The 64,645-nt window shown below is 45.4% G+C and overlaps 2 protein-coding genes across 7 annotated transcripts; both read left to right on the top strand.

Moving 5' to 3' along the window:
* Nucleotides 1-12,043: 12,043 nt before the first annotated feature.
* Nucleotides 12,044-14,899, top strand: LOC308469937 (uncharacterized protein). Of its 2 annotated transcripts, none has more exons than XM_080993068.1 (5): nt 12,044-12,059; nt 12,734-12,960; nt 13,230-13,283; nt 13,405-13,544; nt 13,584-14,899. In XM_080993068.1, the coding sequence occupies exons 3-5, from the start codon at nt 13,265-13,267 to the stop codon at nt 14,019-14,021; spliced, it is 597 nt and encodes a 198-aa protein (XP_080849194.1). In that variant the 5' UTR covers nt 12,044-12,059; nt 12,734-12,960; nt 13,230-13,264; the 3' UTR covers nt 14,022-14,899. The 2 variants fall into 2 exon arrangements, with proteins under 2 accessions (XP_080849194.1, XP_080849193.1); XM_080993067.1 differs by lacking the exon at nt 12,044-12,059 and adding an exon at nt 12,067-12,443.
* Nucleotides 14,900-15,358: 459 nt separating this feature from the next.
* Nucleotides 15,359-54,967, top strand: DDHD1 (DDHD domain containing 1). 5 transcript variants are annotated; one of them, XR_013989482.1, is made up of 13 exons: nt 15,363-16,418; nt 22,346-22,519; nt 32,336-32,437; nt 34,771-34,899; nt 37,843-37,990; nt 39,768-39,874; nt 40,418-40,524; nt 44,486-44,748; nt 45,773-45,848; nt 48,045-48,194; nt 50,164-50,403; nt 52,298-52,492; nt 53,949-54,091. XR_013989482.1 is itself a non-coding variant. In XM_081016378.1 (13 exons), exons 1-13 carry the CDS (start codon nt 15,431-15,433, stop codon nt 54,143-54,145), a joined length of 2,889 nt encoding a protein of 962 aa, XP_080872504.1. In that variant the 5' UTR covers nt 15,366-15,430; the 3' UTR covers nt 54,146-54,967. The 5 variants fall into 5 exon arrangements, 4 of the variants coding, with proteins under 4 accessions (XP_080872507.1, XP_080872506.1, XP_080872504.1 ...); XM_081016378.1 differs by having other exon boundaries at nt 15,366-16,418; nt 50,164-50,416; nt 53,949-54,967; XM_081016380.1 differs by lacking the exon at nt 48,045-48,194 and having other exon boundaries at nt 50,164-50,416; nt 53,949-54,967.
* Nucleotides 54,968-64,645: the final 9,678 nt, after the last annotated feature.

Raw genomic sequence — 64,645 nt, forward strand, 5'->3', positions numbered from 1 at the left:
TGGTTAAGAGCAGTAGACTCGTACTGTCCGGGGACAAATTTGTAAATCCGGGGACTGTCCCCAGGAAATGGGGACGTCTGGTAACCATAGTTTTAATCTCTTTTTAGTTTAGTGCTGATATTCTTTGTTTAATAAAAAAAAAGTACCTCTTCTTATCTTGCTTTCGTATTGACAAATTTCACATTTCTTTTATGTTTTCCCCTATGCCAATTAGAGGTTATATTTGCACTCAAATGGTATTTAAATTTTGTCAAATAAAGTTGTTAAATAAATAAATAGCCCATATCAGCCAAAGGAAGGGGACTCACTTTGAAACTCACCTACAGGTGGTACTTAACACCACGGAAACTGGCGCTGATATGCTCAAGAACTTCACCAAAATGTTGGAGAGGCTGCACCTCCACAGGCACATACCTCCACATGTGGTGGGAATGTCCTAAAACCCAACGCTTTGGGACAGCAGTCCTACAAGATATATGCAAAATAACTAAACAGGTATTAAAACTCACCCCAGAATTGGCTCTGCTGAACATCTTCCAAGATCATAATGACCACTCACATTATAGAGCAGGGGTCAGCAACCTTTTTCAGCCGTGGGACGGTCCACCGTCCCTCAAACCATGTGGTGGGCCGGACTATATTGGGGGGGGGGATGAATGAATTTCTAAGCCCCACAAATAATCCAGAGATGCATTTTAAATCAAAGCACACATTCTACTCATGTAAAAACAACAGGCGGGCCCCACAAATAACCCAGAGATGCATTTTAAATAAAAGGACACATTATACTCATGTAAAAACATGCTGATTCCTGGACAGTCCACGGGCTGGATTGAGAAGGCGATTGGGCCGCATCCGGCCCCCGGGCCTTAGGTTGCCTACCCCTGTTATAGAGAGCTTATAACCCAACTACTCTCAGCAGCCAGAAACCTCATAACCCTATGGGGAGTAAATAAAGGTAAAGGTACCCCTGACCGTTAGGTCCAGTCGCGGACGGCTCTGGGGTTGCGTGATCATCTCGCTCTATAGGCCAAGAGAGCCGGCGTCTGTCTGCAGGCAGCTTCCGGGTCATGTGGCCAGCATGACTAAGCCGCGTCTGGTGAACCAGGGCAGTGCACAGAAACGCCGTTTACCTTCCCGCCGGCGCGGCACCTATTTATCTACTTGCACTTTGACGTGCTTTCGAACTGCTAAGTTGGCAGGAGCAGGGACCGAGGAACAGGAGCTCAACCCATCGCAGGGATTCGAACCGCCGACCTTCTGATCGGCAAGCCCTAGGCTCTGTGGTTTAGACTACAGCGCCACCCGCATCCCGTCAGGAGTAAATATTGTATGGGAAACGACCTTGCTAGAAAAGCTAACCAATAAACTGAAACTGACACGGGAACAAACAGGACGCCTTCACCCCAGTATGACTCCCCTTTATCACATACAAAACCCAAAAAGACCACAACAAGAATCCACTGACAGCATACGAGTCAATCTGGCTTACCTGACCCAACAAGCCCTGCCTCCCTCAAAAATGCAAACAAACCTCACCGCAGACAACCACAGAGAACCAACTGCATCCTGCCACCCTATACCTCTATCAACCTAGGAAATGTAATAAATGAATATTTATTACAGCTTCAACTACCCAGTTGATGCTGACACAAAACCCCACATGTACACTATATCTGTGGCAGCCAGCCTGTTTAGAGAAATTTTTAATGTTTGATGTTTTATCGTGTTTTTAAGATTCTGTTGGGAGCAGGCCAGAGTGTCTGGGGAAACCCAGACAGATGGGCAGGGCATTAATAATAATAATAATAATAATAATAATAATAATAATAATAGAATATAAGCCTCACCACACCACCCCTCCTCTCCCCCCTCTTCTTCCCCAACCTTATACAGTGGAACCTCGACTGTCAAATGTAATTCATTCTGGAAGACTGTTCGACTTCTGAAATGTTTGACAACTGAGGCACAATGGGTGGTTGGCAATTTCAATGGAGAAAATGGAAAAACACACCTCGGAAGCCGTTCGACATCCGAGGCACGTTCGAAAACGGAAGTATTCGCTTCCAGGTTTTTCGGCGTTCGGCTTCCGAATAGTTCGGCTTCCGAGATGCTCGAAAACTGATTTTCCGCTGTACCGTACTCAGCACTAATGTTTCACAACAAATGTAACTGTTTTGTAAGAAAGACTGTATACCCCCCCCCCAAAAAAATAGAGACAAGGCATGTACTTTTATAAACCAAGAAAATCTTTAATAAAAATGAATCCAAAACAAACAAACAAACAAATAGTCTGCACTGACTGGCAGCAGCCCTCCCGAATTTCAGGCGGTATCTCTCCTAACCCCATCTGGAGACTCTGGGGATTGAACCTGGAACCTTCTGCATGCAAAGCAGGTGTCCAGTCACCAAGCTACAGTCCTTCTCTCTTAAGAGAATAAAAAGGTAAAGGGACCCCTGACCATTAGGTCCAGTCGTGACTGACTCTGGCGTTACGGCGCTCATCTCGCTTTACTGGCCGAGGGAGCCGCGTACAGCTTCCAGGTCATGTGGCCAGCATGACTAAGCCGCTTCTGGCAAACCAGAGCAGCGCACGGAAAAGCCGTTTACCTTCCCACCAGAGTGGTACCTATTTATCTACTTGCACTTTGACGTGCTTTCGAACTGCTAGGTGGGCAGGAGCAGGGACTGAGCAATGGGAGCTCACTCCGTCGTGGGGATTTGAACCACCGACCTTCTGATTGGCAAGTCCTAGGCTCTGTGGTTTAACCCACAGCGCCACCAGCGTCCCCTCTAAGAGAATACATTATCATTAAATCACCAGAGCCAGCCCATATATATTGGAGGTTTCAGGCCTCCTGGAGTCCCCAAACCTTTCATTTCAGAATACAATTTCTCAGTTTTATTCTGTAAAGAAGGCAATCAGGCACAAACTTTGAATGTTCTTCGCTTTCCTGCCATCTTCTGGGTGAAAGTGAAACTGCAGTATGGATGCAAAACATAATCCTGGACACAGGGGCTCCTTCTCATAATCCCCAGTCCTGGAGAGTCATGTTAAGTATAATTGTTTAATTCACATTGAAATGGAGAATGCTTTAATGTGTATTACTGAAGGATTTAACACAGGGATTTTCCATGGGGCTATAGCAAGCTCTCTGGGTGCCTAGATAGGTTGATAATTAACTGTTATTGCTCTCTGCTGGCTCTGACAAGGTGTTTAACTTTAGATCACATGGGAGGCTATTGAATTGCAAATCACTATTTTGAAGGGATTTGCCTTTTGTTATATTTTTGTTCCCAGACTCTGTGATATATTTTTAAGATGCTGAGCCTGTGCTGGACACGCACAAGATATTGTACAACTGTTCGGCTGTACTATTTACTGTTTTTTGTTCTGCTTTGAAGAAAGATCTGCAAGTAAAGCTTTGAATCAAACATGGGTCCGGACAATGTTTTATTCCAAAAAGGGTCAATTTTTATGCACCCAGTTGCTTCAAGCTGTGCAGTATTAATATCTGCAATAAATGACCAGGGCTCTCAAATTCTAGGGTGCTGTAGCATAACAGTCCCTTGATCAAGGAAGATCAAGGAACAAGAAGTTTCTGGTGGGTCTTCTCAGCAACTGGCCGGAAGTCCAACACTAGGTGGTACCAGAGCCAGCGGCAGGCACAGCAAATTCCTGTTTTGTCCCCATCCTCTTCCCTGCTGAGTTCTACAAGGACAACAATGAGACTAAGGAGGAGGAGGGGAACAGGAAGTGCCACCCACTGCATTAAGAAGGCTGGCAGGTGGAGGTGGAGGTGAAGGCAGAGCCAGGGTTGGTGGGGCAGTGGCTATGACACCTCCCTGTCTGAAAGGTGAATTGGCACCAACTTTGCTGGATAATAGAACTGTATAGTGGAAAGGGATCCTGAGGGTCATCTAGTCCAACCCCCTGCAATGAAAGAATCTCAGCTAAAGCATCCATGACAAATGGCCATCTGACCTCTGCTTAAAAACCTCCAAGGAAGGAGAGTTCACCACTTCTCATGGGAGCCTGTCCCACTGCCTAACAGCTCTTGCTGTCAGAAAGGTCTTCCTAAAGTTTAGTTGGAATCTGCCATTTGAATCCACTGGTTTGGGTCCTGCCCCCTGGAGCAGCAGAAAACAAGCTTGCTTCTTCGATACGATACAATAATCTTTATTGTTATTGTCCCATACAGAACAACGTAATTGAAAAAATCTACATCAGAGCTTCAAAAACCAACAAGCCTGCTGTCCCAGCTATCCCAGCCTGGTTAACCCCCTAAAAACTCTGATACCCCATAATTAAATACAATATACTCCCACAGAGACTACCTTACACTGTGTTTAAAACCAAAATCGCATTTGGATAGAAACTGTTTCTCAGGCGGCTAGTCCTAGTCTTTATAACCCTGTATAGTGGTACCTCGGGTTAAGTACTTAATTTGTTCCGGAGGTCCGTTCTTAACCTAAAACTGTTCTTAACCTGAAGCACCACTTTAGCTAGTGGGGCCTCCTGCTGCCGCCGCAGCACAATTTCTGTGCTTATCCTGAAGCAAAGTTCTTAACCTGAAGCAATATTTCTGGGTTAGTGGAGTCTGTAACCTGAAGCGTATGTAACCTGAAGCATATGTAACCCGCTGTACCTTCTTCCAGAAGGCAGAAGATGAAAGAGATCATTTCCGGGGTGCGCACTATCCTGCGCTATCTCTGCAGCTTTCTTATGACACTTGGAAGCGTAGATTTGATCCAAGGTGGGAAGAGTGCACCCAATTATTCTCTCTGCAGTCTTTACAACCCTGGACAGCATTGTTTTTTCCCTGACCGTGCAGCTCCCAAACCACACACACAGACCATAAGTTAATACACTCTCAACAGTACAATGGTATAATGCCATCAACAGGTCCTTTGAGAGATTATTTTTCCGGGTGTGGCAGATATCCCCATCCCTATTTGGGGGGGAATTAGTGGCAGAATGAGCTCAGGGGTGGGCGGCTGTTCTCAGCCTGGCCTGGTTCCATGCTGCCACCTTCTGGCAAACGAGGCAGAGTTCAACATTGAAGTTAGAAACCTGTGTGGCAAGTGGGCCTCTAATTTCAGCTCCAAACAGGCTGGGGCTGGTCGATCCCTCGATGCAGGAGTTCCAGGCTGCCGTGAACCACATGGATTGGCTGATACCCAGTGCGCCACTGACATCAGCGAGGGCGGAGGGTGGTTGGTTAGAGCATGGTGCTGATAACACCAAGGTTGCAGGTTTGATCTCCATATGTATATTCCTGCATTGCTGGGGGTTGGACTAGATGACCCTCAGGGTCCCTTCGAACTCTGCAATGGTACGAATGGTATGAATAAGTTGCCTCCTGTAAGAAGTCTAACTGGAGCTGCCATGTCGTGCTGCTGTGGACATTGCCCACATTCACATCAGGAGTTCAGCCTAAATTCGAGTAGGACCCTGGCAGAGACACATGCCCGACTGGCATGTTCTCTCCCTCCTGGTCGATCGTTTGGGAGCTTCAAAAGCTTTCTTCAGCTTGAACATCACAGCGACCTATGCCAGCCGACACCAGCACACTTAGGGATCCGCAGAGTTTGCGCATCATGCGCGTAACAGACCTCAGCAACTCAGCATTTTGGCTAATCTACTTTATTTACATAGAAATACACACGGAGCACTGCAAAATGACTTCCTCTCTCTCTAGCATCAGACAGCAAAGAGAAAAAGAACAAAGGACAATAGTCCCACTTCACGGGACACAGTAACACAAACATCCTGTCTCCGTCACTTCCCACTACACCGTCATGTGAAAGACAACAATCCCATGACTGCAATCATGGAGCAGGAATTCTAACAACATCGGCGTTAGATTTAGGGTGGTGTGGGCAGCTCCCCTGCGCAAGCTGCCAAGCCAAGGGTGGCACAAAACAATAATGAATTTAAAAAATGAATTATTGTGAAAACAAGAAATATTGGGGTGAGGCAAATTATGTCCTTGCTCAGGGCACCAAATTACCAAATTGCTTTCCCTGTATGCAATTAAAGTGCAATGACACCAAATTAAACAGTACAGTGGTACCTTATGTTGTGTAACCTCCAGGTTATGGAATCTTCGGGTTACGACTGCAGCAAACTCAGAAGTGTATACTTCCTGGTTCCGCCGTGCGCGCATGTGCAGAAGTGCTCTACGAGCCACAACGCTCAATCGTGCCGTGCGCTTGCGCAGAAGGGCGCCTCTGGTTACGAAGTTTTCAGGATACGGCCGGGCCTCTGGAATAGATCCCATTCGTAACCAGAGGTAGCACTGTAATGGCTTCCTCTAAAGAATTCTGGGAGCTGTAGCTACAGTTGGTAGAGTGGTTTACCAACCGGTCCCTCTTCACAAGGAACTCTGGGAATTGTAGCTCTCTGAGGGGAAACAGCGGTCTCCTAACATCTGTGTGTGTCCATAACAAACTACAGCTCCCAGAATTCTTTGGGGAAACCCATGGCTGTGTTTCCCCAATTCTATGGCAATTCTATGAAGACTTACAACACCTTATAGAAATGACACCAAAGAAGGATGTTCTTCTCATTATAGGGGATTGGAAAGCTAAAGTAGGGAGTCAAAAGATAAAAGGAACAACTGGCAAGTTTGGCCTTGGAGTTCAAAACGAAGCAGGGCAAAGGCTAATAGAGTTCTGCCAAGAGAACAAGCTGGTCATCACAAACACTCTTTTCCAACAACACAAGAGACGACTCTACACATGGACATCACCAGATGGGCAGCATCGAAATCCGATTGATTATATTCTCTGCAGCCAAAGATGGAGAAGCTCTATACAGTCAGCAAAAACAAGACCTGGAGCTGACTGTGGCTCAGATCATCAGCTTCTTATAGCAAAATTCAAGCTTAAACTGAAGAAAGTAGGAAAAACCACTGGGCCGGTAAGATACAATCTAAGTCAAATCCCTTATGAATACACAGTGGAAGTAAGGAACAGGTTTAAGGATTTAGATTTGGTGGACAGAGTGCCTGAAGAACTATGGATGGAGGCTCGTAACATTATACAGGAGGCAGCAACGAAAACCATCCCAATGAAAAGGAAATGCAAGAAAGCAAAGTGGCTGTCCAACGAGGCCTTACAAATAGCGGGGGAGAGGAGGCAAGCAAAATGCGAGGGAGATAGTGAAAGATACAGGAAACTGAATGCAGATTTCCAAAAAATAGCAAGGAGAGACAAGAAGGCCTTCTTAAACGAACAATGCAAAGAAATAGAGGAAAACAACAGAATGGGGAAAACCAGAGATCTGTTCAAGAAAATTGGAGATATGAAAGGAACATTTCATACAAAGATTACCATAATAAAAGACAAAAGTGGAAAGGACCTAAAAGAAGCAGAAGACATCAAGAAGAGGTGGCAAGAATACACAGAGGAACTATACCAGAAAGAAATGGATGTCTCGTATACTCCAGGTAGTGTGGCTGCCGACCTTGAGTCAGACATCCTGGAGAGTGAAGTCAAATGGGCCTTAGAAAGCACTGCTAATAACAAGGCCAGTGGAAGTGATGATATTCCAGCTGAACTATTTAAAATTTTAAAAGATGATGCTGTTAAGGTGCTACACTCAATATGCCAGCAAATTTGGAAAACCCAGCAGTGGCCAGAGGATTGGAGAAGATCAGTCTACATCCCAATCCCAAAGAAGGGCAGTGCCAAAGAATGCTCCAACTACCGCACAATTGCACTCATTTCACACGCTAGCAAGGTTATGCTTAAAATTCTACAAGGCAGGCTTAAGCAGTATGTGGACCGAGAACTCCCAGAAGTGCAAGCTGGATTTAGAAGAGGCAGAGGAACCAGAGACCAAATTGCAAACATGCGCTGCATTATGGAGAAAGCTAGAGAGTTCCAGAAAGACATCTACTTCTGCTTCATTGACTATGCAAAAGCCTTTGACTGTGTCAACCACAGCAAACTATGGCAATTTCTTAAAGAAATGGGAGTGCCTGATCACCTCATCTGTCTCCTGAGAGATCTCTATGTGGGACAAGAAGCTACAGTTAGGACTGGATATGGAACAACTGATTGGTTCAAAATTGGGAAAGGAGTACGGCAAGGCTGTATATTGTCTCCCTGCTTATTTAACTTATATGCAGAATTCATCATGCGAAAGGCTGGGCTGGATGAATCCCAAGCCGGAATTAAGATCGTCGGAAGAAATATCAACAACCTCAGATATGCAGATGACACAACCTTGATGGCAGAAAGTGAGGAGGAATTAAAGAACCTTTTAATGAGGGTGAAAGAGGAGAGCGCAAAATATGGTCTGAAGCTCAACATCAAAAAAACGAAGATCGTGGCCACTGGGCCCATCACCTCCTGGCAAATAGAAGGGGAAGAAATGGAGGCAGTGAGAGATTTTACTTTCTTGGGCTCCATGATCACTGCAGATGGTGACAGCAGCCACGAAATTAAAAGACGCCTGCTCCTTGGGAGAAAGGCGATGGCAATCCTAGACAACATCTTAAAAAGCAGAGACATCACCTTGCCAACAAAGGTCCGTATTGTAAAAGCCATGGTTTTCCCAGTAGTGATGTATGGAAGCGAGAGCTGGACCATAAAGAAGGCTGATCGTCGAAGAATTGATGCTTTTGAATTATGGTGCTGGAGGAGACTCTTGAGAATCCCATGGACTGCAAGAAGATCAAGCCTCTCCATTCTGAAGGAAATCAGCCCTGAGTGCTCACTGGAAGGACAGATCCTGAAGCTGAGGCTCCAATACTTTGGCCACCTCATGAGAAGAGAAGACTCCCTGGAAAAGACCCTGATGTTGGGAAAGATGGAGGGCACAAGGAGAAAGAGAAGACAGAGGATGAGATGGTTAGGCAGTGTTCTCGAAGCTACAAACATGAGTCTGACCAAACTGCGGGAGGCAGTGGAAGACAGAAGTGCCTGACGTGCTCTGGTCCATGGGGTCACGAAGAGTCAGACACGACTAAACAACTAAACAACAACAACAATGGCTGTGTTGTAAGAATTCTAAGGTCTCAAATATAAAATAAATGTTCATAAATTTACAAGGCAAATACATACATAACTATATAAATCATATGTCTGAAATAGTAAAGGTAAAGGAACCCCTGACCATTAGGTCCAGTCGTGACCGACTCTGGGATTGCAGCGTTCATCTCGTTTTATTGGCCAAGGGAGCCAGCATACAGCTTCCGGGTCATGTGGCCAGCATGACTAAACCGCTTCTGGCGAATGAGAGCAGCACATGGAAACAGCGTTTACCTTCCCGCCGGAGCGGTACCTATTTATCTACTTGCACTTTAACGTGCTTTCGCACTGCTAGGTTGGCAGGAGCAGGGACCGAGCAACAGGAGCTCACCCCGTCGTGGGGATTCAAACCGCCGAACTTCTGATCGGCAAGCCCTAGGCTCTGTGGTTTAACCCACAGCGCTACCCGCGTCCCTGTCTGAAATAGGAGAGAAATCCTGAAGCCATTTTGACTCTTCCAGTGACCTCAAATATTCCTCTGCAGTGAGGAAATGGAGAAAGCCTTCCCATTGTCTTTCTGCTTACAAATCCTGTCTTAAGGGTGTATTTATGTATGAATAGGGTGAGCCTGTGACCTGGATTCAGGAACTAAAGTATTGGCCATCATAAAAGAATGGCCAGGCAGCCCAGGTAAAGCAATCAGTGACCATTATCAGGTATCCTGGCAAACAGGACTTCTGCTGTAGACCGCCTCTTCTGCTGTAGACCGCCTCCTTCTGTGATGTATGTATGATGTTTTAGAGGGTGGTCTTGGGCTATATACGGACTTGTGCACCATTGTTCTGGGTTCCTCCTGCGTGTGGTGAGTGGGGACCCTGTTGCAACAGTTAATAAAGATCAGGCTTACTAGCCGCTTTGCTTCTCAATATATTGTACTCTGGTTGGCCTCCGTTATTTTCTCCTACCGATAGGGAACCGACTTAAGGGCTCTATAAGGGTTCTTGGATACCCCATAAGAGAAAAGAAGGTTTTTTTTTATATAACAGCTGTTTAAAATGGTATCAGAGTGGAATATGGCCTCTCTCTCATAGTCAGATGAGGATCATCTAAGTTTCTCGCTGGTCCCATTCACTCCACACATTTCAAGCACTATGATACCAATTTAAACTGCCATGGCTTCCCCCAAAGAATTCTGGGAGCTGTAGTTTGTTAAGGGCATTGAGGGTTGTTAGCATTGCTCCGTATGTGAGATTATACTGGGAAGTGCCTGGGGCCAGGAGGCCAATTGCCCCCTCCCCAGGCAAGGATCTCGCCTCCCCCATTGCTGGACTCCTGTCATTAACATTTACTTGTTTCTGCTACTTGTTTGTATAAATTTTTGGTTTTCCTTTTTTCCTTTGTCTTTTCTTTCTTTTCTTTTCGTCTTTTTAACTTTTTTCTTACTCTTATGTCATGATGTTTTTCTCTTCTGTATTGAATTTTTCTATACTTACCTTTGTTGTGAATGATCGTTTACGTCGGTATTTTAAACCAATATAGATTTATCATGGAAAACAAAAAGAAACATTTACGTGTCTCTCTCTCTCTCGCGCTCTCTCTCTCTCTCTCTCTCTGTGTGTGTGTGTGTGTAGTTATGAGTGTGGGGTGAAGGGGGGGGAAGCAAGGCTCCAAATCCTTAGATTCTGTAAAGGGTTAGAATTTTCGTAAAGTCATAAATTCCTTAATTTGGTTTGGAAACACAACTCAAGCAGAGGAGTGTAACAATATATACATTTCTTTCAGGGAAATCTTAACATTTGGGACACGCAGCTCAGCCACTTCAAAATATACTTTGCCCAGAATTTTTTTTTTTTTTTGCTGGTGCTGCCACTGGGCACGATATGGGGACGAGGAAATAAATAAACAACACTGCAGAGAGAGGGAGGTGGTGCTGTTACACACCTTTGCGGTTGTAAATCATCCAGATTAAAAGTGCTCCGTGACAAACACAGGTCCTCCCACCTAAGAGGCAGATTTCATTCCCATTTTAAGGTTGCCCCATGTTCAGTGGCAAGCAGCCAGATTACGACTCCTTCATCCGCTACTACCTCTGATATCCAGAAGATGGCAGTCAAGGATCAGGGGCTCCTGTTTTCGTCAGAGGAAAGAATTCTCTTGGAAATGTATGTGAAGTATGTATATTACCCTCATTACTAATTTGAAGCATCCAAATTTGAAGCATCCTCATTATTAATTTGAAGCAGTTGCATACAATCTTGATGCCCTGTGGAACAAAGCTGCAACAGAAACGGAAATTAGTATAGGAAAAATCCTCCCAGCTCAGGGGGAAATGATCCCAGCAAGGAAGGGGAAGCAGCTATGGTCACATCTTCACAATACATTCACACCAGTGCCAAATCACTTTAAACAGTAAGAATCCTATTCCATTATCATCATCGTACTATTTATACCTCGCCCATCTTACTGGGCTTCCCTAGCCACCCTGGGTAGCTTCCAATATACCTTGGTTTAAGAACAGTCCGGTTTAAGAACAATTTAGTTTACAAACTCCGCAAAACCGGAAATAGCGTCCCGGTTTGAGAACTCTACCTCGGTCTAAGAACGGAATCCGAATGGTGGAAGGAAGGCCTCATTAGGGAAAGCGCACCTCGGTTTAAGAACGGTTTCGGTTTAAGAACGGACTTCCGGGACGGATTAAGTTTGTAAACCGAGGTACTGCTGTATATAAAAACAGAACAAATCATTAAACATTAAAAAAAACTGTACAAGACTGCCTTCAGATGGCTCACGGGCCAGATTACTCCATACCCCCCCCCCCAACATTTCTCCGATGAAAATAGTGACGTCCTAAGGAAAAGCGGGACATTCCGGGATCAAAACAGAAACCAGGATGGCTTCTGTAAATCTGCAACTTTCCCTGGAAAATAGGGACACTGGGAGGGTCTGTTGAGGCTTCCCAAGCTGTTGCCATTGGCTGTTGCCTGTGATGTCACAAAAGCACTTGGCAGCAGAGTGGTTATAAACAAGGGCAGGGATGCCAACCTGAATAAAATATGGGGGGGGGGGAGAGAGAGCAGGTAAGCCCTGCCCCACATAATTGATCACAAGACACAGTGCATGCACCATCAACTGGGGGGGGGGGCTCAATTATTTCATTGGGGAGCTGAAGACCCCTTAGGCCAAAGCAGAACACAGCTGGCAACAGCTGTGACCTTCAGCATTGCCTGGGGTTTTCTTCCACTTGGAGGCGGCGAACTGGCGAATGCAAGGCGGCGATCGTCAGGTGGTGGGATGCTACGGAGTGATACTATGCCAAGTTTGCAACCTTGAAGCCTGCTGATATATCCCAGGTCGGAAGCTGGCTGGTGTTTAGCCTCCTTCCACCTGCCTTGCCCCACCCTCCGGCCCTGGGTCTCCGCATAAGGGAGCTGTTCCTGGAGGAAGAACTTCAACTCCATCAGGCAAGGCCTCCTTCCACCTGCCTTGCTCCACCCTCTGCTTCTCAATGTGTATTGTATTGTTTAATGCACTGTGGCTTGCCGTTGTTTTACTGATTAGTTTAGATATTATTGTAACTGTTGAGTGGATTTCTGTTTAACTTTTATATGTTGATATTATTATTTTATACTATTCTAATGATTGTTGAATGTTACTTTTTTGATGGAGGTTGCCTATTTTAAAGTTATGTTTTATTATCACATTTTTGTATTGCATTAGATTGTTATAAAATGTACATTTTTTGTTTCTTCAGCTTGTAAACCGCCTTGAGTATTGTAAGACAGAAAGGCGGTATACAAATTTAAAATGATGATGATGATGATGATGATGATGGACCTAGCAGAAGCAGGCCGATGTTTGTGGATAGAAGCTGGTTGAAATTCAGCTTCGGAAGCTGGTCCAAAGAAGCCGGGGGCTATTTGTGGGTTGAAGCACAAAGGAACGGAGAGGCAGTGATAAGCAAATGTGTCTACCGCATGGGTAAGCAAACTAAGGCCCGGGGCTGGATCCGGCCCAATCGCCTTCTAAATCCGGCCCGTGGACGGTCCTGGAATCAGCGTGTTTTTACATGAGTAGAATGTGTGCTTTTATTTAAAATGCATCTCTGGGTTATTTGTGGGACATAGGAATTCATTCATATTTTTTTCGTCAGAATTTAGTCTGCCCCCCCGCAAGGTCTGAGGGACAGTGGACCAGCCCCCTGCTGAAAAAGTTTGCTGACCCCTGGTCTACTATATTCATATTCACAGATGTTGGCCGGTGTATGTTTGCGTGAGCGACTGGCATGTTTCGACACGATCCAGGTATTAAACCTGTGGGAACTGGCTGGATGAAGTCAGCGGATGAAGTCACCAGGCTGAAGTGTCTGGCTGATGTTGCCAGACAGATGCCATTCCACTCACGACCCCTGCATTTTGCTTCCAGGGATGTTCAAAGCTGCTGCGATTCTCTCAAGACGGCAGAGGCACCAGTGGCAGCTGCAGGCGCAGGTGGTAGAGGCGGCAGCGGCAGAGGCGCAGGTGGTAGAGGCTCAGGTGGCAGCGGCGGCAGCGGCAGAGGCGCAGGTGGTAGAGGCTCAGGTGGCAGCCGCGGCAGCGGCGCAGGTGGTAGAGGCTAAGACAGCAGAGGCAGCACTGGCAGCGGCAGATGCGCAGGTAGTAGAGGCTCAGACAGCAGAAGAGGCAGCGGCAGAGGCGCAGGTGTTAGATGCTCAGATGGCGGAGGCGGCAGCAGCAGAGGCGCAGGTGGTAGAGGCTAAGACAGCAGAGGCAGCAGTGGCAGCGGCAGATGCACAGGTAGACAGCAGAAGATGCGCAGGCTCAGACAGCAGAAGAGGCAGCGGCAGAGGTGCAGGTGGTAGAGACTCAGACGGTAGAGCGGCAGCGGCAGAGGCGAAGGTGGTAGAGGCTTGGACGGCAGAGGTGCAGGTGGTAGAGGCCCAGACGGCAGAGGCAGCAGTGGCAGCGGCAAAGGCGCAGGTGGTAGAGGCTCAGACGGCAGTCCAACTCTGTGTTACAAAGATGTCTGCAAATGTGGCATGAAGGCTGGATTTCAACCCTGCTGTGTGGAAATCCCATGCAGATGACCTCAGTGCCTGGAGAAGACAGCCAGTTCGTGCATCCACAGCAGTGACCAGAGTAGAAATGACCGCTGGGAGGAGCGCAGAAAGAAGGAACTCCCTGGTGCATCTGCAGCAGCCCAACAGGACACCTTCCTCTGCTCCAGCAGCAACAAAACATGCCTCTCCAGTATCATTCTCCACAGCCACAGCAGTTGCTGCAACCAGGCCCTCCCAGAGTCCCTATTTTCCAGGGACAGTTCTAGATTTACAGCTGTCCCGGTTTCTGGTTTTATCCCAGAATGTCCCACATTTCCTTAGAATGTCTATTTTCACAGGAGAAATATTGGAGGGTGTGGAGTTATGCAAACCCCCCCCCCCCGGCCAAGGAGATAAGTAACTACACCTTTAGAAGACATCCGAAGGCAGCCCTATATAGGTGAAGTTTTTTTAAAAATGTTTCACGTTTTATTATGTTTTTATATAAGTTGGAAGCTCAGGTGGGCACGGTATGAACAATAAAATATCACGGAATAAGCCATCCCTGTTTTCATCGGAGAAACGTTGGAGGGTATGTGTAACTCTCCAGTGGTTTGACTTCGCCCCACTGACAGATGCCCGCATGTACATGTGTGCGTCTTGTTATGTACTGAAGTTCTCACCCTGGGCCAGCAGGGGGATACTGTAGACAGTTTTCACTCAGGTCCACATATGCAAATAAGGGATTGAAAGTGACGTTCAGTGACTGGATAGTTACAGAAAGTGGTTACTGTTGCGTTGTAGTGGAGCTCTATATAAGCAGGCTGGCTGAACCCTTCAGTTCTCTTCTGGCCTGTGAATAAACAAGAGCTGTCTGAAGAATCGCTGCGTCGTCTGATATGTTCACCCACAACTTAACACGTTTCATGAATACACGTGTCCACCTCACGGGCAGGCTGGAGCCACATTCAGCTGAGACGCCTGCGTTTGCAAGGGGTTAGACTGGATGACCCTTGGTGGGGTGTGTGTTTTGTGTGTGTCTACAACACTCATTCTGGCGTGGGCGCCCTCATCCCCTCACAGCCTTTCCCGTCCCCTCAGCCGCGCCAAGCCGCCCTTCCTCGCGCCCAGGCCCAACCCCCTCCCCCTCGACGCAGCGACGGTTGCCGCCGGCTCCGGGCGCCGATTGGGCTGCCTGCCGGCTCCTCCGGCCCTGATTGGCGCGCGCCTCTTTCCATCCTAACCCTCCTCGGCCCGCCTCCTCCCCCCCTTTGCGGGCGGGCGCGCGCGCGGCCGGCGCTGCTGCTGCTGCTGCTGCTGCTGCTGCTCCTTCTTTCTGGGCGGCCTTTCGCCTCGCGTGGCGCGCGGGGAGCCCCGAGGCGCCGTCCCGCCTCCTCCCGGCCGAGGAGCGGCATGGAGGAGAGTTCCGCCTCGAGCCCCCGCGCGGGAAGCCGGCCGGTCGGCTCCCACAAGCGCTCGGCGGCGCGGGCTGCGTCGGACGAGGAGCCGCTGCTGGACTCTGAGGCGGCGGCCGAGGACGAAGACGGGCCGCCTCAGCCGCCGCCGCCGCCTCTGCCTCGGCCGCGGGAATCCCCTCAGCCGCCGCCCGCCGAGCCGCTGTCGTCGTCGTCTGAGGAGGCGGCGGCAGCGGCGGCGGCCGGAGCGGCTCCCGAGGGGCCTCCTCCGCGTCACCGGCGCCCGCCGCCCCACCACCACCACCACTCGCCGGGACACAGGCGGCGGCGGCGGCGCGGCAACCGCCTGCTGCTGCTCGGGCCCCTCATGGACGGAGGCGGCGGCGGCGGCGGCGGCGCGGGCGGGCTGCTGTACCCGCCGCTGGGCCGCGACGACGAGGACGACGACGACGACGAGGAGGGCGACGACGAGGAGGACGACGAGGCTCTGGACGAGGAGGACGGGCCGGGCCGCGGCGGAGCGGGGCCGCTGGCCAGCAGCGAGAGCGCCGGCAGCAGCGGGCTGTCGGGCGGCGGCGGCGCCCCGGAGCCTCGCAAGCGAGCGCGGGGCTCGGGCGGTCCGGCCAGCCGCGCCGCCTCCGCCACGTCTTCGGTGGGCGGCGGCTCCTGCCGGGGCTACGAGGTGGTCCGCGAGCTGGGCCCCGAGGAGGTGCGCTGGTTCTACCGCGAGGAGCGCAAGAGCTGGAAGCCCTTCATCGGCTACGACTCGCTGCGCATCGAGCTGGCCTACCGGGCCTGGGGGCTCCTCGAGAGGAAGGCCGCGCCCGCCGACCAAGCCCAGGGGGTCGCCGCCGCAGGCAGCAGCAGCCCCGAGGCCTTCGAGCCCGGCTCGCCCGGCATCCCTCCGTCGGAGCCCGTGTGCGTCCGCGGAGGCCTCTACGAGGTGGATGTGGCCAACTCCGAGTCCTACCCGGTCTATTGGAACCGTAAGTCGTCGCCGATGCCTCCCCCCCTCCCCATAGCAGCCAAATCCCGGGGGGGCGAGGCCCATCCGGCCCCCACAATGAAATATCTTAGGGGGCCGGCCCCCACATCGCGGTCATTGCCATTCAAATGGGCTGTGCGTGTGCCGTGTCATGCGATGGATTAGGTGGGGTGGGGCTTGCCTTGTTTCATTAGCCAGGGGATGCCTGAGGAGCTCAAGTCCCGTTAAACCCGGTGGGGTCTGGCTTCAGAGTCAACCTGCCCGGGAGGATCGGGCTGGAACCCTGGTGCTACCGGTTCTTCCCTTGCACGTTGACGTTGGCAGCTGGTTCCACCAGTTCAGTGATGCTTGATTCTCAAGGCTCTTAATTTATTTTTTAAAGGAGGCGCACAATGTCCTGCCTGGAGGCTTGCAACAGGAAAAATTAGGCACGCCAAAGGGTGGATGCTCAGGGACTCCTGGATCCTTGGCCAGCTGTCACCTTCCTTTTGCTCTGCTTTCATGACCATTTTATCAGAGACCCGCAGTCCTGAAGTCTTGCTTAACCCTTCCACTTTTCTCCTTTTCCCTCCTAAGCAAGTGATGTTCTAAACCAGGTGTGGGGAACCTTTAGTCCTCCAGATGTTGCTGAAGTGCAGCTCTTGGAAGCATGGCAAATGACCTGGTTTGAAGAAGGTTCAAGTTCTGCAGCATTTGGAGGGCCAAAGGTCCTGCACCAGTTTTAAGCATTTATCAGCACCCTGACTTATTACTGCATTTTCTTTTTGTTCAGCACCCTTGCCATAAGGTTTCATTGTGCTTCCCATCTCCATAATTTTATTCCTTAAGCATTCCTTTATCTGCTTCTCACATGGCTTATGCTTACACACACACACACACAGAGAGAGAGAGAGAGAGATTATACATGTCGCAGGGAGGTCCTGTGCCTGCTCTTTTTCAAGTCAGCTACTTCCTTCTTATTCAGTTCGTACCTGTTCTCATGTGCCCAGATCACTTACCTAGGCAGGAAGCTAAATCATAACATCTGTACGTAACCTCCTACTCCCTTTTCCAAACTACACTCCTGCTGCTCTGAGGAACTATGATTTCTATTCCTGTACAAAAATTTCCACTATCGTGGCACCTCCCTCATCTCTGCCCATTGCAATCCTAAAGAGATGGCTTGCATTTCCTTCAAGCTCCAGCCCTTTTGCACTCCTTTCTGTGAACCGGCGGTTCTCAACCTGTGGGTCCCCAGATGTTGTTGGACTACAACTCCCATCATCCCTGAGCTCTGGCCTTGCTCGCTAGGGTTGATGGGACTTATAGTTCAACAGCATCTGGGGACCCATAGGTTGAGAAAGGCTGCCTGAGTGTGAACAAAAGACAGGTATGGAAGTTGACTGGCTGTTGTTCCCAAAGCCTGCATGTACTCTGTCCCTAAAAATGTTGTTAGAATGCTGTGCCAACGTAAGATAAACTCTGCAGTAAGAAACTGATTTGTATTTGCATTCTTTTTACTCTGCATAGTCTTGTTTGCAGTGTGTATTCTTTTGCATAATTGTCTCTCTCCCTGGTGCCACAAGTAGTGGCATGAAGTTTTAGAGCAAAGTCTCTCTTAACTTGCGAGATTACACTGGGGAGGCATTGGCCATACACTTTGCAGCTATAAGGACAAAGAGTTGCCCTTTGCTTTTCTGGGGAAACATGTATGATCTGTATTGCATTCTGAGACTTCTGTGGAAACACAGTCTGGATTACTCCCTTTGTCTGTTCTGCTCTACTTTCAACTGCAGCTCCTTTTCTTTCTCTCCTTTCTCTGGAAGTATGTATTATTTTAGGCAGATTTAATTAAGAATGTGGTTTTCAGAACAACAAACAAATGAAAATTACAAGTTCTTAAGAAACAATACATTGAAAATGAAGCATTACATCATTGCTTAATAACAATATAAGTGAAAAAGTAAAGGGAAGGGAAAGGAACGTCTTTATCACACCCTAATCTAGCACCATCTTGCTGTCCAGAGCCTCCTGCAGGGCAGCATCAGTTTTCTTACCACTTTATGGACCAGGAGTTACCAGAACTTCTTGTTTATGTTGAAAGGTTAATTGTGAGTTTGCATGTCTCTTGTCCTTCATTAAGCTGCTAGTGCTTTGTGAGCCAAACCCAGTAATATAGGCCCTTGCACATCTTTAGTAGGAATTAATTAAGAAATTTGTTTTATCCTGCGGACATGAATGTGCACTCTTGAGTTAGGGTTAAAGGCAGCTGAGACTGAATCACTTAGTTTTGTCTCTGCCTGATGGTGGAGCAGGCATGCACAATCCTGTTAGCCTGCGGTATCCTTAAGGTCTATGAATGTCAGTACCATCAATCATTATGTCAAGAGGAGAGGTGGATGATGGCTCATGCAGACTTCACTGGGCAGGGAATGAATGAGACAGCACCTTTCTTTGCTTGTCTTTGCACAATCCAGGCAGAGTGAAGAGGGATCTCTTTATTTCTCCCACTTTGCAGACTGAATATATTCTTGTGTTCTTACCAAAGTCATCTATACTGGATTTTCTCATTAGGCAAATTCTTTGTTTTGCCTGAAATTATGCATAGGCAGCCATGTTTGTTTGTTCATGTATCTGCCCCATTTGTGTATAAAGTGGGGGTGGGTGTTTGATGTTTACATCATAATGGATATGTCGGTGTGGGCAGCTGAATTCTCTTCTGTCTTAGCTCCCCACAGTGCATGGCATTAGCCTCTTTTCTCCCAACCCACTGTGACTTTGCTGAGAGAAAAGTGCCTTGAGTTAAATGCTGTAAGGTGATAAGGCAATGGGAGGATTTAGGTGTTCTCGCCCACACACATCTTTTGAAATAAAAATCAAGCCTCTGTCCCACTTTGAGAATGGGGCAGATGTGACACACTTAGTTTGCTACTGAGATTTCTCTTTGCAACGGTAATGCTACCCCAAAGATCACACAAGTTGTGTCTTGGCTAGCCCAGACATTATTAAACTAGGCTAGCATGTGTTTTCATTCTCATTTTTAATAATTTAATTATTTGATTACTGGGTTAAAAAAAGTTGTTTTAGGGTTCTTAAGTTTTGCTTGTGAGTTCTAAATACACTCTTTGTTTCTTGGCCTAAACCTTGCTAGTCTTGCACTGCTAAGTGTCTATAGAATTTAACTGATAATTTTAAAAGCTTGGTCTCTGCATCCAAGGGACAAAAAGAGACCCAGACACCTTAACTGATAGTAACTCCTTGATTTCCAGTTGCCTCTTGGATTCTTCCACTGAAAACCAGAGCTTGGTGGTTTATAACACTCATTTGTACATCTTGTTGGATTGAACAGTTTATTCACAAACAATTATCTAGATCTTCATCTACTGTCTTTATCCTAAATTGCCTTTCGGTAGAAGACCAGAACCATTGTGTGCAACTGTGGTCACCATATAGCTCCACCACCAGCTTGGTTATTACACTGTAGATTGGTCTTCCTTACTTGACAGATTTTTTTGATGTCTTCCTTCTTTGTGGTCAGCAAGAGTACATAAGAAATATATATATAGTGCATAATTTTGCACTGGGGTCAGATGATTTCTAACCCTGATTTCAGCAGAGAAAAGTTTGAACCTGTCATCAGAGACCGCCCACATCTCAGAAGCCAGATAAGGGTCTCTCTGAGCTTCCACTGGTCAAAGACTGGGATTTTATTTACTACTCAACTCTGTATTTGCATCCTTCTTGTTAATGTCACATATGGAGAAAGGGCCCTTATGCACTATCTCCATATGCTCCGCTGTCTATGTTTAAAATCCCCTTTTGTAAGCAGAATAAATGAAGAAATAAATGAGCAGTTGTATGGACATTTTCACAGATTCTGGAAGCAGAATGTGGTTTCCCTGGTGCTGAGTGTTTGAGGCAGAGCACATTCAGCCCTGACAGTGCTCTTGCTTTTGCAGCCATTTATCTGCTGGAATGAGAGTGGAGAAAATGGACCTTATTGAGTAATTTGCCAGTGGGTAGTTGACTTTCTTGGCATGGATACAGCAAGATCAATTGCTTTAATTTTTCCTGCTGTAACCTGTAGGAACAGCAAGAAAACAAAAGCTTGGGGAAGGCAGAGGGGAGAAACAGTAAACATAAACAAAGTAGAGAGTGAAAATGGTGGCCTGCTGTGTTGCTTTTCATTTTGGAAGTAATTTCTCCTTCTCATTAAATCTGGGTGGCAGATGTTTAAAAAAGTAGCATATGCTGTTCACAGAGGGATTTCCAAGCTTTGGGGAGAGAGGTTCCTGGGTGCCAGCATCAAAAGCAGCATTGTGCTCAGAGCGGAAGTAAGCATTTGATCTTGAGAAGATTAAGGGTGTTGACAGAAAGCATCCCAGTAATTTAAAGTAGTAGTGACCTCCTTACCTTGGGTAGCTCTTTGTGTTTACTGAACTAAAATGACAGCTGGCGTAGTAATAAGTAAGGTCTTTTTCCTCTGTAGGAGTCTCTATAGTTAGTCCCTAGTATCACAGCATAATTGTACTTTGGTAAACCCTGCCCTGCCCTGTTGCGGAATCTTCCTTCCTTCATGAGTCTTTCCTCTCAGATAAGCAACTTGAGACTGCTTTTAGCAGGTGACTGCTCAGTGTTACTCATCTGCTGCTTGTCTTACCTGTTCTGCTTCCCAATGACTCTACCTTAGGGTGCCTTCCACCATTGCGGCACAGCTTCAACAAAGCTCCAAGAGCTGGTCTTTACAGAGTGTGAGTCTGAGGATTAGCATTAAGAAAATCCCCCATGCAAGCTCCATTGAAATGAAAGGACGATGCGCTACAGTGGCATTTTGTGACAGAGGACATAGGACTTCATATAACAATTCACTGTCTGCAGTGATTAGGCCCAGCTATGACCCAGTGCTACCAAGTGATAGCAGTGGGGCCAGCTCAGGATCAAGTTTATCCCAGGCAAGTTGGGCCCCTCCCTGCCCCCCCCAATGTCCTGGTTTGGAGCATTCTGTTGGCTACTACTGGTGTAAATCCCACCAGTACTACTTGCACATGGCTGAGCAACACTGATAATGGTCCATGGACAGAGGCCAGGATGGCAAAGGTACAGCTCCACCTGATCAAACTCCTAGCGAAATGCAAAGGAGGGGGGTGGATTCCAGCCCAAGTATTCAAGCCAGGCGTAGGCAAACTCCAGCCCTCCAGATGTTTGGAACTACAATTCCCATCATCCCTAGCTAACAGGACCAGTGGTCTGGGACGATGGTTGTCCCAAACACCTGGAGGGACGGAGTTTGCCTATGCCTGCTTTAAGCAATGTTCAATATAAAACTGAAACACAAAATACTGAAAAATTCAGTGCTAATTTTTTAAAATAGTGAACTATACAGATTGTACCAATGGCAGAAAGGGAACGTGGCCTCCTCATAATAGCAAGTTGCCAAAAGTTACTTTTCTGTTGTAAAGCTAATGCAAAATTACAATTTTTAAAGACAGACATTTCCTTTTACATGTGTTTTGTGGGTGGGTAAAGCTGCTGTGTCTGATGTCTTTAACAGATTTGTACACAGAAGACACATGTGTGAGATATGTTTGTATAACACAAAATGGTTGAAGAAGGTTGACTTAGGGTTTTCAAAGACATTCGGAAAGTGTAGTTGACACTTTAAAGTACTTTAAAATACTGAAACCTAGACTATTTGAAACCTACTTTGCCATTTAGCTGTGTATTGACTTTCTCAAGGCAACAGGGCCCATAATGTTATCGATTCAAGTGGAGCAAATACCTTGGAACTGCAGGGCTGCCAGCCACTGTAAGAATGGGATCATTTAGCCCCCTGCAAGGCAACCGCAGTCACATTCTGACAGATGTGATAGATTTTGCCCAAACATCTTTTTCTCTTGCATTAACTGATCTGCTATATCTTAAAATATACTGTGTTTGTCACCTTTACAGAATCTGAGAAGATCCCTGTGATGCGTGGGCAGTGGTTTGTTGATGGCACATGGCAGCCGCTAGAAGAAGAAGAAAGCAATTTGATAGAACAAGAACATCTCAGCTGTTTCAAGGGGCAGCAGTTGCAAGAAAACTTTGACATGGAAGTATCAAAACCTTTGGATGGAAAAGAGGGTAAGGGATGCCTGGATCAATGGTCCTGCCTCATGTTTCTTTTTATGATAGTCATAACCTTTTGTGTACATGTTTGATGGTGCGTTTTGCATGATTAGCCATTACTTGCTTCAGTCTCTTATTATCGTTAGGAGCATAGGAAACTGCCTTACACCAAGTTGAACAATTGATTCTTCTAGTTCAATATTACCTACACTGACCAGCAGCAGCTGTCCTGAATTTCAGATTTTCCTGCCCCACCTGACGAAGTCTGGGATTGCACCTGAGTGATGTTTCTTCCCCAAAGCACTTCTCAAAAACAGCATGTTTTATTATGCATTATTTTGTGTTACCATAAATACACCCACCCACAATAGAGAACTTCCTCGTTTTTCAAACCATTTTCATTCTTTAAGTTGAAGTCCTCCCAGATGCTTGTTGTTGTTTTTTGCCCCTGGAAACTTTTTAACCTTTTGATTTTTACTATTTTTAAATCCAGCCTATCAACCACGAGAGACCAAAAGATACATATTTCTTAATTTTGGGTCAGTCCAGGCTTGGTAGAATCATTTTCACTTGTATTCTTTCAGTTGTTTTGTGGTCAAACAAAATAGTGTTTAAAATGGCCAGACTGATAAGTCTTGACATCCCCTCCGTTAGGTTCGGAATAATCACTTCACAGGAGTAGAGTGATTAGTAGAATCAGCAGGCCATACCAGTCAGTTTACTAGTCAAAAATCAGTTTGACCACAAGTATTCCATAAAGCCAAGAATGCTACTGTCCAGGTGACAGCTTACTTTCTATTGGTTAGCAAGGACAGGTGTGAGAGCCTCTTGCCTCTAGCCCCATTACAGCCCAGGGCCAAATCAAGTAACACAGCAAAACTGCAGGTATCACCAAACAATTCTTTTTGTGGATAATTTGCTATAATTTTCTTAGAGTTAGTATCATTGTTTCACAAAACAGTTAACTAATTTGTTTTTCAAATTGGTGTAAGTATCAGCAATGCATTTTTCTAGAAAAATAGGTGCACCGCTGTACAGTGGTACCTCGGGTTACATACGCTTCAGGTTACAGATTCCGCTAACCCAGAAATATTACGTCGGGTTAAGAACTTTGCTTCAGGATGAGAACAGAAATCGTGCAGCAGCGGTGCAGCGGCAGCAGCAGGAGGCCCCATTAGCTAAAGCACGCCTCTAGTTAAGAACAGTTTCAGGTTAAGAACGGACCTCCGGAACGAATTAAGTTCATAACTAGAGGTACCACTGTACTCACCATGAAGTTGTAGGTGCCACACTTTTTAACAACAACAACAAAAAGGTGCAGGTACTACATACCCTTGGGTACTCCCTGGAAAAAAGCACTGAGTATCAAACTTGTTGACAGTTAATGTTTCCTTTTTGTTCTCATAAAGTCATTGTTTTAAAAATACTTGACTTTTTTGGTAATATTTGACTGGTCAGTTTGACATTGCTTCAGTTGCATTGTTTATCTTGCGCAATAAGACCCAATTGCTTTGGGCAAGACAAACTGCAGAGCTCTCCCCAAGTTTGAGTGCCCTGGACAGTAGTACAGGTTTGGCTGTATGCGTTGCATCACCCTGCTTATTTTAAAAGCCTTTCAACTTATCAGCACAACTATTTATCATTATTTAAGCTCCAAGTCTGTTGCTTTGCCAAGTTGTGGCCTTAGTGATGGGCTGCTGCTAGAAGAAAAGCGGGTGCTGACTATTTGGTTCCTCCTCTAGGGCTGATGCCCAGCAGCAAAGTAAATGGTTTTTTTGTACTTGCCATTTAATTTCCAATAAACAAAATATTTTGCAGACTTAAGTCTTGGTAAAATAGTTTGACCCTGACTTTTCAAGATTTGCACTAGAAAACAAAGAGTTAAAAGTGGGAGTTTGGGCAGATAGTACAGAATAAAATATTATTTTTATAGTTTTTATGTGTTTTTTACACATCTGTTAAGTAATTTCATTTTTTGGGTTGCGGCTTGAGCCCAGCTTCATTGTAGTTATTGAACTCTGTTTTGGGTAGTAGGTTTATACTGATATGTCTTCCGGATGGAAAATTTGAACATGCCTCGCTGTTAAGACTGATGTTGGATAAGCATTAACTCTGGTACATCTAGAGTGGGGTGGTATTATGACAGAAAGTTAGAACAATATAAAAATGCAATATTGAAATCAGTTAAACCCATTTTCAGTAGAAGAATAGGGTGGGTCTTAAAAAACGCATCTCAGAGGTACATCTTCAGAGTACTGTGGAAGCTGTACAGTGATGGTGCTGGACACATCTCTGAAAAGGATCTTGACTGCCCTGCCTCCAAGCTAATTTCTCTGCTTTGGATGTAATGTTTACTTGGGGCCTATGTGCAAGATTATATTCAGTATACGGATGTCAGTTATGTCTGGTGGCTGGGGATGACTTACTCCCACCTGTACAGTTAGAACTGAGTTAGACTATTGTTAAGTGGCTATATCTGAAGCAACAGTAGTGGCTGTCAGGACTACATGGGTGGGGCTGTATTGCTCCCCAGACTTCTGAGCACATGTGTCGCTGCCACTTACTGATAGGGGGAGCTCAGTGTGGATGCCATGGCAGAAGCCAGTCGAATGTTCCGACTGCTGAGTCTGCACTGTGCTTGCACCATCTCCCAGTTCCTTTTTCTTAATGCAGAGCAGCAGTGCATTCAGAAAACAAGAAAAGATCCACACAGTCCTGCCAGCTGCTACTAGAAGCCAATGTTTGTGCCCTCCATAACTCTTTAACAGTTGGAAGAAAGTCTCATTAAGCATTTACTGGTAGAGATTATTCTGGCAGCTCAACCATAAATGAGATGAAAGGAAATTTATACATTCTAATAATAATTTGTGAGACGAGGAGGAATGCAAGTTTTAAATATTTTTCTTCAATTCTGTTGTGCTTGATCTTTAAATAATTTTGTTTGGCTTATGTTCTTCTGGAGTATATAGGTTATAATAAACCTTTTGAGAAGTAAGTATTACGATTGCACTCTTAAAAGTGAACTTAAGGCAGAGATTTTAGCAACTTCAGAAGAAGAATATTAGAGCCAAGAAGAATATTAGTTTTGCAGTGTCACAGTGTTCCACATTCCAAGGTACTCTTGGCCTTGGAAGTTGCAAAATTCTAACACTTTCCCAAGAATTCAGCCTTCCCTTTAGAAATCTGATAGTTGCAACAAATTAGGACTGATCCTCTATGGGGCTGTGCACAGAGCAGCAGGGTCACGCCAAATGGAGCCCTTTTAGAATAGATAAAATCCTGCCAATCAATAGTTTGCTGAGGAAATGGAAGCAGGGAGGATGTAACTTCAGTTCCCAAAAAGGTAATTTATGCAGTTTTGGAAATGATCCCTCTTGTTGTTGTTATTCATCATTCATCATTTTATTTGTATGCCGCCTTTCCATAGTTAAAACAGTGCTCAAGGCGGCTTGCAACATGAGAAGGTTTACATAATTACCAACATAACAAAAGTTATAAACAACAAATAAAACACATCAAAAAGTACACAACCAAATGGAAAACAATTTCCTCATAAATCATAAAATCTAAAACTAAGAATACAGCATTAATACCGATCACAATTACAAATGACATAGATAAAAAATAAAAGCTATTTAAAAACAAAAAGAAAACAAAAGCGGAGCCCTCTCTGCCCAGCAGCAGCAGCACTCCTTTATGGAGCTTGTCAGGCCCCGTCCCAAGCCAGGTGGAGAGAAGAAGGGCAGGACCCTTCAGGCTCCCAGCAGGTCAGTCCTGTTGTTGTTGTAAGTTGAATTTATATACTGCCCTATACCCGGAGGTCTCAGGGTGGTTCACAGAATAAAATCAAAATATAAAACTATAAAATAAAAATAAAACAGCAACCCAATAACCCTCCCCCCCCCCAAAAAAGCCCCCACATTTTAAAAGCGTATAGGAAGTCAGTCAAATCAACCAAAGGCCTGTTTAAAAAGGAACGTTTTTGCCTGGCACCTAAAGGTGTATAATAAAGGTGCCAGGCGAACTTCCCTGGGGAGAGCATTCCACAGACGGGGAGCCACTGCAGAGAAGGCCTGTTCTCGTGTTGCCACCCTCTGGACCTCTAGAGGAGGAGGCACACAAACAAAGGCCTGGGAAGATGATCTTGGGGTCTGGGTAGGTTCAAATGGAAAGAGGTGGTCCTTGAGGTATTGGGGTCCTATAGGACAAAACCAGCACTTTGAATTGGAACTGGAAACTAATTGGTAGCCAGTGGAATCGGACCAGGATCAGTGTAATATGCTCAAACCGTCTTGCTCCGGTGAGCAACCTGGCCGCTGAATTCTGCACCAGCTGAAGTTTCCAAATTGACTTCAGAGGCAGCCCTACATGGAATTCATTGCAGCAATCTAACTTTGAGGTTACCAGAGCATAGACAACAGTAGTTAGGCTATCCCTATACAAATAGGGGCGTAGCTGGGCCACCAGCCAAAGCTGATGGAAGGTGCTCCAGGCCACTGAGGCCACCTGAGCCTCAAGCAACAGGAAAGGATCCAGGAGTACCCCCAGGTTGCGAACCTGCTCCTTCAGAGGAAGTGTTACACCATCAAGAGCAGGCCCACCCATCTGGTGCCTCAGTCTTATCTGGATTGAGTTTCAGTTTGTTGGCTCTCATCCAGTCCATTACCAAGGCAAGACACTAGTCCAGTGCTTCCATTGCCTCATCTGCAGATGTCAAGGAGAAATAGAGCGTACTTGTTGGATTGGAGAGAAGGACTTCTAATGGAAGACCTGTTAACATGCCCATTTCCCACCCTGCTGAGTCCACACATGAAATACGCTTCCTCTCAATCAGTGCCCCATTCAAATATTGAATGTAGAGACTTGCACTTATTACCCAAAACCCAAGAAAATGCCATTCTTTTGTTAAAGTTGTCTATATTGGAATCATTTATAGTTTGTATTGTTATCTGAACATACTAAATGATAGTCAAGAGGCTGACCAAATTGCCTTGCCATTTATCACAAATGTCTAAGGATAGGCCATAGACAGTTGCAATTTTTGTTTGACATTCATTTAAATAAAGCACAAACAGTAATTCTAAATGGCAAATGCTGGTTGTTAAATAAAGTTACAGGGCTCTAAATGAAGTGTGTGAAGCAGGGTTGTGAAGTAAGGAGTCCTCGTGGTGTTGCAGTTGGACTAAGGCAGCAGAGACCCAGGTTCATGGTCCCTCCTCACCATAAAGCATACTGGCTGGCCCTGCACCCATGACAGTCTCTCAGCCTAGCCTACTTCATAGCTGCTTGTGGGGCTGGGCTGTGTATGCAGCCCTGCACTCCTTGATTAGAGTGGGATGAAAATGTACGAACTAGATAAACAGAAACTAAAATAAGGAGATAGCACTCGTGCCTTTCCTGTCAGATGATCCTGTTCTACAGTTCAAGGAAACCCATCACTGGGAGAAGGTCATTCGTAGTTCCATGGAACATTTTGCAATATTTGTCCAAGGTCAGTTGACTGCTGTCCTAACCTTAAGTGTTACGCACTTTGAGCTATTTCTGGAGTTATTTCGTTCATTACAAAGAAACAGGGACACACATGACACTCAGCTTTTGCTGAAGTGTTTGATTGACACTCCCCCCGCCCCCGCAGCTTTAAGTAGCTTTTCTATATGTAAATAGGGGTGATGGTGTCTCTGGCTAAGTGCTGTTACCTGTGTACACAAGTGGCTTTTATGTCTCTGGCAACTAGTATAATGGTCTTTGGGTCTAAAGCAGTGGTTCCTAAGTGATTTTTTTTCCAGTGGACCACTTGAAAACTGCTGCAGGATATTTAATTGTATTTTTTGCAGAAACTGGACCGCCTGAATGAAGCTTGCAGACCACTAGTGATTTGCAGACCACAGTTTGGGAACCCTTGATCTAAAGTATGCTTAGATAGAATTCTGTTGTAAATCAAAGAGGATATTGCTCAGTTAATGTGGTCAGCTAACTTCTGTGGTAGATATTACAGGAATTGCGCTTTGTTCCTCCTAGACGCTCACGGGGAGGTGAATTGTGATTGGAGCGCAGATGCCTAGTGGGAAACATGATAGCTAGGTCCTCAGACTTGGCCTCAGAGCAGAAACCAGCTCTGTTTACGTCAGTCTTTGCAGCAGGGGAAGCGTGGAATGACTTTTCATTCATGAGCTTCCATTTCTCGACTCTGCTGTGACCAGGAGCAGCCCAACATGCTTTGAAATAATTCTGCACATTAAGCACATTAATAATAAATTATTAAGCACACAAAATCAGCATTCCTCAAGTGCAAGTTGTCTATGTGCAATTTTTTATCATCGGTAAATAAACAATTATGAAATAAACATCTCTTTCTGATTTCCTCCCCAGTCTGGGGACTGTCTCATGCTGTAGAACAGAGTTTAAGAGTAATCAAGAACAAACTGGGTGGCTGCCTCTATTTTAAAATTGTGAATAAAGGCAGATAAAATACATTAATGTTAATCTACAGATTGTTTAGAAATGGCAATATCAGAAGGCACTGGTCTTCTTGCCTAACTATTTGTAGTGGCATTTGTAATACAGCTCTGTCCACTGTGCAATGGTTTTACGACTGTGTCATGAAAAGGCATTGATTCCCCATCCAGCTCAAAGCCAGTTATATGGGCAGCATTGTTAACAGAATCCTCTCAATAGATCTTGGGGCAGGTCAGGAAAGTAGGTGGTCTGTATTGTGTCTACAGTCCAAGTTGTTGAGCCTCAAATTTTTGAATTATGCCTAGAAAGCCAGTGAAGAAACCTTGAGCTCTGATGTAATGTGTTCCCATGAACCTAGTCTCTTTTAGGTAGGGTTGCCATACATGTGGAATTTCCCACACCCGTCTGGGATTTCAAGGGTAAGATCACTTCCCAGGTGGATTTTATAAAAAAAATGTCCAGGGTTTTGTTTTTGGCAAGCTGAGGTTACTGGCCAAGCAGCGGTGCTGTCACAGAAGGAAGGGGCAGCCACGGCATTGTTACTTCTGGTGGCCGTGTGTATGCCTGTCCTCCTCCTCTCAGTGGCCTCCAGGCCCTGGAGCCACAGAGCCACCAATGTGCCTGGCCTGCGCCGCTTCTCCAGAGGCGACGGAGGCTGGCCGTGGCCTGGGGAAGGCCAGCCTGGCCTTCCAGGAGGAGCGCCTGGCCTGTGCCATGAAAAGAGAGCAAGAGGCCGAAGACAGCAAAGGTAAGAGAGGGATTGGAAGGAGGGGGTGAGGAAGGGGTCTGCGGCAGGCAGGGGTGAGTGACAGAGATGCGGGATGGTGGGAGGGTGCCCCAACTATGGGGGGTTTCCGGGTTTTTGGTCTTCGGAATATGGCAACCCTACTTTAGGAGTGGGCCCCCCATCACAGTAATGAAGAGATGCCTGCATTCCTGAGCAGCATAATCATCCCCAAGAAAGAGATTGGGGAGCAGCAGCTTACCTGTTGTGTGATTTGTACTAAAAATTACTTTGTTGTATTTGCAGCAGGGCTTAATGGCCTTCAGGGGTTCCATTGAGAGTAACCTAATAATAGTACAGTGGTACCTCGGGTTACATACGCTTCAGGTTACAGACTCCACTAAGCCAGAAATATTACCTTGGGTTAAGAAATTTGCTTCAGGTTGAGAACAGAAATCGTTCTTCAGCGGCGCGGCAGCAGCAGGAGGCCCCGTTAGCTAAAGTGGTGCTTCAGGTTAAGAACGGACCTCCGGAACGAATTAAATACTTAACCCAAGGTACCGCTGTACAGGTTTGGGCAACATGCTCGGGTTCAACAGAACCCATACCGTGAGCTGGCAAGTTATAACTGCTACATCAGGGAAACTTTTCTGTAGCCCCAGAAATGCTCTATGAATCAGAATCAAGTTTGGCTGGCGGGGATTGTTCTTGGGGTAGGGTGGAGGAAGTACATTCCTCACTTTCTCCTGCTGATTTTTCTTTGCAACTAAACATAACCTCCTCCCATGTGCTTATTAACTCCTTAAATGCATTTTGAGGATCATGCACATTCGGTACTGAAGTGCAGGCTTTTGCTGAGTTAACACTGAAGACACTTTTGCTCATAAGCCTGATAAAGTTTACGATTTAGGGTTTGTAGGAGGAAAAATTATCCCCCCCAGAGGATCCCACTACAGTGGTACCTCGGGTTACAGACACTTCAGGTTACAGATGCTACAGGTTACAGAAATAGTACCTTGGGTTAAGAACTTTACTTTAGGATGAGAGGAGAAATCACACGGTGGCAGCGGGAGGCCTCATTAGCTAAAGTGGTACCTCAGGTTAAGAACAGTTTCAGGTTAAGAACGGACCTCCAGGACGAATTAAGTTCTTTACCCGAGGTACCACTGTACTGTGTTACTGCATCAGTTGCTAATCTAGGCATGCCTTCTAGTTGGAAGAAAAGAAGGCCAGAACATAAATTCATGCAGAGACTCATTGAATAGCCTTTTCTGAGCTTTGGGCATTCTGGTACATCTCTGCAGAAATAACTTCTCCTTCCCCAACCCCCCATCAAAGCTGGTTAGAAAAGGCAGCCGGCTTCACATCAGCCTTTCTGTATATTGCTTAAAGCACACTGGCAATTCTTGTGGCACACAGCTTTGGCATTAGGGACCTATTAAGTCAGATTGAACAGTATGTCATGAGGGAGTCGCCCTGCTGTGTACAGAAGAAGTTGTGCCTTCCTCTTGAGCCTTTCTTCGCTGGACTGGTTCTGTCGGTTAGTTGCAGCCTGCATCTGTCTTACTTGTCCTCATCCTCAAAGGCAGCAGAACCGAGAAGCAGAGACGGGAACAAAATGTATCGAAGTCCTTCTGAGTACCACTATGTCTGGTCTCTCCCCACCAAAAAAAAAGACTTAAAAATCTGGTCGTGTGTTAAGTTTAAACAGAGACTCCCAAATAATGGCTTCATTTTAAAAATGTACGGTGGTGTTCTGTGTTTCAACTCTGGTTCAGTTTGACTCCCTGTTTGAACCCCGACTGACCTTCATGGTGCTTATTGTTCTCCTGTTTCTTAGGTGGGGCACAACAGCTTCCTCTTGATCCCTAACTTCCCACTTGTGAGATACCACAGCATTCATTCACCTTGTGATGTCCCTTCCCACACTGAACAGCACTGGCATCTACCTGTGAGGGTAAGGTAAGTCCATCAAATCACAGCACAGTAATTTCAAGGGGTATCACTTCTTTCAATATCCTCATTGAATAGCCTGGAAGCTATAAAATGAGTATTGAAAACATCACAGTGGACTTGCAGTTACCCCCACAAGGAAACTCCAGTGCTGTTCAGGAATGGAAGGCTTGTTTATAGACAGTGCATGCTGGGATGCATCTCTCTCTCTTTCGTAAAGTCTGAACAGTAGGCAGCTTCTGCTAATCTAGCCACCAGGGGCCTTTCCTCCTGTTCTAGAGGGGGCACTTAGTGATCACTCTTAGGCTAGCTCACATTTTGAGTCCATTCTTTTGAGTTGTACAGTATTATGGTCCCCCAAAATATTGTGTGCACATGTATCTGCTAACTCAAAAGGTACTGGATGGGTCTGTCTATCTATCTTGCTGTTGCATGCCTGTCATTCTTCAATGCTTTGAATTGAGTTTTATTTGCACCAATAAGCATTTCATTAAAAAGTTGAGAAGATAAAACAATGAATAACTAAATTCCCCAGAAAGGCAGTATTCTTTTGTTTTGCTAAAATTTGTTGCAGTGTTTTTCCTGTACATATTGTCTATGTTTGTTGCGTTTATTTAGCTAGTGATGTGCAAAATCCAATGATGCCCCTTTTTAAAATTTCACTTTGAAGCTCGGTGTTTCGGTGTTTTTGCTTTTAGTTATCTACCACCTCCCTCCCTTCTCCCTCCATTCTCTGTTCAAATGGAGAGGATATAAGGAGAATACAGAGGCTGCAGGGCTTAAACGCAAGTGGTCTGAAGGTACAGTAATTGCAGATTTGTATTCTTGTCCTCTCCTTGCCTAGGAAGCTTTCTGTTGTAGTTCATGTCTTTCAGTGTAGTGTTTTAGATAACCACTTGCTTCCCCCTCTGCATGATGTTGCTACCCTCTTCCAAAAGGAGGAAGAAACTGTGGATCTTAGTGAGTGGATCAGTGCTTTGTTTGTTACAGAGAAAATTAGAGGCTGACAACGCTGTCTCTAACAATGTGTACTAACAATTCATTAGGAATTTTAAATCACTTTTAAAGCATTGTTTGCTTCAAAAAAATAAATAAATGGATCCCTGCCCCAAAGCATTGCATTTCAGCTTTCAGAAGCTTGTTAAATTATCCACAGATCCCGTCCAGTTGTCTGACCACCTATTGATTTCGGCCCTGACTTCAAATCACTGTTCACCTCAAGCTCATTGAGTGGGCTTTGACAAATCTCTGAGTCTCAACCTAATTTCAAGCACTCATCTATATGCACAGTGTTAGAGAAATTTATTTAATATGTTTACATCCTGCCTTGCTGCCTGATAGCAGGTGCCTCCTAGATGGCTGGCAACAAGAAAAAAAAATGAAAGCACTTTAAACATAAGACTTTTCTTTTCAAAAGGTGGTTGTGACTGAGAGGGGCTCTAGGGGGAGGGGACTGATTGCTGGCTTGAGCATTTTTCTTTGACAGTAAGCTATAGAAGTCAATTCATTGTTCTTTGCTCACTTGCATTTTTGCCTACATTGCCATGAGTCAAAACAATGCTCCCATTCTCCCTGCAACAGAAACTTGATGGAAGGAATAGAATAGCCAAGAGTGCTTATTCTCCAACTCTAAGGGGGAAAACGCCTCCTAGCAGCTGTATTTTTCGGCCTTGTTGGTACCCGTAACAGATCCAATAAAATAACTTTTTGGGAATCATCATTGCTGCTTGTACTTGTTTTAATAATGTGCAATCTTGCATTTGGCAACTACTGCTTAGCATCTTATCCTTTGAACATTTTCACGTAAAAAAAGTCATGGCTAGAACTGTTTGCAAATTCACTTTTCTAAGAGGGTTCTTCTGCCTCACTGATGGATTAAGCAGAAGCATTAATGACCCTCGTTATAGTTCTTTTGCCCTCAGGAGAAGACACAGTTTTGTGCTTTTCTGATCACAGCGCAATCACAAGTCTTCATAGTGTTCTCAGCATTGCAACAGACAAGTAAAGGCCAAATCTTTCTTATGGTACATAAACATTTGGAAACTGCAAGTAACTTAGGGGCAGGTGGGATTTGAAATGGAGAAGCAATGGGTAGGGAACAGGTTAAGCACACCCTGCCATTTCAGGTCACCTCCTCCCAAATATTTGTTGTTGTTCAGAAGAAAAAAGTCATCTAAGGTTGTTAGACACATTTGTGCATAATATCTAGTTCATCATTGTAGTTCATCTTTTTATCAAGCATTATCTGGTTGTTTAACATTTACTAGCATGTGTCCAAGACTTGCTAGGGCATGCTTACCCTTTTACTCTGCTTTTCCTTTAGTTTGGTTCCATGTAAGTCTTTTGTATCTGCAGTGCATATGAGTCATCCTGTTTCTTTCTGTTCCACCAAGGGAAAATGCACTAGGCATCAATATTTCAAACTCCTAGGTAATGTCAGCAGATTTTTAGAAATGCAGACACCTCTCTGTGATTTCTCCAATTCTGCACAAAGGAACCCCCAAACAGTTAGCTTCCTTTCCTTTCCCTACTCTCCAAATATCTGAATAGCCACTTGCCTATTCTGAATTAGTGAATCTGTGCAATGGAAGGGGTTAAGTAGCCTCATGTAAACTGCATAAAGCTAGTATTCAGTTACACCCAGGTTGTGTGTTCTCTGCAAGCTCTCCCCATTCCCCCGGCTATGAACAAATTGTACAGCAAGCAAATGTGCAGTGTGGATTCAGAATAAATTCTGAAAATTAAAATGAGTATACATTTTAATGTGCGATACTTAATGGTGGTTCTGAATGGTGGAAGGAAGCCTGGGCAACCAAGCAAAAAGGAAACGTACTAGGGATCTATTACCACAGCATGTTTTGCCCACAAGTCTGGTTTCTGACAGATCAGTGTTATCAGATTTGTGTGTTGCTGGAACTTCATTGACTACAATTCTGGATCCTTAAATTTGCCTATACGTAATGTTCTCAGCATTCCAGAGTGATGTGCTTGGGGACAGCACACAGACGCATGGAATACACACAGTCCTGTGCTTGCTTTTGTGTGTCCATTTCCTTCTTTTTGCTCTGCCTGGCTTTGCAAGAGGTCCTGACTCTCCTTACTTGAGCTAAAGGCAGTTCTTTCTTTGCTCCAGCTGTTCATAGTTTGAAGCTTAGTCGCACCCATGTGGACTGGCACAGTGTGGATGAAGTGTATCTTTACAGTGATGCAACAACGTCAAAAATCGCAAGAACTGTCACACAGAAGCTGGGTTTTTCCAAAGGTAAGGTTATTTGTTTATAGTATGCACTGACTGACTGAATAAATTGTTTCACCTCATATTCTGTGAAGAGACCTTCAGTTCTTACTGATTTTGAAGACTGAAATCTTCAGTCTTGTGTAGGTCTGTGCTATAAATCAATGTATTGTCTGATATTGGGTTTTAGATCAAATCGTGATAACTGTTTTTTACAATATGATGTTGCAGTTTATTGTGTGTCACGTGTGTGGTATTAAAAAATCACAATATTGGAAAAACAGGAAGCCGATGATTCTTCCTTGCTAACTCCACCTCAGTCAAGTGCAATATGTAGCCATGGACATGCTATGTGATCTGATGGTGAATTTGGGGTGACCCAGTGCAAAAATCCTGAGGATCCATGTGGATCCGTGCTTTGTAACCACGTTTTAAGTGGGGAGGGAGGGAAAAGCACTCAAGGGACAAGGAGCACGCGTGGGGTGTGTGGAGAAGGATGCTGCTAATCATGCTGTTTAGCAAGCTGAGTGGGGAGGAGAGAGGGACAGAGAGCCTGCATGCTTTAAAGGAGCCAACCGGACAGGAGCCACTTACACTCGTGTAAGCGGCTCCTCTCCTCTCCCGCTTTGCTCCTTTAAAGCAAGCAGGCTCTCTGTCCCTCTCTCCTCCCCACTCAGCGGCTCTTCTCCCGCTTTGCTGTTTCAAAGTGAGCCACGGAGGAGGGAAGGAAGGGGAACCATGGATCCTCTGCTCACAACTGCAGCAGATCCCCCCCCCCGCCACCCGTAGGCATTCGCTCCATAACACGCACAGACATTTCCCCTTACTTTATAGGAGGAAAAAAGTGAGTGTTATAGTGAAAAAAATACGGTAGCTACAAATTAGTACAGCAGGCTGACTCAAATATTGCCCAGCTGATACTGCCAAACAGAGCTTTGAGACTGTTAGCTTTCCGTCGCCCTGGCTATCTAGCCAGCAAGCAAGGACTTCTTCCCTCAAGGCTCTTGCTTAAAGGTACCAGGCTGGTAGCTGGCTTAGGGAAAGCCTGCAGGTTCAGACTTCTGGATCTCTTTCCCCCCATAAAAACATAAACTGGGGTTAATAAAAAAACAGACACCTTCCTTTGCCATTTGGCCCTCTTCTGTCATTCCCTCCTCCATCTCCGTGTGTGTACTGCTTATGGGTGTGCGAGTGTGTACGAGTGTCTCTCTCTCTCTCTCTCCCCACCCCACCCCCTTCTGTTGGTGGGGTGTGGGGTGCATTTGTTTTTGTGAAGCAGCAGCTATCAGGCAAAAAGCATTGGGGGTTTTTTATTAACCCAGCCGACACTTCACACTTGGTTTTCTGTAAGTGGCAGCTGACCCCTTGTTAAAACTATACGAGGTGATTGTGTCTCCCTGACTCCCTCCTCCCTCTGTTAGTGTGCCCAGTTGATGCTTCATTTGGAGCTATGGCATCATGGCAAGAGAGGCTTCTTTAGCCTCATGTTTCTTCAGCTCAGTCTGCCTTGCGCAGCTTCGCTTGCACACGCTCTCTGTCCTCTTTCTCTTTCCCTTCCCCTTCCGAGTTGCTTCCTTCCTTGCTGGTGATTCTCCTTTCCTGCTTCTCTCTGTGTGTGTCTGTGTGTGGTTGTGACTTGCAAGTTGCTTCAGAATAAAAGGGGGGGGAAACACCCAGTGTTTGTTGTGTGTGCCTTTCTTTCAGGGCAGAAGCAGCATAGCATCCTTTTAAATATCATTTTGAAATATTTGGCTATCACAGCCTAAGACTTCCTTCAACCTCGACTGATGGTTTTCTAAAGTCTTTCTAATTATGCATTTTGTTACTATAATTATTTCTATAAACTCAAATTTCCAGTTCATCTATTCTTAATTCTTTTCACAATAATTTATAAATTACTCCTTACAAAACTTCTTTTAACCCTACATGTGATGTCAATTGGTTACAATTGCTTTCCAAATATATCAAAAAACTTCTTCCATTCCTTTAGGAAAGTCTGGTCCTGCTGGTTCCGAATTTTCCCTGTTCCCTGAAAAGATGGGGGGAAGTTTTGTCTTTGGGCAAGCCTATTGAGACATGTAATTATTTTATGAAAACCACTTACAGGGTTGTTGTTGTTTTTTAAAATTATTCAGCAGTATATAAATCTTGTTAAATAAATAATCCAAAGAGTGTTCACTAACGGTTCCTCGTCATCCTGGGAGGAAAAGTTACACGTGGGGTGCTGCAGGATTCTGGCCTGGGCCTGTTGTTCAACATCTTTCTAAATGAGATGGATTAAGGCAGGGGTCAGCAACCTAAGGCCCATGGGCCGGAAGCAGCCTGCGGAGGTCGTTTGACCGGCCCCTGAGCCACCCCCAAACTGAGCTGTCTGCTCATGCACTGCGCTAAACCGGCTTAGCGAAGGGACTCGATTCTGTGGCGCCTGAAATCAGGTGCACGTGCGCAATCCGGCCCATGGAGGAATCTCCGCGGGACCGATCCTGCCCAGGCAAGATAAACCTTGCCAACCCCTGGATTAAGGTATTGACGGAATGCTCCTCAAATCTTCAGGTGACACTAAACTGGGAGAAGTTGCTACTGCTGCAGAAGACAGAATCGAAATTCAAGATGACCTTAACAGATTGGAAAACTGGGCCCAGAAATTAAATTATATTTGTATTAATGTGCTCTAAACAGTGGGTGGCTAAAAAAGCACACACTTGACTCACTTTGAGGTGCATCATGAACTCCCGATAAGCAGTTTACGAAGCCGCTGTCTAGAAGATGCATGACTGCTATTTGCAGCTGAGACTTGGTGGCTGCAGACAGATGATGAAATTGGAAAATGAGTCTGAAGAAGAGTTGGCTCACTAGTAATAGGAGGTCGTGCTAGTTGGCCTTGCACTATATACAAATAGCTGTTTTTCAAGTCCAGGTGAAAGGAACTTTATGAGCCTGAATTAAATGTTGTTACTTGCTCTTTTGCAGCTTCAAGCAGTGGGACCAGGCTGCATAGAGGTTATGTTGAAGAGGCTACGTTAGAAGACAAGCCATCACCAACAACTCATATTGTATTTGTTGTACATGGCATTGGTCAGAAAATGGACCAAGGAAGGATTATTAAAAACACAGCCATGTGAGTACTTCATTTCACTCTGTTGAAAGTGGACAACATTGGATTTGCGGGCGTTGTGGTTTTCCCTTTTTCACAAAGGGTGCTGTTTTTAATTGTGCATGTTCCTGAGGTCATCTTACTTCCTAATCATTAGGCTGTGAGTCTTTTTGGCAAACATTTCCAAATGCTACTTTGCTGTACTGCACTTAGCAGAGAAAGAATTCTGATCAAAGGAGAGACCAAGGAGCCCCGAATACGATAAATTTTGACATAGAATCTTAGAGTTGGAAGGGACCCAAGGGTCATCTAGTCCAACCCCCTGCAATGCAGGAATCTCAGCTACAGCATGTGTTTTCTATATTGCGTGCACACACAGAGAGACCAGTATTTCATCCCCAGAAAACCCTCACAAACCAGACCTGCCAATGTCTCCTCAAATAGAACAAACCCCTGTGTTGCAAACTTAACACAACAAACAAACAATACAAGCAACACACAGACCAGTATACTAGATAGCACTGTAATTCTTATTGCATAATATACATGATTTAGTAACAAAAACAAAATGTATGCACTTGTAAATTCTCTAATATAGTTGAAATCAATTAAACACACGTCTGTCAGTCTTTGAAAGTCCGCAGAAGTATAATAAGTCTATGGTTGAAACAAAGTAATAGATGGTATCCTGTGGGCTAAGCGGTAAAACTTTTTTTAGGCGTTCGTGGTGCCGAAGTAGTAGGTGAATAACAACGAACAGTGACCCCGGATAATCTGACTGTTTTGCTGGAATCTTCTTCAGCACAACTACAGAAGAATTCAAATATGAAACAGATTCACACATTACAATCCATATGCTACAGTTGCAGCATATGGATTGTAATGTGTGAAGTTTATATATTTTCATGTATATTATTACAGTGCTATCTAGTATACTGGTCTGCGTGTTGCTTGTATTGTTTGTTTAATGTCTCCTCAAAGCCACAGTAGTTGATAGGTTTTGTTTTTGTTTTGATTGAGAATGCAGTAGCATTTCAACTCCAGGTATTTTTGGATGAAGCAGGTTACCTAAGCCTATTTCAGGCGACTTTGGGAGAGTGTCCAAAAGCACGTGGATAGAGGTGGTCCTCTTTACATTGTGTACTTAGGCTTTCAGAAAGCTTTGATTAAAAGTCCCTCACCAAAGACTCCTGAGTAAGCTTAGCAGCTTAGCATAAAAGAGGAGTCTCTTTTATGGGCCAGCAGCTGCTTAAGGAACAAGGAACTGAGTACAGGCAACTCCCCATTTACTCGGGGGTTACGTTCTGAAGCAGTACACGTTTAAGTGAAATGGCATATATTGGGAACACCATTGGCAAAGCCTGCACAATCACTCTCTCCAAACCTCCATGCTCAAACTCCCAACTCTCCAAAGACCAGAGTTTGGTGCAAGGGCTCCTGGGATTGCACTTCCAAAGGCTCCTGGGATTCCTAGAAGGCTGTTTTTGCACCATTTTTGCCTTTTTCATTCTCTTTTAGGGCCATTTTTGCCCCTTTTCGTGCCACTTCCAGGGTTGCAGCAGTGCATGTTTAGTTGAACGTGTATAAATGGGGAGTTGCCTATACCAATAAATGGACAGTTCTCCCAGTGATGGGTAGTGGGTCACCCAAGGACCTGTCTTAAAATCTGTGCTCTTTCACTCGCTTGAAGTTAGGGATGAGCAGTGAAGCATTGCAAGTTTGCTGGTGATAACAAATTGCTCAGAGTGGGGATTATTTCCCCCCCCCTCAATGTTATATGTGCTTTCCATCTAATTTTTAGGATGCGGGACACTGCAAGGAAAATAGAAGACAAATACTTTAGCAACCTTGCAACACATGTTGAGTTCCTGCCAGTTGAATGGAGATCTAAGCTCGCACTTGACGGAGGTACTTTTTACTTTGGACTGCCAGAAGTACTATTGGTGACATTTGGAAAGTAACACTTTTTAGTTTTTTTCTAGCAATGGTTTGTAAACTCTCTACTCTCAGGGTACCCTTTCAGTGTGTTCTGCCAAGGATAATTCTGCCCCGGCATTTTCTAGTTGTTCATGGAAGGTATTTCCTAGAGCTATTAGCTGTTATCAGTCACCCCAAACACCTTGCCACTCCCTGTAGGTGATTATTGGAAAGGGAAATTGGGCAGCTGTCTCCAAGGGAAATTGGTCCATCCTTACTGAACTTCCCACGGAGGAACTCCCCTGATAATCCCTTGGGCTTCCCTGGAAGCAAAATTTGAAAACCCACCATTCTGTAAATAGACCATGTGCTTAATTTCCTTGATTTTGTTATCTAAACACTTGCTGGATTCCTTTAAGTAGAGATTTGAATGTTCCTAGGAATTTGTGCTCATATGGTTGTTGTTGACTTTAAACCCACTCCAAGCTTTATTACTCCTCAGTCAAACACTTGGGTCTCTTTTCTTTATTTTAGACACTGTTGACTCTATTACTCCTGATAAAGTCCGTGGCTTGAGGGACATGCTTAACAGCAGTGCAATGGACATAATGTACTACACAAGTCCCCTCTACCGCGATGAGGTATGTGTGTGATTTTTAAGTGTTTGGTTTCAGGTATGGACAAATAATGGGTATGGCGAAGTTGGGTTTCCTAATTTAAGTGTACCTCTGTTTCCCAACATCTTGAAGATAGACTTTGTGATTGTGTGCATTCTTTGCATAGAAACCAAATAGAGTAGTTTGTGTCTTCAGTCTACTACTGAGCTGTATTCTGGCTGAGCGGGGATCTGAACGCTGGTGCAATATCCCATAGGCTACAGGGCCTTTACAAAAAAGCAGTAATTGTTGCAGCCTGAGGATGAAACATGCACTGTTCATGCATAGTATGTTGTGTGTTTGTCGTACTTCTTTAGCTCTCCCTCCCTTCTTCAGGAAGCCGAGTGGCTTCTGTGGGGCTCTTGCCCAGTTCCCCTCCAGGCCCAGACCAGACTGAAAACTGTATACCTTTTGCAGTGCAACAGCATCATGTGTCCAGGCTATTCTAAGGAAACCCCAGTTGCATTTTTTTCAAAGCTCAGAGAACTTTCAGAACAGGCACAACAGCTGTCCTGCTGACGCTTAGGTATTTTAAAATGCTGCTTAATCTAGCAAGCGGGGGAGGAAGTGGGCCAAGACACAGTTTGCAGCTTGGGAGGTCGTAGTTTATTCAGCTAAGAAGCAATTGTTTTCTGCAAGGAGATATATTGCAGAAAGAGGGCTCTTGTTGTGAGAGGCTGCTGCTGCTGCCGCTGCCGCCATCAGCTTGCCCTCTGCAGCTGCTGTAAATATCCTTGGTGAGGGGATAAGCTGCTCCCTGCCCATTTCTGCACTCTGCTTCCTCCTTGAGGTACAAACTGAGTGGTAGAGAGGTGCTTGTTCCAGCTAGAGAGTTTACAAGCAGGATTTAAAACCACCCAGTGTCTTTATAGCAGGAGGAAAGGAATTTGGTTGGAAGAGCCACATAGCAAAGTTCTCGGTGGGCTGAAACAAAGGCTAATTCGGCCAGATGCTTCTGCTGCCAAACCATCAGACTTCCTGAAATTCTGCTTAACAGACTTTGTATTTCACACATGTGCACAGCATGGAGACCCTGCCACCTCAAGAACTTTTACGCTTTCTTTCTTGTATGGAACTTTGTACGTGCTGTGCACAAAGGTATCCAAATGCATATTATGTAAGAATTGCCATAAAGTTGGGGTGAGACACGAGTGGCGCTGTGGTCTAGACCACTGAGCCTCTTGGGCATGCCGATCAGAAGGTCAGCGGTTCGAATCCCTGCGACACGGTGAGCTCCCATTGCTCTGTCCCTGCTCCTGCCAACCTAGCAGTTCGAAAGCACGCCAAAAAGTGCAAGTAGATAAATAGGTACCACTCCGGCAGGAAGGTAAACGGCATTTCCGTGCACTGCTCTGGTGTCGGTGTTCCGTTGCACCAGAAGCAGCTTAGTCATGCTGGCCACATGACCCAGAAAAACTCTCTGTGGACAAACACTGGCTCCTTTGGCCTGTAAAGCAGGATGAGCACCACAATCCCAGAGTTGTCTGCGACTGGACTTAACTGTCAGGCGCCCTATACCTTTACCTTGTAGGGGTGGAGAACCTTCTGGCCATGGGATGAATAGGCCCTTGCATCCATTTTTTTACAGGCCATGCACCCCTGTCACTCAAGTAAAGGTGTGGGACAAGCAAATCTGCACCCACTTAAAGAAGAGTTGGGTGAGCCTGGTTGTTCATTGGTGGTGGGGTTTGCATTTGGCACTGTTTAAATTTGGTGCTGAATGTAAGTGCCGCTGCTTTTGGCAAGGATCTGATCTACCTGATGCTGGGTGATTGACAGCTAGGTGGATAAAGGTCAAAATCTGGGTCATCTGAGAAAAATGGTTGACCACTCTGCCATAAAGAATCAGACTAGAGCTCCATGTAGCCCAGTATTCAATATTAATGGATTTTCAAAAAATTCTCATCAGATAATGACTTCCTGCCTTTTCTCAAAAAATATTCAGAATTTAAAAGTTTCAGCAGTGGTGCTTCATAGTAGACGATTCAGAAATGTCACCTGTGGAGGACTAAACATGGCATGAAGTTCATGACATGAGTAATCCTTGAGTGGGATTGAGACTGGGTGGAGGGCTTTAGCCCTTTGTCCCCACCGCAATCACAATTGGAATTAGGGGACTTCATGTCTGTTTGCAGTAAAGGTAAAGGGGCCCCTGGCCGTTAGGTCCAGTCGTGGCCGACTCTGGGGTTGCGGCGCTCATCTTGCTTTATTGGCCAAGGGAGCCGGCGTACAGCTTCCAGGTCATGTGGCCAGCATGACTAAGCCGCTTCTGGCAAACCAGAGCAGCACATGGAAACGCCGTTTACCTTCCCGCCGGAGCGGTACCTATTTATCTACTTGCACTTTGACGTGCTTTCGAACTGCTAGGTGGGCAGGAGCAGGGACCGAGCAATGGGAGCTCACCCTGTCACGGGGATTCGAACCGGCAACCTTCTGATCGGCAAGTCCTAGGCTCTGTTGTTTAACCCACAGTGCTACCCGCGTCCTCTGTTTGCAGTAGGAAGCAGCTAATAGCAAGTACCAGGCTAGCTATTTTATTTTATTTTTTGTAATAAAATTTTGCATTCCCAGGGTTAACTTTTGTGACACATCACATTTACTTTACAAATTGTACTATTCAAGGGCCAGCCTACATGGATCACCAAATCTTAGCCAAGGCTTGAAAACATTTTTCTTTTCCTTTTTTTTACTGTACTGAATACAGTACATCTAGATTTTCATATATAATCTTGTAGTGAACTCTGGCTCACGTTTATCATTAGAAGGTTTGTTAGCTACAAGGTATTGGGCAAGCTTGTGATATTTTAGTAAAGATGATTGATAAAACATTGGCAAATGATCTCTCCAACTAGGTCAGGTGCCTTCTCCTTTAGGCTTTAGAAACAATCCCTGACAGCTCATCATCTTGAATTACAGCTTTATAATCTGGTCTCAGGGGCTTCTCTCCTGCTTGAGAAATTGAAATACACAAATGTTGGTGCAGCATGTTGGAGCTTTTATTTTACCGGAGAAGCAGACTTGCTGGTGTAAGGCAGTTCCGCTCCATTAGTTCAAAAATATGCATGCGTTTCACCAGTGTACTTTGGTTTTTCACATTGCATATTTCTTTTGCCAACCAAAGTTGAAGCCGTACAGAAGGAAAGGATTTGGAATGAGAAAAAGAGATGTAAACTCGGGCACTAGATCTTGGTTGCAAAGTCTTTTATATCAACCAACTGGAATGAAAGTAGAAGGCAAGGAGAAGCTAGGTGTTATTGGTCTCTCCGCTGAGCCAATGAAGTGGCCCCGTTCATAATCTCTTCCTCTGCTGCAGCCTGATGGCCTCAGCATGTGGGGCCTCTCCTGGCAGATGTGATGAAGCACATGGCATTTCACCAGGCCCTGGGTTGATTGTCATCCAGTGCCCTTTTAAAATGTGTTGGGGTTATCAGGTTGTTTTTGTTTTTGTTTTGATTATGTCTTTAGTGTTTTTATATTGTAATTTTATGCTGTGAGCCGCCCTGAGACCTGTGAGTGGTATAATTTTTATAATAATAATAATAAAAAATAATTTGGGAGTGTTCTTAAACCTATTTTATTGAATTTGTGTGTTATTCAAGAACAGAAATAATAAATAAGAGCATCCTAGCTGTGTGCTTAATGCTGTTAAGGAGTTTGCACTTAAAGCATACCTTGCAAGCGTTTGATCAGTTTGCTTGGTTTGATTTTTAAGTGTTGAACTGTTATCCACCCTTCACCCAAACAGCAATATCTGAAAACCAGGCTATTTTATGGTCTTGAGGTCTCAGCTGGCTGCTGTCAGTGAGTCATTTCATGCAAACTGACAAAGCCATTGCCTAAAGAAATGCAAGTAAGAGTAAGCAGAAATCCAGATGCTAAATACATAGCAACATGCGGAATATAAGAAATGTGCCTTCTCTCCCCATTTCCTAACTCTTTATAACAGCTGGTAAAAGGCCTTCAACAGGAGCTGAATCGTTTGTACACGCTTTTCTGTACGCGGAATCCAGAGTTCATAGAAAAGGGCGGCAAAGTATCAATTGTGTCACATTCCTTAGGATGCGTAATCACATACGACATCATGACAGGATGGAATCCGGTTATACTCTACGAACAGTTGCTTGAAAAGGAGTATGATGACCTCGAGGACACCTGGATGAGCTACGAGGAGCAACATCTGCTAGAAGAGTTTTACTTGACCAAGCGGCGGTAAAAGAGTTTCCTTTCTAGTATTGAGCAGGTCTTGGTGTATTGAAATTGACTGAGTGAGCCCAGGGTCTCTTTTAACAAGTGAACTGCTTTGCGCCACCACCTAGCTCCTACCTCAGCTGTGCCACCACAAGGCAACTAGAAGTTGACTGGCTCTGGAAGACATTCCCACCCTTATTTTTCAGCCCTTGGGCCTCGTTGAGAAATACCTGCACGCACAAAGGGCACTGTGACCAGCCAGTCATGCATGTGGTACTTGAAAGGGGTCTTGAGCCAGAGAAAGGGCCAAACGTGGTGCTTGAGATTTTTAAGCAGCAAGGCTGCCCTTGGGATAGTCAGGTGGTAGGGCTTAAACCAGGGGTCAGCAACCTTTTTCAGCTGTGGGCCGGTCCACTGTCCCTCAGTCCATGTGGTGGGTCGGACTATATTTTAGGGGGGGGATGAACGCATTCCTGTGCCCCACAAATAACCCAGAGATTCATTTTAAATAAAAGGACACATTCTACTCACGTAAAAACATGCTGATTCCCGGACCGTCCGCGGGACGGATTGAGAAGGCGATTGGGCCGGATCTGGCCCCCGGGCCTTAGGGTGCCTACCCCTGGCTAAAACTCTTCCTTTCCCCTATGCTGAGAGAGTGCAATTATGTCTTAGGGCAGGATTCACCTTAGGAGCTCTGTCCACAGAAGTCCTGAGAAATGAGGTTTGCTTCCCCCACCCCGCATCTCCCCACACACACCCTGAAATGGTCCTGGGGAGTTTGGGAAGGGACTGTCAAGCTGATGTTCTTGCATGGATGGAACATTTGTGGTAGTATGACATTAAAACTCATGTTTTTAGTCTTCCAAAATTTGTCTCCAGAATATTTGTTTTGGTGAATTACACTAATTGACATGGTACTTAATGGAGCTCTATTATTATTATTATTATTATTTGACTTTATATACCGCCCTATTCCCACAGGTCTAGGGCCAATTAACTGTTTCTAATCAAAAGAACTCAAAATGTCTGTATTTTTTCCTAGATTGAGGGAGATAGAAGAGAGGTTACATGGACTGAAAAAATCCACCATATCTAAGACACCTGCCTTAAAATTCAAGGTACAAATAAGTAAGAAATGTGCTGTTCTGCTAATGGCTCACATTTAGCAAGAAATGTTTTTCAGGTTCCACCTTTATTTATTGCTATTTATTTAATTTCTAAGCTGTCACTCAAAATATAAATATGTAGGGATAAATATTTTTTTAGAAACTTCAGAACTGCAGTTAAAATAGTACAGCAGTAAAAACATTTCAAAGCAGAGAGTAAAAAACCCTAACTCAGGCACTGAAAGCACATGAAGCAAAAAAGGTTAACCAACACTAAAGGCAAACTGGAATAAAGTAAGCAGGTCATATCTCTTGGGGGAGGGAGTTCCATAGACTCAATGACCTCACCAACAAAAAAGCCCTTTCCCTTGTGTGGCCCACTATCCTAATCATGCCTACTTGTGGGCATACTGTCAGGGCCTCCATAGCTGATCTAAATGCTCAGGCAGCTTCATAAGTAGTATAGGTAGTCCTTGAAGTAATTGGTCCCATTTTTTTTAGAGCTTCAAAGGTCAATACCAGCACTGTGAATTGGATCTTTAAGCTTCCAAACTTAAGACTGATAAGACCCACTCGTAGGCACTGTCACTTCCACAGATATTGCCAAGTCCAACAGGACCCTCAAACTACAAACTTGGCCTTTTAGAGAAAGTGCAACACTACCCAGAACCACTTGGAACATCTCCACCCAGAGCAGTCTGCTTCTTTACCACAGTACTTCCATCTTCTCTGGATTACGTTTCAGTTTGCTGGCTCTCATCACTCCTCGAGGCTTCTGTTCAGGCGTTCCACAACCTCCGTGGGATTAAGAGGTGGAAACAAAGATGCAGAACTGTGTGTTATCAGCATATTAACGACACTTTCCCCTAGTGGCTTAATGTAGATGTTAGAAAGCATGAGGGAGAGAACAGGACTTTACAGTAGTCAGGAGGGAAATCCCTCCAGCACCACCAGCTGATTGCATCTCACCAGAAAGGACTGGATTCTACACCCCACTGTGACTTCCAAGCCCATTCTGGGAAGGCAGTCCAGAAGGAGGATACCAACACTCCAGCAATAATTTGTTCACATTCAGTTTCTTCATGTTGCTCTCCCTTGAAATGCAGCCCAGCCTATAATGCTCATGCGTTTTTATTTATCTAAAATAACTACAAATCCAGTGAAATCAGCATCAAAACCAACAGCAGCAGCACAAAGATAACGGGAAGACTGTATCTGCAAAACATTGATCAGTTAATGCATATACAAGCTCAGCTTCATTAGATTGTCTTGAACACAAGGCACGTCTCTGATGATATTGAGCGGAGTTTGTATTTTAGTGAATCTAGTTCGATTTTTCTGTAAGGTCAAGTAATAATGTGTAATGCATAAGTTTGCTTGGGACCAAGGTTGTCAAATATGAAGGGTTTGACTATTGAGGAGTTTGGGGGCCTCTGCTGTTAAGATGTCCGTAGGGTCTGTGACTCAGTGGCACATAAGAGCTTTCAGATTCAACCCCTGACATCCCCAGCAAGGTGGGTCTCCGATACGAGGGTTGGGAAAGGCTCATGCGTTGAGTTAAACATAGTTAAGCACGGCCTGATTTCATATAAGGTATGTAGTAAGTTGATACGCAGCATGTACACATGTTGGATATTTTTATGGAACTATCTTTTCTGCTTGCTTGATGCTCTTGTCTGATTTTTTAAAAAAGAAACTTAATCATGCAGAGCATTATTTTTAAAGATAGTTAAGTAGTAGTTACAAGCTTCTTCCGATTTCCCATCCATTTGTCACCAACTGCATTTCTGCAATGGAAATGCACCAAAACCTTCTGCCTGCAGCCTCTTCCTCGGTGTAGCAGTTAGGTTTGGGGGAAGCATCCTGTTATAGAAAAGACTTCCCCATCTGTGCTCTAAAGGGTCATCTTTGTCTCCCAGTCTCCCCTGCACCTCCCATGGGATACCCCTTTCATTGGAATTTGCTTAGACAGGCGGTTTTGAGGTATTTTTGCAAGTAGCCCATGTGGCCTTCCGATAGCTATCAAAAGATGTAAAAAGACTAGTAAATATTACACACCGTGATTTCCCTCAATTTGTAACGTACTATGAAGCGATGAGATAGCTCTACACCCCCAACCCTTGCAAAACAGAAAAACAACCCAACCCAGTATATGCTAGAAAGCTGCCTTTTTCTCTGCCTGTTAATATCAAATAAATGTCTCCTTAGGTTGAGAATTTCTTCTGTATGGGATCTCCATTAGCAGTGTTTTTGGCCTTGCGTGGCATCCGACCAGGAAACAGTGGAAGTCAAGATCACATTCTGCCCAGAACTATTTGTAACCGGTTGCTAAACATTTTTCATCCAACAGATCCAGTGGTGAGTGTTAGTGCAGTAACAAGCTTTCACCTCGAGAGCAGAGGCGGCCCTACCATGAGGCAAGGTGAGGCGGCCCCCTCAGGTTGTGGATTTTGGAGTGGAAAAGTCAGGTGGGAGCCACAGAGCACAATCCCGGCAGGGATGGGTTTGAAAAAGAAGGGGTTTTTGTTGCTGTAGAGCTACCCTTCATTTCGATGGGGATTGCACAGGAGGACTTGACAGTGGGTTGTGTGTGCCCCAGATTTTTGTCAATGGAAGTGACGCGCACACACCATTTGGGTTTTCCGCCTCAAGCAGCAAAATGTCTTGGGCCGGCCCTGCTCAAGAGTATTTCTAAATAGCATCTACTGAAGACCTGTCAAAGGCATTGGCTCCCCAAAAATGTCCCCATTGAACCAAGTAGGTTTGGCATGTAGCACAGCCTGGCAGAACAAGCCATCTTCCATTAGGTTGAAGACAAGATGCAATACAAGGAGAGTTCAATGCCCAATCGTCTCCACCCCCATCGTTCTGCCCGGACGCTGAGGTCCAGCGCCGAGGGCCTTCTGGCGGTTCCCTCATTGCGAGAAGCAAAGCTACAGGGAACCAGGCAGAGGGCCTTCTCGGTAGTGGCGCCCGCCCTGTGGAACGCCCTCCCACCAGATGTCAAAGCGATAAACAACTACCTGACATTCAGAAGACATCTTAAGGCAGCCCTGTTCAGGGAGGTTTTTAATGTGTGACATCTTAGTGTATTTTTTGGCCTTTGTGGAAGCCACCCAGAGTGGCTGCAATTGACAGCAAATCGGATGCTGGATCAGCAGTCTATGCCTTCTTTATTTTTAAAAGGGCTGTGTGAGCATCATCCCTTTTTTTTTTTTTTTTTTTTTTTTTTTGGTCTGTTTCTTTATTTTATATTATTTTTAATTAAACTGCAGAACTTTTCTTGTGATTTGGAGCACCTGCATTGCTTGGCAATATCCCAGTGCACCCAGCAATTGGTATATTATTTCTCATTTGGTTTATATCCTGCCTTTCTTCTGAAAGGAGCCAAGGTCAACATGGGCATCTTCTGGAAACTTACAGAACCAGCTAGACACACACACACACACACACACACGATGCACATTGCAAAAGGGCATGTGCAATTTTAACAGAATGCAGCAAGGGCACTTCTAGAGCAGCCTGAGACGCTATGTTTCGTGTACTTCTAGCGTCTTACTTTATTTATTTTTTCTCAGTTGTGTTGAAATCAGAGGGAAGTTGTGGTGAAATGTTCAGTATCCGTGAAATTTTCTTTTAAACACAGTTCAGAGACATTGGGAGTAGTTCACGTAATGAACCCTGTCAGCAAGGACTTTTGTTTCTGCAAAAGGGCTTCCCTCACCCTTCCTTGTGCCCCCCCCCCATCTGCTCTATGGGGATTGGGAGAACCCCAGAACATGTGGGGGGAAAGGAGAGGGAAGATCATTCCATCAGGCAAGTTGAAAACCTTGTACAGATAGAACCCCTTAGCAGTGTGAACCAGCTGCACATACCATTAACAAACCCTGAAGCAGCAGTTATTTGGGGTTTCACAGATACGGGGTAGCTGTTCTTGAAATTTTTTTTTTAAAATGCATCTGTCCAGAAACCTTCCCTTCAGTCAATTTCTTCATCTTTAATGCTCCAGTGACTTTAGCAAGACTTCTGGGAGCAAGGAGCATGTGATCTCCAGTGTTCCTTGGCCTGGAATGATTGTATGTTGCTTGTTACTTAGTCACTCGTTAGATAGAGGAGTTTAGAATGCCCAGTTTTAATACAAAGAAAAATAATAGTAACAAGTCTCTCCCATAAAGCATTCCTTGTTTAGAATAGGTCCATGTCATAAGTAAAGAGCCCTGAGACAGCAGTGATTGTCCTTTCTGAGTATTCAGATTGCAAATGGAAGGAAGAAGAGAAGTGAATTGTTGCCTTCCACTCAAGCCCTCCCGTGTCTTCTTCTTTACAGGCCTATAGACTAGAACCCTTAATTCTGAAGCACTATAGCAACATTTCTCCAGTCCAGATCCACTGGTATAACACCACGAACCCTCTACCTTACGAGCACATGAAGCCAAGTTTCCTCAACCCGGCAAAAGAATCTACCTCAGTCTCTGAGAGCGACTCTCTCCCAACATTGCCCAGCCCAACAACATCACCTGTCCTGGCTCGACGGCACTATGGGGAGTCCATAACCAATATAGGCAAAGCAAGTATAATGGGTAACTATTCTTGAAGCCTTGGAAAACCTTGTGCCCCTGTGTGCATATCATACCCTCCAAGGAATAAAATTATCTCAGGTGGGCAGTTTGAATCCCCGTGACGGGGTGAGCTCCCGTTGCTCAGTCCCTGCTCCTGCCAACCTAGCAGTTTGAAAGCACGTCCAAGTGCAAGTAGATAAATAGGTACCGCTCCGGCGGGAAGGGAAACGGCATTTCCGTGCGCTGCTCTGGTTCGCCAGAAGCGGCTTAGTCATGCTGGCCACATGACCCGGAAGCTGTACGCCGGCTCCCTGGGCCAGTAAAGCGAGATGAGCGCTGCAACCCCAGAGTCGGCCACGACTGGACCTAATGGACAGGGGTCCCTTTATGAAGCTCACACAGTGACCTGATGGGGGGCACGGCCCCCAAGACGCCCAGGGCACCAAAGATGGGCGTAGCTAATATCTATCTTGGAGAGATTTGCCCAAGGTCACGCAGCAGATTTTGATGGCTGGGCAGGTATTCCCACCACCAAACCTGGGTTATTTTCACCCTAAAATCAGGGCCGGGGGGCCTGTGGCCCCTACTGGTGTTTCTTAGACTCCAGCTCCCATAAGCCTCAGCCACCACGGCCAGTGATCATGGGAGATGTAGTCAAGCAACCACTGGAAAGCCACAGAGTCCCCGTCCTTGCCCTCAGTAATAATCTTCTGAAGTTTGCAAAATAGCGTTGGGGGACGGTGTCACTTTTCACCATTAGTATTTTGACAGCTTAAAGGTAAAAGGACCCCTGACCATTATGTCCAGTCATGACCGACTCTGGGGTTGTGGTGCTCATCTCGCTTTACTGGCGAAGGGAGCCGGCGTAAAGCTTCCGGGTCATGTGGCCAGCATGACTAAGCCGCTTCTGGCGAACCAGAGCAGCGCACGGAAATGCCGTTTACCTTCCCGCCTGAGTGGTACCTATTTATCTACATGCACTTTGACGTGCTTTTGAACTGCTAGGTTGGCAGGAGCAGGGACCAAGCAACGGGAACTCACCCCATCACGGGGATTCGAACCGCCGACCTTCTGATCGGCAAGTCCTAGGCTCTGTGGTTTAACCCACAGCGCCACCCGCGTCCCTTTTTTGACAGCTTATATACTGCTTAATTGCAAAAGTCTCTGAGTGGTGAATGATGCCACAGACCCTGTCCAAGTGGTGTCTAGCTTTTGTGCCATGAGATTTCACATGGTACACATGATTGCAGTGGAGGCGCTAATTGGAGGGAGGTGGTATTTTCTCTATGTCAGGAGGCAGTGGGTTGAGCACAGTGCGAAATGTGGTATCCCCACAATGTCCGGACTCCCTGCAACAAGAAAGCAGCAGCTCCTCCTTGATCATATTATAGAGTGTATCTGAATGTTAACATTTTTACTGCCGTCACACTCTACATTTTTTTAAAAAAATAAAAACATAATTTTATTAATCTAGATTTCCAAGATTGCTTACAAAAGAGAGTGTAAAACAAACATAAAACAGATCAGAAACAAAAGCAGCTATCGTAGCAACAGTAAAAATACAAAAAGCAGTAGATATAAAACCAGTAAACATTTTAGACTTAAAAAAAAAAATTGCCCAGGATTTTAACACCTTACATTTTTAAGGTCTTCACCTAAAGTTGTAATTAGTGAACCCTTTGAATAGTGGTACCAGGTGTCTTTTCAAGATTAGCATCTGCAGTATGGTAGCTTGTACTCTATCCACAAGGTGGCAGCAGAGTCAGATGAAAAGGCCAACATGATTGTGTTCATGGCTTCTGGTTTGGGGCAGAGGGGGGGTGTTTATCATGACACGTTTTTTGTCCCGGAGTGCTGTGTGACTGCCAAGTTGAAACTCCCCTTGTCTTGTGCTGAATACAGGAGCTGCTAGCATCGGGAAAGGCCTCGGAGGGATGCTCTTCTCGAGATTTGGACGTGCCAGTGCTCCCGCTTCCCAGGCACTTGAGGCAGGAAAAGAAGGGCCAGAACTGGAGGAGAAGAAGCCATCCTTGAGCCAGGCGTCCATCGGAACTCAGACCATCCCACACAGCAGCTCCGGCTTCTTAGATCCGACAAGTGAGCAAAAGCAGCTTTGTTGGTCCGCAGAAATCCTAGCCTTGCTTCCCCTTTTTCTTCAAAAGGAAAACTTTTTCCACTAGAGTCATTCAGGGTGTACATTGAAAACAAATGAGCCGTGTGGGCTCTTGCAGTGGAGTCCTTGTGCATCTGTAGCAGTCTTAAAGATGGTGTATTCCATTCCTACAGATCTGGGGTTCCTAAAACTGCCTCGCGCCTAGGCTCCCTAAATCAAGCATAGTAGAAATTCCAGCCTCCCCAGGCACATCCTGTTTTTCTTGTTCTTGGGACAAACAGTTTGTGTAGTCCTTGCTTTTTTCTGATTTCCCCTCTTTCTCCAAAGACCCAAGGCCTGAAGGGTACCATTGTTTACACAGAATCATAGAATCATAGAGTTGGAAGAGACCACAAGGGCCATCGAGTCCAACCCCCTGCCAAGCAGGAAACACCATCAGAGCACTCCTGACATATGGTTGTCAAGCCTCTGCTTAAAGACCTCCAAAGAAGGAGACTCCACCACACTCCTTGGCAGCAAATTCCACTGTCGAACAGCTCTTACTGTCAGGAAGTTCTTCCTAATGTTTAGGTGGAATCTTCTTTCTTGTAGTTTGGATCCATTGCTCCGTGTCCGCTTCTCTGGAGCAGCAGAAAACAACCTTTCTCCCTCCTCTATGTGACATCCTTTGATATATTTGAACATGGCTATCATATCCCCCCTTAACCTCCTCTTCTCCAGGCTAAACATGCCCAGCTCCCTTAGCCGTTCCTCATAAGGCATCGTTTCCAGGCCTTTGACCATTTTGGTTGCCCTCCTCTGGACACGTTCCAGTTTGTCAGTGTCCTTCTTGAACTGTGGTGCCCAGAACTGGACACAGTACTCCAGGTGAGGTCTGACCAGAGCAGAATACAGTGGCACTATTACTTCCCTTGATCTAGATGCTATACTCCTATTGATGCAGCCCAGAATTGCATTGGCTTTTTTAGCTGCCGCGTCACACTGTTGGCTCATGTCAAGTTTGTGGTCAACCAAGACTCCTAGATCCTTTTCACAGGTACTGCTCTCAAGCCAGGTGTCACCCATCTTGTATTTGTGCCTCTCATTTTTTTTGCCCAAGTGCAATACTTTACATTTCTCCCTTTTAAAATTCATCTTGTTTGTTTTGGCCCAGTTCTCTAATCTGTCAGAAGGGTACAACTTTGAAACATCACAGCTACCCTTGGCTGTTCCCTGCGTCACACTTAGTAGGATCTGGCCAATGGGCTGCTTAGTTCCAACGGTGCTACTGTCACAGCCCCCCCCCCCCCATTTTGGGATCCATATCAAATCAGGAGGTGAGGGAATAGCTTAGTAAGTTGTTGCCAGAGCCCCCACCCCAATAAGCACAAGCCAAGAACTGGGAGCGCTGTGTTGTTCTGGCAATAATCCTTTGTGGTTTTGTTCTTGCTTCCTTCCTAGTGGACCTGGAGCACAGGATCGACTTTGAGCTCAGGGAAGGCCTGGTGGAGAGCAGGTACTGGTCTGCTGTCACATCACACACGGCTTACTGGTCATCCATGGACATTGCTCTCTTTCTTCTCACCTTCATGTACAAGCAGGACCAAGAGGAGGAAGAGGAGGAGGATGGCATCAAGTCACACTTAGAGCCTGTTTGATTGTAGCCTCGGGGGTGGGGGGGTAGGGGGGGAAGTAGGGAGAGGATGAAACTTGACAAGTGGCACAAAGCAGCCTAAGTTCAACTTCTGTTTCTAAGGCATGGAGGTTTCAGGTTTAAATGCATGTCCGGATTCCTTCCTTCCAAGATTATTTCTCCTTCGCGGCACATTTCCACTTCTGTGCTAATTGAGGCTTTCCCAGAAGGCTGCTCTCAGTTCCCACTCTCTTACAGCCTGTAGTGGCACCGTCAGCATCCATCTCCCCAGGTTAGCATAACTGCTGTTTAACAGAATTCGTTTTTTTTAAGTGCAAAGATTACTCTGGTTCCAGAATTCATTTTCATTTCAGAAAAAAATGCCTGCAAACCTAAAACAACCATGCTCTGTGTCCTTTGTATTGGTAAATAAGAAGCAAAGTGGGTATCATAGTTCTAATCTGAAGTCTGTTGCTCCAGGCTCCATTGAAATTCCTTTGGGATGGGAGACACAAAGGGGTGTGCTAACACAACTCATCCAGAAACTAAAACAGGCATGAGGCAAATATTTTGAAATACTGTAATTATAATTTATTATTACCTCTGACTAACCGTTTTGTTTCACTCCAGTGTGTAAAAAGCGTTACTTTTCTACTGTTTTTTCCCCGTTTTTTGTTTTTTGTTTGGGGGGGGCATAATTTAAAGAACCACATTTATTTTCTACAGTGTTAAGACTTTATTCCTCAAATGACATATCTTTGTACTATTCAAAAGGAGCTATGGACACTGTGGCACACTTTTCAGTATTTTTTCATTAAAAATAAACATTTGTGGATCACACAAACAACACTTGCTAAACGGTTCTTCTCTGTGGGTAAGTAAAGTCTCTGCGGAGAGTAGGCTCCTCCCTTCATAGCGTGCACTTTGGAGAACTTGCAGCACTTCATTTTCTTCTCAAATTCTAAAATGTTATTTAGGAATTTCGATGCAAGCAAGTGGTGGAAGCTGAGTCCTGAACTTCAACTTCCTCAGTCATCAAGGAGTGTATTAACCTGAGCATACGGCCCTGGGCATTTGGACCAGCATTCCTTAAGCTTGTGCCTTCCAGGTATTTTGGATCACACATCCCATCAGCCCTAACCAGCACGGCTGGAGAACACCAGGTTAGGGAAGGGCAGATTGAACCATTTTTAAGAGACTTGGGAAAGTGATGCTAGCCAGGATCCAAAAAGAGGCATCCGTAGTTTTGTCAGTTGTTTTTCTTAACAACTGTTTGCAGTGCCAGTGAGACCATCTGCTTTCAAAAGGGCCACTTTTGTGAAAAGAAGAGCAAAAATCAGCTTCCAGACAGGCTCCCCGTTCACACACACATCCCCCTTCTCAGTATTTCACGTAGTATTTTCGAAACGCATAAAGATGGCTGCTTATTTGCCTTAAAGGTGGATCTGAGTCTCCTTTTGTCCTGGCTCATCCCAGCTGAAGGAGACAGACGTCAGATAGCTTTTATTGATACAAGAAGCACTCGCAACAACTCCCGTGGTGCTCCGGGTGCGCACACCTCTAGCCACTGAACAACAGTCCCCCACAGATGTGTGCCCTGTGGGGCAGTTACTGCAGCAGTGATGCCCTACCCCTCCGCCAGCTTAAGTAACCCCCCCGACAGGTTGCGCGCCCGCAACCTGAGACTTCTGCTGCATGGAAGTAAGCAGACAGCAGGGCAGGGGGAGCTGGGGAGTCTACTGACCCATCTCTCACCTTAACGCCACATCCTGCCCACCTTCCTCCATCTTGGGCTGCCCTGACTCTCCCTCCTTCCCCTGCCCTGGCGCCAAACCCCATAAATTGCTGGTCCCCTCTCCTGGGTCACTCTCCTGATCCACTCACTCCAACATACACTCTTCAGAGGCCTGCTAGTCTTGATGGCACCTTTCTACTTTGTATTCGACACAATCAACGTAAATAAAAAACTGCCGATAAAACAGATTAAAGCACAGAAAACCACACTAGCACATAGGAATTGCAAACAGCAATAAAGCAATTTAAAACCAGCCCACAAGCATATTTAAATCAAAGCTGAAAGTTTGGGCAGTCTGTGGAAGAACAATCTTACAATCTCCTGATTTCAGAAGTATAATAACCGCATGGAAATGTTATACAAACTGGCAGTCTGAGTGTTATGTTGCAAATTTGGTAGTTTGGTAGAATGGCAGCATGCTTGAGGGTTTTTTGGAACAGGGTGGGTATCTTCAGTAGTTGACTGTTGTGTGTTGGAATGTCAAAGGTTGCTTCATTTTCTGTCACTTTGGAATGCAAGTGAGCTTCTACCATCTTAACAGTCATGAAACGGGCTTAAAAACAGACTCCGCTGAAATCCTTTCAAGATCTGTGATTATCTCAAATTTGTGAAGGCAAAGCTTAATGTCAGAGTGATTTGGAATGCTTATTTCTCTGAAGGAACAGACAGTAAAAAAGAAAACATGGCATAGAACTGGAAAAACTCACATGTTGTCTGATCATGTCCACAACCCTGGGTTCGTTGGTGAGATAGATAGGGGGTGCTTAAAAATGGCATCCCCTGTTACTAGCTTTAAATGTCAGGCAATTGCTCTTATTAATATATAAAGTAACATTAAATTTAAGTGGCCTTTGGCAGCTACAGAGTGCATTTAGCTTACCAATGACAAGTGGAATTCACAGATTTGGAAGGAAGGCCTTCTAAATGCCCAAAGTTAGTAGTTCCTGGCAGACTCCGGCATCTCCTTTTCCAGAAATCAATCTGGATGTGGCAATCCCCCTTCCATTGTTATGACTAACAAAGATTGTGACGCCCAACCTCAGCAGTACTACTGCTCCCTTGAAAAGGGATATATATTTGCTGTATTTAAGAAGGTGCCATTATCTGCATGTGGTGCCTGGGCAATGTGCTGAGCAGAACCAGGAACTTCCAAGAGGAAAACCCAGCTTCTCGGTACTTCCCCCACTTAAAAGATGAGGTCTGTGCAACTTTATACACTTCAAGCTGTGCACCACCTGTGTAATTCTAGCTTCTCAACCACTGCTGCTTTGTAGCCCCAAGCAGGCAGCAGTGCCAAGTTTTATGTTCATTGGACAGCCATACACTGAGGACAGTGACCCTGGGCATAATCTTGAGTTGTGCCCAGGGCCTGGTGCAAGATTTAAGTGTTGCTGAGCTAAATTAAAGCGCTATGGCGGTGCTTTAGTAGAGTATAAGACTCGGGTTCATGGGTTTGAGCCCCACGTTGGGCAAAAAGATTCCTGCATTGCAGGACCCTTGGGATCTACATGACCCTTGGGATCCCTTCCAACACTACAATTATATGATTCTAAACATACATATAAATGGCCAATTGCCAAGACAATCCAACACTTTATATCAGGCATAGGCAAACTCGGCCCTTCAGAAGTTTTGGGACTACAACTCCCATCATCCTTAGCTAACAGGACCAGTGGTCAGGGATGATGGGAATTGTAGTCTCGAAACAACTGGAGGGCCGAGTTTGCCTATGCCTGCTTTATATGCTACCTAATGCTGAAAGTCTCATAAGGAGCTTACAAAAATAGACAAGAAAACAAGCAATAGTGGGAAGCATCAAACCATTTTTTAATACTGGAATGCCGCTCTAGAGGTCTGGCAGTATATAACCATGTCTCTCAATCCATCTGCTAAGCAGAACATCATCCTCTGCAAGATAACCGGGCCTGGTCAAATGCTCTTCTCTGATCCACTTTTGTATTTATATGGCCAGGAAAGCTGCCTGTTTTATCTCTGGCCTTAAACAGTGTGCATGAGTCAGAATGAGTCCTCGCTGCAGCCCTGGTTTTGGCTGGAGGAACATTGCATTGTCCGTTACCTTCTGGTTTCTTCATTAACCAAAAGGGTGCATTTTTCTCTTCCTTCCCCTCCTCCCCAACCTCTTCTTGTTGATTCATCCTCAAAATATGTTTTCTATCCAGAACATCTATTTTAATGGTTCTCCCTTGTTTTCAAAAGTTTTTTTCTTCAGCAATGAACTCTCCCCTCACTCCTTTCCCTTACAAATTATTAGCCTTTCAAAATGGCACCTTCTGTAAATCATTTTCCTGCGTAGCCACTCATCTATAATCCTTGATCTCCCATTGCACTGTGGCCTGTGGGTCCAGTTTGATCAGGTGAAGGTTTCCAGGGAGGTCCCATAACCTCTCTTATCTCGTGGTCCAGCCCCAGGACCCATGCAGGAGTTGCACCAGAATCCTAACACAGACTCAAAAATAAAAACCACTTAATTCGGGTGTTGGCTTAAATATATATATATTAAAAAGTGCATGGCATAGAAGCCAAAGACTAGCTTTCCCTTGCTGCTGGTGAATTGCAGCCAGGCCTAGATAGTTGGGGTTAGAGGAGAGGATCTCCAGGCACGTTTGAGTCGTGGTGCCCTCCATTGCCCATGGCCATGTTGGCAGGAGCGGATGGGATCTAACGTCCCAATAGTTGGAAGGCACCAGGTTGGGGAAGCCTGCATTAAGGCAGAGATGGTGGTGGAAGCAATAGAATAAAATAGGTTTTATATTTTGATTTTATTCTATGAACTGCCCTGAGACCCCCAGGTATAGGGTGGTATAGAAATTCAATAAATCATCATCATCTACTCGTACCTACAGGACTGCCTCTCCTGGTATGCCCCACAGAGGAACTTACGGTCTTCAAATAAAAACATCTTGAAGGTCCCAGGCCACAGAGAGGTTAGACTGGCCTCAACCAGAGCCAGGGCTTTTTCGGCTGCGGCTCCAACCTGGTGGAATGCTCTGTCCCAAGAGACAAGGGCCCTGCAGGACTTGACATCTTTCCGCAGGGCCTGCAAGACAGAGCTGTTCCACCAGGCCTTTGGTCGGGGCGCAGCCTGACTCCCTCCTTTGGCAATCTTTACAAAACTTTAGTTTATGGTTGCCATCAATTTTGATTTTAATTAATTTTTATAATGTTTTTATAATGTTGCACTATTTTAGTGTTGTTAGCCGCCCTGAGCCCGGCTTCGGCTGGGGAGGGCGGGATATAAATAAAATTTATTATTATTATTATTATTATTATTATTATTATTATTATTACTGAGGAACAGAGAAGAATATGAGCTCAAAGCTGCATGGAAAACTCTTTACTGCCCAGCAGATTTCAAGCTACAACTATTCAAGGGCAGCAATGATTCAGTCCAGTGTTTCAGATGAGGGCTTCACCTGGCCCTATCTGGTGATATTGGGACCTTCCTCATTACTGTTATTCATTGGTATTGTAAATTTTATTTTAAATTTAATATCCTGCCCTTCCTCTCAAATGAGCCCAGGATGGGGGGAAACAAACCAGCACAACTTTTCAAAGATTATAAAATCTGAAAACATTTGAAAAAGCAATTGCAAATCCTTACAGCTAATAAGCCCAAGTTTGCCAGTCATCAAATGCCTGGGTGCACGCGCTGTACCGTGGAGCTATGACCCTTCCCCCAAATAATTTGCTTTTTCTGCAGAAGGAAGAAACTCTGCAGTGCTGGTGGGAGTGGGAGGTTCAGAAGGGCCTTTCTTGTCCCCCTCCGTGTTGGCCAATGTCCTCTTTTCCAAGGTGCCACTACCCACTCTGTGCCCGATCTGCACAATCGCTCTGAGGGGAGAGTGCAAGACAGGTGGAGGGTTCTGCTGCATTGTCTCTCCTTGCTGCTGCTGACAGATGTGAGGAGTGTACTGGCCTCTCCAGTGCAGGCATCCCCAACCTTCAGCCCTCCAGATGTTTTGGACTACAATTCCCACCATCCCTGACCACTGGTGCTGTTAGCTAGGGATCATGGGAGTTGTAGGCCAAAACATCTGGAGGTTGGGGGTGCCTGTTCCAGTGAGTGGGCAGTAGGTCCTCTGCAGTTGCCCAGACAACAGCTGTTACCCAGGAAGTCTGACCCCTAATGACAGTCCTGGCTGTACAAAACTACCTTTAGGAGAAAAGGATGGATGTATGCAACCAAAATGATTCGGCAAAGAAATCCTAATGCTATCCATTTTTTTCCCCATCCAAGTGTTGGCAAAAGGCATAATATTTCTCTTCCAAGAAGGTGTCTTGCTGTCAAACCACATCTGAGGAGTAGTTCAATGATTCCTTCCTCTTGATGGTTGTTGTTTTTTTAATACATTTTTTGTAGCTCTACCTCCTTTTTAAAAAACAAAAGCCAGCCACAAAGTCTGCAGTGGAAAAGCAAAGGAAGACAGGAGGAGGAAAGGATAGACGGACTGCTCCCCTTTTTGCCATTTGTCTGGTAAAAAGCACCCTTTCCCCACAAGCTGCTGTTCTCCCCCTGCCCCCATATGACGGAAAAAAGCTGGGTGCACCGTACCTCTCCCATCATAATCAGGGATCCAAGGTAGCAGGGAGAAGTGGCTGACGCAGAAAGAAAACAGCTTGCATATTTGCAATGCATTGGATAAACAAATGATTTTCAAGGGGAACATTCTTACATTGACTAGAATATCTGGAAACCAAGCCTTAGCAGGAACAGTTGAGGGAGTTGGGTATGATTAGCCTGGAGAAGAGAAGACAGAGAGATGATAGAATAGCCATCTGCCAGATGGAAGATGGAGCAAGTTTATTTTATGCAGCTCCAGAGATTAGGACCATCTCAGTAATGCCTAAATTGACTGGCAGTGGCTCTCCAGTTTTTAATGCAAGGAGCACTCTTAGTCACACCTGGAGATGCCAGGGATTGAACCTGGAACCTTCTCCATGCCAAGCAGGTGTTCCAGCACTGAGCTATGGTCCCTTCCCGAAATGAACAACCCTCAACTACAAAGGGTTCCTGAACATTTCTTTCTGTAAATAGCTATCTGCTTGGTCTATGCAGCTATTTTCATTCTATGGTGCTAATTTCATTTTTCCCATGGATGGGAGATTAGTTTGATATCAACCTGCCTGTGCATTACGATCAGGGGAAGAGGCGTGATGGCTGGGGCTGCTGAAAGCTCTAGTCCAAAACTTTGCCAAGATTGCAAAGGCTGGTATAGAGGTAGAAACATCTTGAGTGATTTTAGTTTGTCTCCATTATACTGCAATAGCCTTTACAGTGGTACCTTGGGTTACAGACGCTTCAGGTTACAGACTCCGCCAACCCAGAAATAGTACCTCGGGTTAAGAACTTTGCTTCAGGATGAGAACAGAAATCGCACAGCGGCGGTGGGAGGCCCCATTAGCTAAAGTGGTACCTCAAGTTAAGAACAGTTTCAGGTTAAGAACAGACCTCCAGAACGAATTAAGTTCTTAACCCGAGGAACAGAGTGATTTGGGGCAAAGCTGAGGGCTTTTGTAATTTCCATTAAAAAAGAACAAGGAATAAATGAGTAATTGCTACACAGTTTGTTGCATGGGATCCTATGCCCAGATAATTCTGTTCATGTGCAGGGACTAAACTATTTTCTACTTGGCATAAATGGATTCTTCTCAAAGACAGCACAGCTGTTGCTAACTGCAGTCACCCTGTGCAGAATCCAGCTTTTTGAAATTCTTGGCTTCCTTCCCCCCCCCCCTTTTTTTTTAAGGTACAAATGCTGGCTTGAATGGGTGGGCAGAAATGTTGCTGTAGATTCAGGGGGGCGGGTTATGAATAAGATTTCCAGCAGGATTTTTGGAGTGTGTGTGGAGATCTTCAGTGCTCTGCATAGCAATTTGATCCATACCATTGATCACAAACATAGACTATATACGGGAAGTTAGCAAAAAATGGAATAAGATCTGCAAATGCATATTGTCTCCAGCTTACGGAATTCAGATTTGCATTTTATGGCAGCTTTTATTTTGCCCAGAATTTGGGTTGCCTGCTGGCAACGTTTAAATTTTATTTTTAAATCCAGAGTGCCCAGAACTACTATATAACATATTCTGTTTGTGACGTGAACAGTAATGAGCAATGTAACTCTTCAGCACCTTCTGGCTGGTTTCCCCACAAATTGCACTTAGACATGGCCTGTAATACATGAGGTTGAAGGCCACCTTTTTGCCAAGGCTGCCTGGGAAAGCACAACATCCCTCCCAGATTTCTGTGGCTCTTCCAGGGATGGAGTTTCCACATCAATGCTGAGCTGTCAATGGAACGGCTGTGTTGGCACTACAGAATCCATTCTTGCCCTGGGCACAGCTGTGAAGCCCAGCCAAACCAAAACAATGCTGGGAATGCTGGGGCGATGATGGTGGACTGTGTGGGCAGCCAGGGAGAGAAAAGCAATCCAATAAACAGCAGTGGTTTGGAGGGGAACGGCTGTGAGAAGGAGGGAGAAGGGGCAGAACAGGGCAGAACAGGGGTGAAATGGGGGGGTTGCAGGCTTTTTCAACGGTGTTTCAAATATATGCAATTTCACTTAAATCTGTAGTGCCTTGGAACTTAACCCCCACATAAATTGGGAGTTGCCTGTACATTCCACTGGAAATAGCAGAGAGAAGGGTGCATGGCAGAAAGAGGAAGATAAGCATTTATTATCGGTGGAGCAGCCACCAAGATCACATAACACCAGTCTTGAAAGACCTACATTGGCTCCCAGTACGTTTCCAAGCACAATTCAAAGTGTTGGTGCTGATCTTTAAAGCCCTAAATGGCCTCGGTCCAGTATATCTGAAGGAGCGTCTCCACCCCCATCGTTCTGCCCGGACACTGAGGTCCAGCGCCGCGGGCCTTCTGGCGGTTCCCTCCCTACAAGAAGCCAAGTTACAGGGAACCAGGCAGAGGGCCTTCTCGGTAGTAGCACCCGCCCTGTGGAACACCCTCCCACCAGATGTCAAAGAGAACAACTACCAGACTTTTAGAAGACATCTGAAGGCAGCCCTGTTTAGGGAAGCTTTTAATGTTTGATGCATTACTGTATTTTAATATTTTGTTGGAAGCCGCCCAGAGTGGCTGGGGAAGCCCAGCCAGATGGGCAGAGTATAAATTATTATTATTATTATTATTATTATTATTATTATTATTATGGCAAAGATGGTGGCAGAGAGAGTAAAGGGGTGGAGCAATTTGGTGTTGCCAACAAAGGTCCGTATAGTTAAAGCTCTGGTTTTCCCAGTAGTGATGTATGGAAGTGAGAGCTGGACCATAAAGAAGGCTGATCGCTGAAGAATAGATGCTTTTGAATTATGGTGCTGGAGGAGACTCTTGAGAATCCCATGGACTGCAAGAAGATCAAACCTCTCCATTCTGAAGGAAATCAGCCCTGAGTGCTCACTGGAAGGACAGATCCTGAAGCTGAGGCTCCAAGACTTTGGCCACCTCATGAGAAGAGAAGACTCCCTGGAAAAGAACCTGATGTTAGGAAAGATGGAGGGCACAAGGAGAAGGGGATGACAGAGGACGAGATGGTTGGACAGTGTTCTCGAAGCTACCAGCATGAGTTTGACCAAACTGCGGGAGGCAGTGGAAGACAGGAGTGCCTGGCATGCTCTGGTCCATGGGGTCACGAAGAGGCGGACACGACTAAACAACTAAACAACAACAACAACAATTTGGTGTTAGCTCCACCCATTTGCAGCTCTAGCTCTGCCCACCAATGGCTCTGGTCCCTGATTGACTTTTCGCATGGGTAAATGACTGTGGGTTGATGGCTCTTCATAGCCTTCCCTTTTAATGTTTGGGTCTCTTCCCAAGATAGCAGGGACCACCATCTATCTTTTCCTCCATTCAGATAGAGATGAACTAAGGTCCCTTTCTTGATGTTCCATCCATGTACACCCAACAGAGGAAGTGCCTCCTCACTCACTAGAACTTCCTGTCCCTGGACGTCCACCAAGGCCTGACATTGAATATCCTCTGAAAGTGCCCTCAGACTTTGCTGGTTCAGCTGAAACTCAGCAGCTAAGCCCAAGCCTAAGAATATTACACATAAATAAAATGATTGAAAAATTGTAGTAAATGGATGTATTTTATTTATTATTCAGAAGCTGGTGGCTCTGTTTGACCATTTTCCCCCTATTCTCAAAGTGTTGCTCTCCACCCTGAGCCAACGGAAAGGTGCAACAGAGGAATGAAACACAGTAAATGGATATTAGTGACAAGTGTGGCATTGATAACAAGAATGCCCCCCAAATGTGGATGGTGTTTGCTTCCCTACTCCACCCCAAGCTTTGGTATTTCATTCCATAATGGAAAATACTTAAATAACAGTTACTCTTTCTGGGTGGAGTTGCAAAAAGTCTTCCAGAGACATGAGTCAGGCATCAAAACAATCTGGAAAGGAGCATTAAAATCTATATTTTCAAACAGTATATTGACATAGTTTTGTCCTCTGTGTTTTGAACATCTGAAATGGCAAGAAATTCCAGCTTCAAGCTCTTGGGACAGAATGATTGCAATGCAAGTTTCCTGCTCAAAACAGCAACCCCACCTTGAGATGCTTCTCTCCTGGTAATGTGGTTTGAAGTAGTTTTGAAAACAAGTGAAGGGACATCATCATGTATATTGATGTGTGTTGCTTTGACTTAAAAAGGTAAAGGGACCCCTGACCATTAGGTCCAGTCGTG

The sequence above is a fragment of the Podarcis pityusensis genome (genome assembly GCF_964106645.2).
Source record: "Podarcis pityusensis genome assembly, chromosome: 1".
NCBI lineage: Eukaryota > Metazoa > Chordata > Lepidosauria > Squamata > Lacertidae > Podarcis > Podarcis pityusensis.

Excerpts from the sequence above, each read along its gene's own strand:
- LOC308469937 (XM_080993068.1), top strand. Across the intron at positions 13,545-13,583 it reads CGGCAGCGGCAGAGGCGCAG|GTGGTAGAGGCTAAGACAGC; the intron begins GTGGTAGAGGCT and ends GCAGCGGCGCAG.
- DDHD1 (XM_081016378.1), top strand. The coding sequence starts at position 15,431 with ATGGAGGAGAGTTCCGCCTCGAGCCCCCGCGCGGGAAGCCGGCCGGTC. Across the intron at positions 32,438-34,770 it reads TAAACGCAAGTGGTCTGAAG|CTGTTCATAGTTTGAAGCTT; the intron begins GTACAGTAATTG and ends TCTTTGCTCCAG. Across the intron at positions 37,991-39,767 it reads ATTATTAAAAACACAGCCAT|GATGCGGGACACTGCAAGGA; the intron begins GTGAGTACTTCA and ends TCTAATTTTTAG.